This window comes from Coptis chinensis, chromosome 1 (assembly GCF_015680905.1).
Source record: "Coptis chinensis isolate HL-2020 chromosome 1, ASM1568090v1, whole genome shotgun sequence".
Taxonomy (NCBI): Eukaryota; Viridiplantae; Streptophyta; class Magnoliopsida; order Ranunculales; family Ranunculaceae; genus Coptis; species Coptis chinensis.
Genome location: NC_141456.1, coordinates 61,281,032 through 61,353,120, shown reverse-complemented (window position 1 = coordinate 61,353,120; position 72,089 = coordinate 61,281,032). Strand labels below are relative to the sequence as shown.

Below are 72,089 nucleotides of genomic sequence, written 5' to 3'. Positions count from 1 at the left end.
GTATACTTGCATATCGTTGGTGTGTGAGCCAGTATGCATGCATCACATTGTAGGTGTTTGATCCTATGTGATAGTGGACATAGTATAGGTCGTTGATGATATGAATTAGCCTATACGTTTTTTTTTTCGAACATGTGGTGTTCGTGAGACACTAAGAGAAATGTTGATAATTTTTTTGTAAACACTAAGGTGGTGGATAAAACATATGAGTTTTTAAACAAATAGTTTTGACAGGAAAGATCGTTAAAAAGGAAATTATAATATGTATATTTTTTAAACGTTTTGGATTAGTTGGGAAATACTAAGAATGGAACTAACTGCCTCGGCGTGAGAGGAACTACTTTGCCTTCTTAGTATGATTTAACTTGAAGAATATGGGTTTTGCTAAATTGTGAAATAATGAGTTTACTTAAGTGTTAGCAATTGAAGAAATTAATTACGTTTATTCTTTTGAGTTGTGTATGCTAGCGTATATACGTATTTCTTGGGTTCAATATGTATATAGACACACTTTCAAAGTATGTGATTTGAATATTAGTATGTCTATCTATATGATATCGTATATGTGTATTCCTTTTAAGGTGTGTATACTTGCGTATACACGTATGTCTCATTTTTATTGGTTGACGTACTGTTTGTTTGGTTAATCTACACTCTACCTTGAATCTCGGGACGAGATCCTTTTAAGGTGTGTATATTATAACACCCCGTGTTTTATTATTTATTTTCCTAATAATAATAATAGATAATAGATAAAATAATATAGGATAACTATCAGCTTACGGATAAAAGCCCGTAGGTAAATAGATAAGGGTTGTCCTTGTTTTTCGTGAGAGTTTTCTCCGCGTAGAGTTTTGGAGAAAAACACGTAAAAACTTTATACGAAAAAAAAAAAGAAAGGGTTTTATTAAAAGAAGAAAATGAAGGTTTTTCCGGTAGTCCGGCTAATAATCGGAGAGCTACCAGAGGTGAGTAGATTAGTTTTCTATTTCACGATAAATTTTATCAAAGATTTTTGCCCATGTTTTCGATTCATTATTCGGTTATTATTAATCGGCCCGTCATCGTTAAAATTGGTTAAACTATCTTTTGAAACTTCGGTTGGATCGCTTGAACTCGAGGCCGTAAATGGCGCCTCGAGCCAAGATAAAGAAAACATATTTTTTCTTTTGTTTGAATCTATTGAAGCTATGAACGGGGTTCATGGAGGCTTAGCCCATGAATTATCTTGCCCATAGATTATGTTGTTTTGTTTTGATGTGGGTTTAGAATCGCCAGGAAGCTCTTCGCTCACGCTTTGAACAGCGCTTAATGGCGCCGTCAAAACGAAAACGAGAAAAATGTCCCCATGGTTTGCTTGGAACTTGTTGTTGGGACGGTTAGGATGTTGTTGTTGTTTAGGCGAGGTTGTTAACACTTGAAGGTCTTTGCGGAGCTTGGAGAAATCGTTAATGGCATTAATGGCGTTACTGCCATTGCTGTGTTACTGAAGGTTTTGAGATTTGTATTTATTTTCGTGTTTGAACTGTTTTTGGTTGATGTTGTGGGTTGTTGATGTATGTTTGAAGGTTGGAATTTGGATGGGACCGGTTGAAAGGTGGCGGAAACCATTAATGGTGGCCGAAATTTGTAGATCTATTTTGGTGAAGTTTGGATTTTATCTTTTGAGGTTGTTGCCTTTGTTAATGTTGTTTGGTTTTGGAGTTGGGATAAAATCGGTTTGATGAAGTGAGGAGTGGGTGGCCGGCGCGATTTGGTGGCTGGTGGAGGAGAGAATTGGTGGAGAAGAAGGACTGTTGACCGGCTGGGCTTGGGCCGAGTTCAGTCTTTGGGACTTGGTTGTTTTGTTTGGGCCCGGATTCTATTTTAGATGGTTGGGCTTTAGTTCTAGTTGTTGGGCCAGACCAGTTTTGTTAAGCTTGGACCAGTTCTATTTTGTTTTGATTGGGCCGGTTTCAGTTAAATTTTCGGGCCGAACTCAGTTGTGTTTTGGGCCAGTTCAGTCTAAAGTTTTTGGGCTAGTTTCTGATATTGCTTGAGGCCAGTCCATAGGACTTAATATAGATCCCAATTGGGTATAATAAATAAGTTGGTTTGAGACTTTCGGGTTCTAAGGTTTGTGCTTGGCCACTTGGGTCCGAACCATTACCTTAGTCACGAGCCCATGAACCATGCACCTTTGACCTTAGCCATGAACAATGGCTATGACCCTGAACCTGTCGAACATTGAAACGACAAGTTGACTTTGACAATGATGTATTGACTTTGACCGTTGACTGTTGACTTTGACCTTTGACCGTTGACTATGAAATGTTGACTTTTCCAGTTTTTCACACATTTGATTATATGGACAAATATAGTAATAAAATATTGTCGAAATTGTATAACTTGGTTGGTCATTATCTAATAAATATTTGACGTTGATATGGCGTATTTTAGACACGTGACAAGATTTATATTTTAAGAGACATAGCCATAAAGACTTTTGACTTGCCTATGATTAAGTCTATTGGGATAGGTGCTTGACTTTAGGCTAAGACCTGTATATATATACGTGTGTACGTGTATTAACTATTATGTGATATTTCAATTTCTTATGATATACGGCGTTATGACACTTATACATCCATGAAATTAATAACGCGTAAACAAAAAAATACATGAATCAAGATACTCTTTCGTTATCTGAAATAATATATGAAATAAAGTTCAATAATGCGTAAACAATTTACCGCACTCTTTTAGAACTCTCCACGCCTCAAGTTTTGGAATTGAGTTTTATGACTGTTGATGTCATATGATAGGTGGGCATTTATTGAATGTGCCATAAATGGCCCGTTAGCGTTATCTATGGGGGTATTCATTGAATGTGCCATGAATGACCAGATTGTTTGGACTACCTTAGAGAGGAACTAAGATATTCGCCTTGCGGGTTAGTTGTATTCCTTGAGTGTACGACAATGTAAGGTTGGGTATTCCTTGAATGTGGCGGGAATGACTTAAGGTACATAGGCTGTGAAATATGTGTATAAGAAAAGTAATTGATTAATTAATAAGAGAAATTTCTTTGATTGTGCGAGTGTGCTTGGGTTTACTTTTGAATACCTATAGGATATCGACAAATGTTAGAAGTTCTAACTTTCTTTTGCAGGAGGGTAGGACTTAATAATATTTTGTGTAGGGACGCGGTCCTACCCTTATATAGCAGTGGATATCTATAAGTTTTAATTAAATGATTTAGATATTAAAACGAGTTATTTGAATGAGTTAATATAATGGAAGTCTTGCTTGGGAAGAAATTATGCCGGTTAAAATGACGGAACTACATGTCTTCCAAGCTGTGAATGATTAAGTTATGGGATAATATAAAGTGATTGTTTGAATCGCTTAGCAAACATCACTTAATTAAAACTATCTAGGTTTTGATGTGGGTTTAGAATCGCCTGTGGAAGCTCTGTTCACGATTTGAACAGGCGCTAATGGCGTCGCCAAAATGTCTATGTTCCTAGCTTTTATTTTGGTATTAGAGCCTAGGTTAGCCTAGATAGTGAAGGTTTAGGTGATCCTCGGATTGTGGTGAATGGATAGTAGGAGTGTTTCTTTGTGGTATTTGGTTTGGCTTGTTGTTTTGTGTGTACTTCTATAGTGGAATGTTGGGATATGATTAGGAAAATAAAATGCTGGTTGTTTTAACGGTTAACTCTTATGAAGTTTATAATTGAAATTGTGCGGCAGGTTATAATGTTATTTTCCCTAATGGAGTTTTCTATTTTTAAATAAGTATTGGCTAAAGAAGAAATTGTTATTTTAAAATTTCATATTTGAGTAATTTGGAATGTACCCAAGGAATAAGGAAAACCTTTTTGATAAAGGTTGGATTTGAAAGTTTTTTTTTTTATATTGTCCAAGTTATGTATATCGTTGGTGTGTGATCCAATATACATAAGATCTCTATGTATGCATCGTTGGAGTTTGATCCAGTGTATACATGTACATCGTTGGAGTGTGATCCAGTGTGCATAACACATTGTTGGTGTTTGATCCTATGTGATGGTAGAGAGTTAGTATGCATCGTTGGTGTGTGAACCAGTGTATATTTGCATATCGTTGGTGTGTGAGCCAGTGTGCATGCATCACATTGTAGGTATTTGATCCTATGTGATAGTGGACATAGTATAAGTCGTTGATGATATGAATCTGTTGAACTGTAAAAGAATGATTTTAATAAAGTGTTAGCAATTGAAGAAAACTAATTACGTTTATTCTTTTGCGTTGCGTATGCTAGCTTATATACGTATTTCTTGGGTTCAATACGTATATAGACACTTTTAAAGTATGTGATTTGAATATTAGTATGTCTATCTATATGATATCGTATATGTGTATTCCTTTTAAGGTGTGTATACTTGCGTATACACGTATGTCTCATTTTTATTGGTTGACGTACTGTTTGTTTGGTTAATCTACACTCTACCTTGAATCTCGGGACGAGATCCTTTTAAGGTGTGTATATTATAACACCCCGTGTTTTATTTATTTTATTTTCCTAATAATAATAATAATAAAGATAATAATGAAAATAGATAATAGATAAAACAGATATAGGATATCTAGCATTTACGGATGGATAAAAGCCCGTAGATAAATGGATAAGTGTTGTCCTTGTTTTTCGGGGAGTTTTCTCACGTAGAGTTTTTGGGAAAAAAACACAGTGAGGGTTTTAGAAAAAAAAAATGGGAGTTTTACTGAAAGAAGAAAAGGAAAGGTTTTTCTGGTAGCTGGCTGATAATTGGAGAGCGCTACAGGTGAGTAAAGTTAACTCTCACCACTACTAGAACTATGATTTTCGATGCATTTAGAATTTTCGAATTCTTGTCCCATATAAACTGTTATTGTGAGTAGTTTAGTTTCATTTTCAGTTGATACCCCGGAATAACTTTAACTTTATCAGATCAAAGTGTTGCCATCCGTTTCTCGCTCATTCCACTCGTGGGTTATTCTAATGATTGTATGTCGTATGGTAAAGAAAACTTGAGTATTGTTAAAACCGGGTCGGTTATAGGGTGTTTGTTCATAATTACTAAAATCTATTGAATCATTGAGCTCTAAAGAAACCGTTAATGGCGCCCAAATAAAATCGCCACCACGTTTTTGGAATTTGTATTAGTTGGATTTTGATGTTGTATTATTGTTGTTTGATTGAGGTTGGGATATCGATTTGGGTCATTGGTTTATCGGGCTGATAGAAGCTTGGAATAACCGTGTTAATGGCGCATCTTGTGATAATCGGGATTGGTTTTATCGCTTTTAAAAAGTTTAAACCGCTTTTGTTTGATTTGGTGGGTTGTTGATGTATGTTTAAATGTTGGAATGTGGATGGGGTCGCTGAAAGCTTGTAGCGACCATTAATGGCGGTCCAAAATTGTAGATCTAGTTTTGAGGATGGGTTATCGAGTAGGTGGATGGAGTTTTTGCCTTTGTTAATGTTGTTTGGTTTTTGATGGGGATCACAACCGATTTGATGAAGTGAGGAGTGGTGGTGGCGTTTTTGGTGGTGGTGGAGAGGCACGGAGGAAGGAGATGACCGAATTGGGCTTGGGCCTGGGCCAAAGCCTTTTGGCTTCTTTGGGCCGGTCTAATTTGTTTTGTGTTGGGCCCGATTTTGTTTTAGTGGCTGGGCCGAAATTTCAATGTTTGGTTGGGCCCGGATTGTGTTTAGTTTGGGCCAGTTTAAGTTAAGTTTTGGGACAGTTCTCTTTGTTTTGTTTTTGGGCCGAACTCAGTTGTGTTTTGGGCCAGTTCAGTCTAAAGTTTTTGGGCCAGTTTCTAATATTTCTTGGGGCCAGTCCATAGGACTTACTAGAGATCCAAATGGGTCTTTCAACGTTTAAACTTTCGGGTTCTAAGGCTTGGGGTTTGGGCTCGGCCAGTTGGGTCCGAACCATTTCCTTAGTCATGAGCTCATGAGCCATGCACCTTTGCCCTTAGCCATGAACCATGGCTATGACCCTGAACCTGTCGAACATGGAAACGAAAGTTTGACTTTGACTATGATATGTTGATTTTGACTTTGACCAGAGTTGACTTTGACCAGTTGACCCAATTTGACTTTTTAACTCGGATTATGATTTGGGCTATTAGCATGCTTGGCTTTAGGCTAAGACCTTTCTATATATACGTGTGTATGTGTATTAACTGCTATGTGATATTTTAGTTTTTGTGATATGCAACGTTATGACACTTATACATCCATGAAATTAATAACGCGTAAACTAAAATATACATGAAACAAGATACTCCTACGTTCTCTGAAATGATATATACAATAAGGTTCAATAATGCGTAAACAAATTTACCACCTCTTTTAGAACTTTCTACGCCACAAGTTTTAGAATTGAGTTTTATGACTGCTGATGTCATATATTAGGTGGGCATTTATTGAATGTGCCATAAATGGCCCGTTAGCGTTATATAGGGGTATTCATTGAATGTGCCATGAATGACCAGATTGTTTGGACTGCCCTAGAGAGGAACTAAGGTATTAAGCCTTCTACGGGTTAGTGGTATTAATTTGATTATGTGAGTGTTTGGGTTTTCTTTTGAATGCCTAATATAATATCTACAAAGGTTATATAGAAGTTCTAACTTTCTTTTGCAGGAGGGTAGGACTTAATAACATTTTGTGCAGGGACACGGTCCTACCCTTATATAGCAGTGGATATCGGTAAGTTTTAATTAAATGATTTAGATATTAAAACGAGTTATTTGAATGAGTTAATGATAAAACATAAAATTAATAGTTTACCTACGAAATGAACGATAAAACTCAAAACGTAAGTAAACTAAAACTATCTTTTACTCATATATGTTATCAAAGATTTCTACTCTCAATCCTATGAGATATAGTGGAGTAGAGTGATTCGTTCCACTCTCAGTCCTTCCGCATGTTGTGCTCTCACGTGTAAGTACTCTAACTCTAAGGTCTAATGAGAGATTTACGAAAAGGCAACTAGACTACGATGCAGCTACCCACGAGATGCAATAGTCAACTATTAGGACAACTAAGGGAATGCTACGTTGATTCTATGATAAGGAATTAGAGGGGGATTGATTCCACCTTAACTTCGACTTAATCCTATTAACGGCATTTAATCGTAATCCAATCCAATTGAATCGCTTCAACAATTGGTTCTTCCTAATCCCTAATTACACATGGCATTCCTACCAATTTCATAATTAGCATGTGAACGATTAAACCCATTCTCATGGTGAACTAATCGTTTCTAGAGTGGAAAGGAAATTACGGCGATTCTACGATATTCGAATCAAGCTTTCATCAAGACTTCTCAACCCCTCTAATGGAGGTTTAGCCGAGAATCATTACTAATCATTTCGATTACATTTAAACTAAACATGATATAAAGAATTGAAATTTACTTAATTAAACAATAATGAAATCTAATTTAATGACTAAAATGAAATAAGGACAGGAATTGAAATTAGATCTAGAAATGGAAATGACAAAAATCGAAATTGATAAAAATACTACTTTATTGATCTAATCAAAATGAAGAACAAGATTCAAAGGTTTAATCTAATACAATAATTGAAATGGAACTAAACTTAATTAATCTACATGAAAAACTAGATCTAGAATTCATTAATGGAGGCTACTAATCTAATCTATTTCTAGGTCTAACTATCTACCAAGAAATCTACCATTAACAAAGAGCTAGGCTTTTGTTTTTATACTTTCAGATCCAAAAATTGTGCATGGGCTTGGAGCCATGTTTTGGGCCAGAGAATCAGGCCCAAAACCCAATTCTTTCAGTCCAAAAAGGCCTCTTCAGCTGTAGTTGGCTTCAACAGACTTTCCATCCACTTCTGCTCCTCTGATTGGGTCAAGGCTTAGACAATTGGAAAGCTCTTTCCGAGCCGGTCGTTTTGACATAAGGTAGGCCCCATTCCGAGGTCTGAGTCCAAAGATATGGCCTTCTAAGTTCTGGCTTTTTGTGTCTTTTTTTACGCGTCAAGTTTTCAGCTTTTGACCGGGCTTTAGAAAGGCTTTGTCTTCTTGAATCTTGGCCTTTAATCACGGAACTCCTTAGTAACCAACCTTTGCTTCTTTATCTTGCTAAAGTGGCACATTTATGCACATAATGGACTTTGAAACCCTGAAATGCATAAAAACACGTAATTAGTGTTAACTCTTAATTATTACTCACATAATTGGTCTAAAAGTATGTCTCATTCTGGGGTTAAAACTACAGTTTTGGGCTCTTATCAAACCACCCCAAATAGCATTTTGCTTGTCCTCAAGCAAAGATGAGAAATTAGAATAAGTGACCAAAAAAAATAGAGTTCTAACTACTCTCGTTTACTGAGTCGCATTGCATTGACCATATGCAACAAGGCCTTAAACCACTAGGAATTCCCTAGTGGACGAGTTATAGCCTCGTGAGAGTTTTCCAATGAAGGTACTCACAAACTTCATCTATACTACAACGACTAAGAAATAAAACTATTGTTTCCTTATCCATGCTCTAAATTAACTATACCTCTCACTAGCAATGCATATAGAGTAATCAAGTCGACACCTAAGCTAATATATGCATAATACTCAATCATCTACAATAAACATATATACAATGAGTAATACTATGAAATGCCTAGCAGGTTCGTTTCTAAAACTCGGGATAGCGTCCTTAAGTAGGTTCTCACAATAATAGTCAAGATACAACACTCTGATTTTTCCACTCAAGTTCCATTTACTCCAAATTAATGCGATGGGCACACTTTACCTTACACATCTCAATAACAACAAGGAAGGCAGAATCGATCAAACACATCTGCCACTTACTATCACACTAACCTATTCCTAATTGAGCTAGAGGTCTTTATTAGGTATTTCGGGGATTAGGAGATGGTTTAAGAAGGAAAGAAATGGATATTCAAAAAGGACAAGTCCGAGATAATAGAGTCTTCATATTATGTAACTTAGAAAAACCTTGTTATTTTCTTTTTGCTTCTATACTTTGTTTCCATCCTTAGCCATATTTTTTTTTTTTTTCTTTGGCTTTTGACTCCCTTTTATTCTATTTTTTGGATTTTTATTTTTATTTATATTTATATTTTTTTTTTTCTTTGGATGGAAACTTCTTCTTTATTTTTACGAAGCAAGTAACTAACTTTTTGTATACATAGGTTTTTCTCTTCTTCTTTCTTCCTCATTCTATTCTCGGACTTATCTAATTTGGGTAGGTTGAATTTCTTTTATTTTGTTTTGTTTTGTAACGGGTAAAGGGTTTGTGGTTTATGAAAGGCTAAAGAAAGGCTCTCGAGGGGCTTACTAGCGGGGAAATAATTCATAGGTTTGAATTTTTGGCTATATCGATCCAAAAAGGGCCTAAATTCTCGCTTAGGATATGGCATAGTGATCAAGCAAGTGGACGTGTGATTTCTCTATCCGATTTTACTTATCCCTTGTGTCATTTCTCAAATGTTTCACTTCATATAAGGCTTTAGGCTATATTCTCACAGGATTTGTAGAATAAGTACTCTAGCCTAGATTTCGAAACTTATCATGCTAACAATCATAGATACTCATGTAATATATTTATAGATAGATGCAAAGATTATTACCTACATATTAACCTAAGTTTCTAACAAACTATTCTAATGCAAAAGCTACGTGAGACTTCTAGATTGTTAAGAGCATAGAGAAAAAACAATACCAATATTCCTAAGTGTATAGCATGAACTTTTTATTTATATTTTTGAATTTTTTTTAAAATTTTAACTAGAAAAAAAGTGCATATTATACATATCTATATCCTAACAGATGCCTTAATTACACGTGTTTCTATATACCCCAAACAAGAAGCATGCTTTGTCCTCAAAGCATTGTAAATAAAGAGGGTAAGAAAAATACCATTGAAACGCGTGTGAAATTCAGGGAATATCTGCAAAACAAAGTTAGAACGCGTACTAATAAAGGAAATAAAACCCACGAACTCTATACGAAGTTCTACCCATTATGGGGTTAATAAGAATGAAATTGCTTGGGACATAGCGCATACACTAACTAGAATGAAACTTACCTTATCTCCCCGTTTACTCATCCTCTTCTTCCATAAAGAAGTGAGGTTCCTTTAGTCTGCCATGCCATGATAATTTGCCGGGCTTCCCGCCATTTATCATCTATTATTGCTAACCTATTAAGAGCCACTTGAACCGACGGGTGTAGGGTGCAACCTGATGAGGTTGTATCCTCCACCCTTGCCAAAATCATTGCACGGAAAGATCGAATAATACTATTGGTGGGTCGTCTGCGATTATCGGCCGTAATCCAATCCGTGAAACGAAAGTAAAAAAGCGAGGAAAGAAACATAACATAATACGAAAACTAGAACAGGCATAAGAAGGAACTTATGCCTCATGCTATGGGATCGAGCTAAACTAGACATCAAGGTTCGGGGAAGGTCTTGACACATACGTCCGTGGCTAAAAGCAAGGAAAACGATGCAAGTGGCATCATTCACGTAAGAAAACGCCATTCCCTAAAATTTTTAGCATGATCCAAAACATAACAGTTTCCTATGTTCATGGACAAAGCTACCAAAAGCGACGTTATAGTCCCCTTGGTCCTCGATCACGAAAATGCCCGCCCATACGACTCATGCAAAACTCATAAGTGTAGACATACATATTATCTACCCAATAGCACCATGGGTCTTGTATTTCAGCGGGCATAGCAAGTCCAAGAACAAATGCTAGCAAGAACCCGTAATTTCCATTGGTTCATTATCAATGTTGATGGAGAACACTTGTTCTCCATCCGGTCTTTCAAAGAAAATGCAATTATCGTGAAAAATAAGATGCTAGTGTTGGAGAATAAAGTGCATTGGGTCTTACCATAAGCTCCGGCCAACGTATGTGATCGCTTAGCGAAACCAAGCACCATAAGTAGTGCTTTGGAACAAATCTTCGAAAGACTGTTCCGGTATCAATGTTGGAGATGTCATCTCAAAATTATGCTTTGGAATAGCTGCGAATGATCCGGAAAGTACCCACGAAAAACGGAAATTTTCTGGTCCATGGAAGTCGGTAGTAGCGCGCTCTCAAGAAATTGAAATTTCCAGTGTTTGAGCTGGTCGCGCTCAAACTTCACGAAGCCTCGACAAAAAAATCGAGAAAAAATATCACAGCGAAAAGTGCGCTTCCGAGTTCTTGAAACTTCGGAAAAAATGAGCCAAAACGTGGGAATCGTGGGAGTGAAAGGTGAGTGATGGAGTTTAGGTGTAGTGTGAGTTGTGAGTGTAGATTGTATGAAGTTTATATAGGTTTTAAGTTGCTAAAATGGATCGAAGTTGCCAAAACTAATTACGGCAGTTTCGAAATCCTAAAATTTCCAAACCCAAAAACGGAAACAACTCATTTCCTTGATTCTAATTCAAACCCAAAGATCTTTTAGGTTGATTTTATGATAGAATGTACCTATTTAATCTAGATTTCATCCTACCATGATACTTATTCATATATATATGCCTAAACAGCCATATTTTCACCTTGACTCCTAATAAATTCTAACACGGGGTTATATAAAACTCATCTTTGGAATAGATAAAACCACCCCCAAACAAGTTGGGAAGGTGGGGTCAATATTAAACAACCACGATAATGAAAATAACCCATTATATTAAAAATAATTCATTCGGAGTACATTTCACTACAAAATTCAAATTACGGAAATAAACTTACATAAAAATAAATGACAGTAATGAAACTACAAATAAAACATCAAACATTAAACTATACTATCCCTAACTACTCCGGAACTGGTAGCGGAGGGCACATGGTCCGAAGATCGCTCCCGGGCTCTGATGGGCCAAAGCCCATTATTAGATCCTTCGGCTAATTTACGCTCGTGCCTCGATGGTGTGTCCTCGGAGGAGAGTCCCAGAGGTGGGACTCGTGTAAGCATCTCTTCCTGAATCGGCGCCGAGCTTCTAGCTCGCCCTCATCTGTTCCCACCTCTCGCCCTCTCTCGGTAATGGACCTCAAAGTTATGATGCATCGTTGCTGCCGAAGTTCGGAGGTCTTCGCAGATAGTGTTGAGCGAACGATGCCACGATGAATCACAGCCATGCGTTACGCATCGACCAAAGACCTCTCCAAGGCATCCGCGTCAAAACACGCCAAATCCTCCTCATCCTCCTCCGGGCATTCTAATTTCCCCGGCCTCCTCGGCATTCTCCTCTCCACCGACCTCTTCTTCTTCTTCTTTATCCTCACCAACCTCCAAACCTGTTGGATACACTCCCTATAGATGCGCTGGTTACGGTGTAGGGTGATGTACGCCCTATCACGCCTCGAGCTGCTTCTCAACTTCAACATGATCTTGGTTATCAACACGGGAGAGGGGCAACATGAGACTTTCCTACTCCCCTAATCATGCTAGCGAAAACTCCAAGATACGTAACTTCGTATTTCGCTCCCGGAGTATCCATAAGATATGGAGGTAGTTCAGGCCGATGTCGCCGACCTTCTCCTTCCCGGGGCGCCCGACCAATCCATCGAGCTGCGGCCACCGGGTTGGTCCTAAGGAAGCTTCGTCGAACACAATCGCGATCTCGCATTGTAGTCAGCCTCCAATAACTCGTCTCGTGCATCAATGGCTCTACCCCATTATGTTGGGACTCTGCGGGGTGACATCAGATGGATTCTAGGCGGATGCCTAGAATCTCGACCAACAACCCATCGTCACTTCCTTCCGCCTCTTACGCCAACAACAACAAAATCCTAGTCCCTTCCAACTCCCTCAGATCGTAGAACCGTCAGACTAAGTCCTCGTGGTAATAGGCTTCAGTCGAGTACCACAAGCTATTCCAGTCTCGACTGATCATCTCGTCACCGTAAAACGGCGCGAAGTGGTTGCCGGTAAAATCTTGCTCCGGTAAAATTCAGCGTTGTTGAGCCATTGGAAGTTTGGAATGTAGTGGGGGTTTAAATGGGATGTGGTGGTGGGATTTAAATCGACCGACTGAAGCAATAGTGGTGGTGGTGGAGTGGTGGCGCGGCAGCACCAAAATTTGGAGTTTTCGGTGGTTTTTGGTGATGTAAATCGGTGGGGGTTGTGGTGGGAAGCTTTTAGAGTCGATTTGGGTTGGGTATTGATTGTGGGCGTGGGTTAATTTAGGTTTTTATTTTTTTATTTTTTATTTTTATTTTTATTTATTTTTATTTTTATTTTTAGGTTTGTTTTAAGCTTGTTAATGGCGGTTGTAAAAAAACGATGAAGGGAAGGTGAAGGTAAGGGCGCGGTCGCGCTGTCGTTGGGCGCGGGTTGGGCCCAAGCCCAAAATCGAAATTTGTGATTTGATTTTTTTTTTTCGATTTTTCCGAAACTTCAAATCAAAATTGCCGCTTCGTTACCTGTCCGATTTTTGCGAATGAGATATGGAAATGATCAGGAGAGAATTTCCAATCCAATGATCCATAAAACACTCTATTCCGACCATGGATGACATATAAGATAGTGGAAAATGCCTCGAAGTGCGTGCATGACGTACGTTATGCGAACAATTGAACTCTAAATTCATGGATTATGTCAACCCGAATCGTCATACAATAAGATGGCCTAAGCAACTGTAATGGGACATAAACATTCTAGGACGGAAACACGAACACCCCACCCCCAAACAAATTTTTACAACGAAGCTTAGAAAATTTGTTTTTAGCAGTGGGTCTTTTAAAGTCGATTCGAGACTTCCTATATTACTATGTTTATTCTTTAATATATATATATATATATATATATATTTAATTTTTTTTTTAGAAAAACAATAGACAAGAAAGACATAATTCACCTCATAGAGAAACATGACTCAAAAATCCGAGAAAAACATGCAAGAGTGGAAAACGTGAATTATGTTTAAACGTGGACTCAGGATCCGGTACTTACAGCCGCACACTCCATAGGGAGGGCCCGGTTACCTTAATGGTGCACTCACCAATATATGAAAATGAAAGGAAATGCACCAAACACAAAAGTTGAGTCGCTTATAGTCAGATACTCGAGACTTTATCTAAACATATGTATGAACATGCAGTTTATCATATATCAACAACCGAAATAGTTGTGGATCATTCCATAAATAAATATCACAGAAAACATATCCAAACACAATCAAGCACCAAGATTTCCTATGACGCAACCTAGTGAAATGAAAGCGAAGTCGGATAACCCTATTACGTAACCTATCATGCACCTTATTTTTCATTTTTGAATGAGTGGGTGTTCTAGTAAATAAGTGTGGAAAAGTGAATGGTTGTGGAGAATATGGTGGATATGGATAAGTTGTAGAAAGACAGCCTGTATCCAATGAGGATGTGGTTTTAGCACAAAACTCATTCATCGTGTGTGTAGGGACTGTCTCAAGTTTGAAAATGAAGGTGTCAAATGGTTTGTCCTTCTGAAGTATTTGTTTACTAGGTGAATTTAAAAAATTATGAAGCACAGAAGAAACAACAGGATCGAGTGCAAACTCAAGATTCCTTTGAAAGGGTGGAAGGAGGGGAATCAAGGTGGATGTTGTGCAAAGTAGTTCTTGATAGGGTGAATCATCACCTGCTCTAAGAAACTCATCGAATTGCTCATCTAGATTAGTCATATCCACGTTACTATGATAGTCCTCTATATCTTTGAGAAAATCATCTATCTCCTCCTCATCCGTAATATGTGTATCGACTAGTGTAGGAATGGAAATGTTGGAGTCTGATCTTCCAAAGGAAAGAAATTTGGGCATATGATTATCAGGGAACGTGTTGTTGAAATAATCTCGAACAAAGCTCTCGATCATGCTAACCTCTCCATCCATAGGCGAATCGGGTAACCGCGGTGTCTTTGTTTTAAAACATTGACTTCAACAGACAAGATGGCCAAAAGACATGGACATTGAACCATCGCGGCAATTAATGAGCGCATTGGCAGTTGCCGAAAAAGGGCGCCCTAAGATTATCGGGACGAGTCGCTTAATCCACTTCTATATCGAGGATGGCAAAATCAATGGGATAGTAAAAATCCTGAATTTTTACGAGAACATTTTCGGCGACACCCTTAGGATACTTAATAGATCGATCGACTAATTGCAACGCCATTTTAGTGGGTTGCATCTCGTCCTAGACCAATTTGTCTATACAAATAAAACGGAAGTAAGTTAACACTAGCCCCAAGTCTAATAACGCTGTCGTCAGATAAGAATTTCCTAAGGTGCATTGTACAGTAGGGCGACCAGGGTCCTTGTACTTAACAATTCCATTATGTTCAGATAGAGTTGGGAATTGTTCTGTTTAAAAGGCGTCTTTTGGTATATTGGTCTTACGCCTAGTAGTACACAATTCCTTAAGAAACTTAGTATGGTGTAGTAGCTTTTTAATAGCTTCGAGGAAGAGAAGGTTTATAGTTAGATTCTTGAAAACGTCCCTAATTTCCTCATAATTTGTATCCCTAGTTAACATGGCTAATTTTTGTGGAAACGGTGGTTTCTATTTATATTTAGCAATGGTATCACCTGGATGTTTAACCGTGGCTTCCTGTTTCTTAGGTTGTGTTGTAACTGGTACCTCTACAGTGGTAGGCTCTTCCATTTTTATTTCGGTATCTAGTAAAATAGCGGTGTAGGGGGACTCTTGGTGGGGTAACTATAGGCATAGTTACTTTGTTATTAACCACTTTGCGAGCGGAGTGGTGATGGCCTTTAGCTCACCTACATTTTCATATTCATTACTAGTATTATCGGTTACCTCAAAGGCTGTATTTGTTGTTTTAGGATTAGGTATTGCGTGACACTGGAAACACACCTTTGGGTTGGGCTTTATCTTGAACCAACCGGTTGGGTTAAATTATTAACGGATTGTAGAAGAAGCTGTTGGTTAGATTGAGCCATGGTTTGGAAAAAGTTTTGGCTCACTTGTATGAAGGTGTCAAGGCGATCCGGTTGTGTGGGTGTAGTAGTCACGGGTGGTGTGACCGAACTATTTCCGTGAATTATTTATGGGTGGATTTTGATAGTTATTATTTACCGAACGATACCTCTATTAACATTATAATTATTATAACTACCTTGACTTTGTGCTTGACCTTGTCGAGGTTGCACTTGGTTGTTATAATTATTAAAATTCCATGACCACATCCCTTGTCGTAGTGGGGCTTGGTTAAAAGGCTGTAGTGAGGCCTAACATATTGATTATTGTACCCTTGAGGTGTGGCGTGTTGGTTATTTCTCCAACCGAAGTTGGGATTTTGTCTCCAAGGCGTTAGGTTCACTATTAATAGAACAAGCCCGTTCATAGGCTATAGGGACGATTAAGTCGGGATGCTCGGGGGCTCCAAATGAAACTACATGGATTTGAATTTACATTCATGACGGGGATAGGATTTTGTTGTACGAAATGGCCTCTACCTTTTTAGTGAGTTATTCGATTAGAGTTTTTAGCTCGGGATCGTGTTTAATTTCAAACATACCGGCGGCCTTAATCGTATTAGAAGAACTAGCGGGCGGTGGATATCGTCACTACCCCCTTGTTATTTAAGCTTTAGTTTGGTCCTCTAAAATTTATAAGCCTCCGAGGCTCCTTTGCTTAAGAAACTACCCCATTCATTATGTCAAGGACTTCTTTATGGTGGTGTAGAAGTCCTTTGAAAAAGGCACGAACAAACGGTGTCTTTATTAAGTTATGATGTGGACACTCTATAAGGAGATCGGTGAAAGCGATTCGATTCATGAGAATTTTGTCGAAAGAAATGAATCTTGGAAAGCATCCTCCGTCTTTAGAAAAATGATTCATAAGAATTTTGTCCCAAAGAAATGAATCTTGGAAAGCATCTCATCCGTCTTTTATCGGGGTGGGTAAAAATGTTCCATAAACATGGTGGAACAAGTTTGTTCAATCCCACGAGTCCATAAGGTTTTCATGGTCTAATCCATGAAAAGCGGGTAACAAATTAAAATATTTGGGGATTCGAAATCCCCCACCAAGGATGCAAGATTTTATCGGCTAAGGCTTTGAAAGGGAATACCCTTCGGCCGAATTTAATTTGTTCGGTGTACCAACCGATAGGATGGTTTGGAATGTTGTTAATTACGGACTTTTGTTCAATCCTCATACAAGGCTAAAACCAAACTTAGCTAAACACATAAGGTTTTCATGGTAAAACTAATCCATGAAAAATACTTGGGTAACAAATTAAAAATATTTGGGGTAACAAATTAAAAATATTTTCAAATTCAATCAAAACCGCCAAACCGAAAAAAACAAAGGGCGCTGGTAGAGCGGATGGTCAGCGCTCTTGCTCCACGGGTATTGCTCCATATAGCCGGGTCGCTTCGATGTAATTTTTCCCGAATTTTCCAACGTTGAATTGGATAACCACAGTATGAATCAAACGGGTGGGTGGGTGAAATGGGACTTTAAGAAAAAGTACTAACACTACGAAAACAATGCGAAAAGTGAAACTAAGATGGCGGCCGCCATTTGATAAAACATAAAATTAATAGTTTACCTACGAAATGAACGATAAAACTCAAAACGTAAGTAAACTAAAACTATCTTTTACTCATATATGTTATCAAAGATTTCTACTCTCAATCCTATGAGATATAGTGGAGTAGAGTGATTCGTTCCACTCTCAGTCCTTCCGCATGCTGTGCTCTCACGTGTAAGTACTCTAACTCTAAGGTCTAATGAGAGATTTACGAAAAGGCAACTAGACTACGATGCAACTACCCACGAGATGCACTAGTCAACTATTAGGACAACTAAGGGAATGCTATGTTGATTCTATGATAAGGAATTAGAGGGGATTGATTCCACCTTAACTTCGACTTAATCCTATTAACGGCATTTAATCGTCAGTAATCCGAATTGAATCCCAAGCGAACAATTGGTTCTTCCTAATCCCTAATTACATATGACATTCCTACCAATTCATAACTAGCATGTGAACGATTAAACCCATTCTCATGGTGAACTAATCGTTTCTAGAGTGGAAAGGAAATTATGACGATTCTACGATATTCGGAATCAAGCTTTCATCAAGGCTTCTCAACCCCCTCTAATGGAGGTTTAGCCGAGAATCATTACGCAATCATTTCCGATTACATTTAAACTAAACATGATATAAAGAATTGAAATTTACTTAATTAAACAATAATGAAATCTAATTTAATGACTAAAATGAAATAAGGACAGGAATTGAAATTAGATCTAGAAATGGAAATGACAAAAATCGAAATTGATAAAAATACTACTTTATTGATCTAATCAAAATGAAGAACAAGATTTAAAGGTTTAATCTAATACAATAATTGAAATGGAACTAAACTTAATTAATCTACATGAAAAACTAGATCTAGAATTCATTAATGGAGGCTACTAATCTAATCTATTTCTAGGTCTAACTATCTACCAAGAAATCTACCATTAACAAAGAGCTAAGATTTTGTTTTTATACTTTCAGATCCTAAAATCGTGCATGGGCTTGGAGCCATGTTTTAACCCAATTCTTTCAGTCCAAAAAGGCCTCTTCAACTGCAGTTGGCTTCAACAGACTTTCCGTCCACTTTTGCTACTCTGATTGGGTCAAGGCTTAGACCATTGGAAAGCTCTTTCCGAGCCGGTCGTTTTGACATAAGGTAGGCCCCATTCCGAGGTCTGAGTCCAAAGATATGGCCTTCGGAAGTTCTGCTGGCTTTGTGTGCTGTTTCTGCCCGCGTCGACTTTTCAGCTTTTGACCGGGCTTTAGAAAGGCTTTGTCTTCTTGAATCTTGGCCTTTAATCACGGAACTCCTTAGTAACCGACCTTTGCTTCTTTATCTTGCTAAAGTGGCACATTTCGCACATAATGGACTTTGAAACCCGAAATGCATAAAACACGTGTCGGTGTTAACTCTTAATTATTACTCACATAATTGGTCTAAAAGTATGTCATTCTGGGGTTAAAACTACAGTTTTGGGCTCTTATCAGTTAATATAATGGAAGTCTTGCTTGGGAAGAAATTATGCCGGTTAAAATGACGGAACTACACCTTCCAAGCCGTGAATGATTAAGTTATGGGATAATATAAAGTGACCGTTTGAATAATTAAAGTATGATAATGGTTTTATGTGGTTAGTCTACTCATACCAAAGAATTCCATTTTGTTTTAATCCATGTTTGCTTTGTTTTGGCAACGTGGGTGTGTTCTTGGGAACATAGGTGGAAGGCAAGCAGAACCGCCGGGCGTTTGATTTGGGATTCTTGCCCGAGCAAATTCAATTAGTTTTCTTTTAGGTCTGATCTTTTGAAAGTATGTAATAACGTAGTTTTCTTTTCATATGACATGAAAATACGATGTTGAAGACCTGTTATTCTCAGAGTGGTTTGATGTTTTATTGGGACGGAAGATAGACTTTTTATAAAGTAATAAAGAGAATTTTTGGAGATTATTTTTGTTGTTAAGATTATTTATGATGTGGGTTTTAGGTTTTGACAGGTATTGTATCTTTTGAGGTTGTTGCCTTTGTTAATGTTGTTTGGTTTTGGAGTTGGGATAAAATCGGTTTGATGAAGTGAGGAGTGGTGGCCGACGCGATTTGGTGGCTGGTGGAGGAGAGAATTGGTGGAGAAGAAGGATTGTTGACCGGTTGGGCTTGGGCCGAGTTCAGTCTTTGGGCCTTGGTTGTTTTGTTTGGGCCCGGATTCTATTTTATATGGTTGGGTTTTAGTTCTAGTTGTTGGGCGCACCGGTTTTTGTTAAGCTTGGACCAGTTCTATTTTGTTTTGATTGGGCCGGTTTCAGTTAAATTTTCGGGCCGAACTCAGTTGTGTTTTGGGCCAGTTTCTGATATTGCTTGGGGCCAGTCCATAGGACTTAATATAGATCCCAATTGGGTATAATAAATAAGTTGGTTTGAGACTTTCGGGTTCTAAGGTTTGTGCTTGGCCAGTTGGGTCCGAACCATTACCTTAGTCACGAGCCCATGAACCATGCACCTTTGCCCTTAGCCATGAACCATGGCTATGATCCTGAACCTGTCGAACATGGAAATGACAGTTTGACTTTGACTATGATATGTTGATTTTGACTTTGACCAGTTGACCCAATTTGACTTTTTAACTCGGATTATGATTTGGGCTATTAGGATAGGTCTAGTGCTATTAGCATGCTTGGCTTTAGGCTAAGACCTTTATATATACGTGTGTATGTACATTAAATACTATGTGATATTTCAGTTTTATATACGACGTTATGACACTTAGACATCAATCTAATTAATAACGCGTAACCAAAAATACATTTATCAAGATACTCATTCGTTCTCTGAAATGATATATACAATAAAGTTCAATAATGCGTAAACAATTTACCGCAACCTTTTAGAACTCTCCACGCCTCAAGTTTTGGAATTTAGTTTTATGACTGTTGATGTCATATGTTAGGTGGGCATTTATTGAATGTGCTATAAATGGCCTGTTAGCGTTATATAGGGGTATTCATTGAATGTGCCATGAATGACCCGGGTATTCATTGAATGTGCTATAAATGACCAGATTCTTTGGACTGCCCTAGAGAGGAACTAAGGTATTATTACCTTGCTTGAGGTTAGTTGTATTCTTTGATTATGCGAGTGTTTGGGTTTACTTTTGAATGCCTAATATAATATCTACAAAGGTTATATACAAGTTCTAACTTTCTTTTGCAGGAGGGTAGGACTTAATAATATTTTGTGCAGGGACGCGGTCCTACCCTAATACAGCAATGGATATTGGTAAGTATTAATTCAAGTATTTAGATATTAAAACGAGTTATTAAAATGAGTTAATATAATGGAAGTTTTACTTGGGAAGAAACTATGCCGGTTGAGATGGCGGAACTACCTTTCTTCCCAGCTGAGAATGATTAGGTTATGATAGAGTTAAAGTGTTAGTTGGATAAGAAAAGATTTGAATGTTTATATGAGTAGATTAGTTTTCTATTTCACGTATAAATTTTACTGTTAAAGATTTCTGTCCATGGTTTCGATTCATTATTCGGTTATTATTAATCGGCCTGTCATCGTTAAAATTAGTTAAACTATCTTTTGAAACTCGGTTGGACTGCTCGAACTCCGGGGGCCGTAAATGGCGTCTCGAGCCAAGATAAAGAAAACATATTTTTTTTTGTTTTGTTTGAACTGTTGAAGCTATGAACAGGGGTTCATGGAGGCGCTAGCCCATGAATTGTACTGCCCATAGATTATGTTGTTTTGTTTTGATGTGGGTTTAGAATCGCCTGTGGAAGCTCTGTTCACGAAAAGTCTGTTGAAGCCAACTGCAGCTGAAGAGGCATTTTTGGACTAAAGAATTGGGTTTTGGGCCTGATTCTCTGGCCCAAAACATGGCTCCAAGCCCATGCACGATTTTTGGATTTGAAAACATATAAAAACAAAAGCTTAACTCTTTGTTAATGGTAGCTAGTTATACCTAAAAATATATATAATTCTAGATCTAGTTTTCAATAAATTAATTAAGTTTAAGTTTAAGTTCCATTTCCAATTCTTGTTTTAGATTAAGTCTTTGAATCATTGTTCTTGATTGATTAGATAAATAAAATTGTTATTTTGTCAATTTCGATTTTTGTTATTTCAATTTATAGATCTAGTTTTAATTCTTGTTGATTATCATTTCGTAGTTTAAGTAGATTGAACATTGTTAGTTAAATTAGTTAAGTTAGAATTGTAATATGATGTGTAGTTATAATTCAATGGAAAATGATGGCTTGATGACTCAAGGCTAAAACCTCCATTAGAGGGGTTGATGAAGCTTTGATGAAAACTTAGTGGTATAGTGTAGAAGCATTGTAGAATTTATTCCACTCTAGAAGGTCATGATTCGCCATGAGAATGGGTGGACGACCTCACATGCTAGTTAGTATTTGGTAGAAATGCCATGAACACTAGGGATTAGAACTCGAAATTCTTGCCGTAAGAACGTAAGAATCGAGATACAAGAATCTATGCTAGGTTATTAAGTTGGATTCGAGGTGGATTCAATTCCCCTCTAATCCTTTATCTAGATTAAAAAACAATCATATTTCCATAGCATTCGTAGTTTAAATTCAACATAATTAATTTCATATTGTATCGTAGTATAACACCCTTCGTAAAACTCTCATTAGACTTAAGACCGATTCATTAGACTATAAAACATTCCATGCTAGAGAACTAGGAGTGGAACGAACTTGTTACTCCACTCTATTTCGATAGAATTGAGAGTAGAAACTTTGATAAAATTTAGACTCTTAAGATAGTTTTAGTTTACTTACGTTTTGAGTTCATCGTTCATTTCATAGATAAATTAATCAATTTTATGTTTTATCAGATGTGTTGCATGGTGTTATGGAAGATTGATCGAATGCAAAACAAAGGGGAGAAGCATTTGCCTTATTAGATTCTATGCAATCTTTTAACTTCATCTTAAATTAAACTTACATTTAATGAAAAGTATATTTGGAATCACCAGCAACTTGTCGAAAGCATTGCAAAGAAAAGATCAAGATATAGTTAATGCTATGACTCTTGTCAAAGTAACCAAAAGTCGACTGCAAACTATGAGGGCAAGTGGATGGGATGTTTTTTTTTTAAAGTTTTTGGCTTTTGTTCTAAACATAGTGTCATAGTTCCTCAAATGGATGATAATTTTGTAGCACGTGGCCAATCTCAACGCCAGGTTGAAGAAATGACAAATTTGCATCATTATCGTGTTGAGTTGTTTACTAAAATAATGGATTGTCAAATCCAAGAATTGGATGACCGTTTTGATGAGGTTAACACTGAATTGCTTCTTTGCCTTTCATGCTTAAATCCTAGTAATTCATTATCCGCTTTTGAAAAGTCCAAATTAATCTGTCTTGGTGAGTTCTATCCAATTAACTTTAATTTTGTGCAGTGACTTTAGTTGATATTGGTGGGTAAGCTAGGGTGTTTTTGTTCATCTTGAATCTATGCAAAGAAAGATGGTTTTGATGATAGAAACTCTCACTTTCTAAGCTTTTCTAATCAAACTATGGGTTGTGTTGGTTTTATAAAAGTAAAAACTATTGTTGTTTGAAAGGAAGTTGAAAAACTAGACTTTTAAAGTTGTTTAATGGTGGAAAACATGTATGGAAAAAAGGGTTGTTTAATATTTATTTGTCATCAAGTAACACTCATTTGAACTTGTCAAATGAGTGAACTTGTGTTTGGGGTTGTGAATGCAAGATTAGAAAGATGTAATGAGATAAGAGTAATGGGAAACAAGATTGAAAACTTTGTATTGAATAAAATTAATAACTTAATTCATTAACTAAAGCTTGAAGAACATAAAAATGGAAAACAATGTAAATAACAATTAAACTATTAATTAAAACATATTAAACTACTCCTAATGACCAAAGATTAATTCTAGACAAAGTTCTCTCTCCTCTCACTTTGGGTTATATGCTACACCTTTTACACTTTACAACTTTGCCCTCATCCTTTAGAAATAAGACACCTCATTAGGGTTGTTTTATGCTTTAGGTATCTTCTTGAACAAGCTTGCTAAGGATGCCCACTTTTGAGTTGAGGACATAATCTTCAGTCTTTTGGGTTAAGGACATGATCTTTTGTCTTTTGGTTTTGAGTCCCTAACTGTTGATCGTTAACTTTGATTTTTTGGCATTTTTTCTCCAAAGCTAGAATCTTCCCAAGCAGCGTCGATAGAACTCCTTTTTGAGCTAAAATGCATGTATTAGGAGTATAAGTCCTAAATGGCATGTATCCTGCGAAAGGTAGCAAAAGCTATGAGTTGTCTGCTCATTAAGCATAAAGAAAGGCATATTTGAAGCATTGTAAAGGTAATTAAATGCACATTTGGGGTCTGATCATGCAGCAAGTCTTATGATCTCCTTAATTTTATAGAATGGCGAGCACATTTGGGGTCTGATCATGCAGCATTGCAAAGAATGGCGAGCGCTTCGTGGGCGATTAGGACTCACTTCCCCTTAAGTGATATCCGACTTATCACGTGATTCTCACCCCTTTTAGGTAAGTTTTCTTAGTCTGCTGTTTTTCTCCCCGACCTTATCTATTCTTCTTTACCAGTTCTAGTAAGTTCCTTCATCCATATGCTTGCTCTTCCCTTCATCTTCTCTCCCATTTCTTGTTCAACACGACGTCCTTCGTCCATAACAATGTAGAGCAAGCCTCTACTAGTGCGAACCCTTCTTTTTCCTGGAGCTATTTATTTAAAGATAAAAAATGATACCTTTCCTAATGATCTCCTTGATTTTATAGAAACAGATGTTGTTGATGATGTCATTAACGTTCCTAGTTATGTTCTAGATGAAGGATTAGAACTTTGGAGTGAATACCTTGTTGGGTATTTCGTGGACAAAAGAATGCCTTTCCCTTTAGTTAAGAGGGCTCTTGAAAGGGCTTGGAAAACTAAGGCCGATTATGTGATCTTAACCAACAAAAACCTCTTCTATTTCAGATTCTTAGACGGTGATGATAGACAGATTGCCCTAGACAGTGGTCCTATTTTTGTTGCAAGAAGGATCTTCATTGTAAGACCTTGGGAAGAAGTTCAAGAATTTCAGAAAGAACACATTCAAACGGTACCAATATGGGTAAATTTTTATGACATCCCAAAAATATTATGGACAAAGAGTGGTATGAGCACGATTGCAAGTAGATTGGGTAAGCCCCTACGCTGGGATGCAGCCTCCCAAAGAAGAACTAGATTGGACTATGCTAGAGCTTGCATTGAAGTTCCTGTTACTTCTAAATATCCTTTTATCCTTAAATTCAAGTTGGAAGAAGGAAGAACTGTCACAGTGGGGGTTGACTACTCGTGGAAATCTACATCTTGCTCTCAGTGTCTTTCCTTTGGTCATTCCTTAGCCAAATGCCCGCTTGCGAGACCTCGCACTCAAGTTCCTTCTGCTAATGTTCTAGCCCCTGCCTCTACTGCTCCAACCCAAGGGATAACACTGGTTCTTCTGATGCCACTTACTCTCGATCACCTGTCTATGTTACCTCTTCTTCTTGGCAACCAGTAGGCACCTTGAGCACTCACACCAACAACGCTCAATCTCATGGTCTTAATGTTATTGGCATTGAAAACTCTAATGCTTTTGCTCTCCTAGAAGATGATGCTTCTGACCCTATGGATTCCTTTCACAATCTTAATAATGACACTGAAATAGCAACGACGGAAATGGAACCCCTAACATCTTTGGTTCCTTATGTTGACACTCCTCTAGCTTTTGTGCCCAGTCAAGAAGATATGGGCCTACCCTCTACAACTGTATCTGACTCTCGTGTTACTCATCACAATGCCCTAATTGTTTATGAAGCTGCTACCACTCATGAGCTTCATGTGCCCAATCCTCATGCTTTGAACTTAAACCTTTCAGATAGAGTATTACCTCAATCTGAAGAGCTAGGCTTAGCTAGTGCAGTTGGCGACAAAGAACTATATGAAGCAAATCAGGGTGTCTTTCTTGCAGTGGATGAACTCTCTTTATCAATAGCTATTGAAAAAGTTCCCTCTCATATAGAACTTTTTGATGACCATCTGCCCAAAGGTTCTCATAATGACAGTGGGGCTTCTCATACTGAGAATAGTGAACTCTCTGTAGGAACTGGAATTTCTCCAAGGGTGAATACAGAACCTGTTAATACTGCTAGAGCTTCTAGTAGTAGTAAGGTGATCACAAGGCAAGGTTCTAAACAAGTTTCTCATTCCTCTTCAGCCACCTCAACCTCTATCTCTGAAGGTCGTTCATGGAACAACAATAAAGCACAATCCAAAAACAACTCAGATCAACCTCAGAGCTCAGTAAAGACTAGGAATCGGCCTAAAGGGGCTTCATCGAAGAGATGACTTCCGTTATCTTTCCTCATGTCGAGGCTTAGTATTTGGAATGTCAGAGGTATCAATAGGCCTTCTAAGGCTTCAGAAATAAATAAGGTCAGATTAGAAAATAATTTATATCTTTTTGGCTTATTAGAAACTAAAGTTAGACCAGAAAACCTTAATTTTATTCAAGAGATTTGTTGTCTTTTTTGGTCATATGCTGATAACTACAATTCTGATCCTAGTGGTAGAATATGGATATGTTGGGATCCTAACTTTGTACAGGTTAAGGTGCTCAAACAATCATCTCAGATGGTGCATAGTGAAGTTGTTATTTTACCCACATCTCAGTCCTTCTTTCTCACGGTGGTTTATGCTAGCAACTACAGAAGAGACAGAATTGAACTATGGCGCGACCTTGAGGCTATTTCTCTGAACATGACTAATGCCTGGTGTGTTGGCGGTGACTTCAACATTATGTTTCTGTCTAACGAAAGGATAGTGTGTGAGCCACCCAATCTTAGGGACATGGCAGACTTTCAAGATTATGTTAACTTGGCTAGCTTGGTAGAGCTTCAGTACTCAGGGAGTAATTACACTTGGTCCAACAATGCAGTGGGAAATGCTAGAAAAGCTTCTAAACTTGATAGATGCCTTGTTAATCTCTTATGGAGCTCAGTTTTCCCGGCTTCAGCTGTTGAGTTTAAACCACAAGGAGTCTCTGATCACACTCCTCTGGTTCTTTCTTGGTATACCAACTCTTCTAATGCTTACCCCTTTAGATTTGCAAACGCCTGGACTCTTCACCCTTCTTATGCAGATATAATCAAGCAAGCTTGGTCTCCCAATTTGCTTGGTAACCCGGTCTCTATCTTATGTCAGAAGTTAAAGGCCCTTAAATCCTCTTTGAAGACATGGTCTAAATCTCTTTTCTCTGACCTTGCTCAGAGAGTTGAATTTGCAAGAGTCTCTTTATTTTCTCTGCAACTTCTTATTCAAAATGTGCCCTCCAATGCATATATTGAAGCTGAAAAATCTGCACGAAGGTTATACTGTGATTTGTTATTGTTTGAATATGAAGACATCAAGCAAAGAGCTGGCACAAAATTCATGTTACAGGGAGACAGATGTACAACTTACTTTCACAATATAGTGAAGGAACGAAGAAGTAGAAACAAGATTTGGTCTATAACTGATGAGGATGGCAACATTTTGAACAATCACTCGAGCGTAGTAGAAGTACTAGTCAACCACTACAAATCTATTTTGGGTGCTGATCAGCCAATTGAAGACAGTAGTGAATTCTTTGAAACTTTACAAGTGGATTCAAAACTTAGCAACGAGGAATCTATTCTTCTCTCAGTAGCTTTCTCTGAAGATGAGGTCAAGGAAGCTCTCTTAGAGATTGATAGTTACTCAGCCCCAGGGCCAGATGGATTTATTGCTCATTTCTTTAAGAACAGTTTGTCAGTTATTGGGGAGGACTTCTCTAAAGCCATTTTATATATCATGCTCTCTCAGAAAGTCCCTAAAGGTATTAATTCCACTTTCATGTGTTTAATTCCTAAAATTCCCAATCCTTCTAAGGCTTCTAACTACAGACCTATTGCCTGTTGCAATATCATTTATAAATGCATTACTAAAATGCTTACAAGGAGAATGTAGCCTCTTATGCCCTCTTTAGTGAACTTGAATCAAGCGGCCTTTATCCCTGAAAGATCCATTCAAGACAATTTGCTGCTTTCACATGAGCTCATGAGAAAATATAACAGAAAGGGTATCTCTCCTAGATGTTCCTTGAAGGTTGATATCAGTAAAGCTTTTGACATAGTCAGTTGAACTGCCATTGAAAGACTTCTTCACTGTCTCAATTTCCCCCAAGCTATGGTTCTCTGGATCAAGATGTGTTACTCTTCACCTTATTACTCCATTCTTGTTAATGGTTCACCCGAAGGCTTTTTCAAAGGAAGGAGAGGTCTAAGACAAGGTGACCCCATGTCACCTTACCTTTTTGTTCTCATTATGGAAATTCTCACTGTCTTGCTGAATGAGGGACTCAACTCAAATATGTTTTATGCCCACCCTAATGCAAGAGTACTAATACTATCAATGTATGCTTTGCCGATGATCTACTCCTTTTCTTTAAGGGAGACATGCAATCTATGCTGACTATCAAGGTGATCCTTCACACCTTTTCTGAAATGACTAGTCTTAAGAGCAACAACTCCAAAACTTCCCTTATCACTGGAGGGCTGAGTCTTGAAGAAAGTCATTTCTTAGCTAATATCATGGAAGTGAAACTTGTCCAACCTCCAGTCGCCTACCTGGGACTGCCTTTAGTTTCTGCCAGGTTTGGTATCAGGGAATGCCAACCTCTGATTGAAAAGGTAACAAACAGTATTCAAAATTGGAAATCAAGATGTCTTTCTCATGCTGGCAGACTTGAATTGATCCATTATGTCCTCTCTTCTTTCCATGTTTACTGGGCTAGGACTTTCATTCTCCCCATCTCTGTCCTAGATGAGATTACAATAATCTGTAATAAATTCCTCTGACGTGGGCTTTCAATGGAAAGATGTATGCATCACGCAAGTAAGGGTAGAACTGCTCTAAGGAAAAAAGAAGGAGGACTCGGCATTATGGATTTGAGATTATGGAACAAGGCATCTTACCTTGGTCTTGTTTTTAGACTTGTCTCAAAAGATAACTCTCTATGGACAACTAGGACATGGCAAAATCACATTAAGAATAATTATTTCTAGCACCTCAAGATCCCAAAAGATTGCTCATGGGTTTGGCGCCATATCCTGAAGTATAGGGATGATGCTAAGAAGTTCATCAAATACAACATCTCCAATGGTGAACTCACTCATGTTTGGTATGATCCATGGTGCTCTGCGACTCTTCTTATTGATTTGCCTGAAGCCAGGACTCACTTGCAAGTTCCTTTGGATGCAAAAGTTAGTTCTCTTCTAACAGCAGGATCTTAGAATGATATTGTATTAAACCTTCCACAAGCACCTCTAAAGAACATGATCTTAGGAACCACTATCAACATATTCTTACAAGTTGATAAGATTATTTGGACTCCTAGTTCTAATGACATTTTCTCATCCAAGTCAGCTTATTAAGCCTTGCGAATTCCAAGAGAGAAAGTGATATGGTATAACCTTGTTTGGGGCAAACATGTCATGCCCAAACATTCCTTCACTGTTTGGCAACTATTTGCAAATAGTTTGCCCACACAAGATAGGTTGGTTAAAAAGAAGGTTCTTCAGACATCAAATTGTTGTTTGTGCAATAGAGGCAGAGAGAACTCAAATCATCTTTTCTTTGATTGCCATTACTCCTCCTCCATCTGGAGTCGAGTCAAATCCTATATAAGTCTTAGTGCTTTCACTACGACCTCAAATAGTGAATGACATGAAATTATGAGAATCTGCAGATCTAACACATCAACAGCTGAGATTCTCAAAGCATTTGCCTGTGCTGCAGTTAGTTTCATTTGGAATGAGCATAACCAGCGAAGATTTGAACATAAGTCACAACCATGGAAAGTGGTTTGTTCTTCTCTCACGAACTCTATGAAGGTTTATCTCCAGGGGCTTTTTGCAAACTTGATTCTAAATCAGGATGCTAAACTCTTTATGGATAGACTTGGTATCATAGCTACCTATAGACAAAGTACTCCTACTAGTTGTATCTGGACCAAGCCTGATGGAGACACAGTCAAGCTCAATTCTGATGCTTCTATGACAGATGATCATGCTGGAACTGGAGGCACCATTCGAGATTGCAATGGAGATGTTCTTTTTGCTTACTCAGGTTCAGGAGGTACCAGGTCAGTTTTATATCAAGAACTGAAAACCATCTATGATGGGTTACTTGGTTGTGAGATATTGCAAAAAAGGCAGATCTTAGTTGCTTCAAACTCTTTGAATGTGATTCATATTTTATTGGGCAAGGAAATGGCTCCTTGGTGTTGTTGGGATCTTCATGCTGCCATTAAAGATGTAGTTTCTAGGATGCTTTGTGTATAATTCACACATGTATTTCGAGAATGTAATAGGGCTACTGATTACTTGGCAGCTCTAGAATATTTTAATGTTTGTAACTACTTTGTACCTCCCCTTGAAGCTAGACTTCAAGCCATTGTGGGTGAGGACAAAGCAGGTCATGTGTATTTCAAATTTTAAACTAATGAACAGGGGGATCTGTAACCTCAAGCTTTATTAAAAAAAAAAAGTCTTATGATGCTTGACAATGAGTTAGAAAATTATATCTTTGATGTCCGCTCTAACAAAGATTTTTTGGAGTTGGAGGGAATTAGCTATCTTGCAAAGAATATGGTAGATACTAAAATGAACATTGTTTATGTTAGTATATTCCCTCCTTACTTTTAGCTCTTATCTTACCAGTTGCAATTGTCACCGTTGAAAGAGCTTTTTCAGCTATGCATATTATTAAAGCCCGTCTACGTATTATTAATGCATCCTTCAATTTCAATGTGTATTAATATTTTCAGACTATTGATTTTCTTTTGCTAATTAGGACAATTGAGAAACTGAGTAACTGTGATGAATGCAAGGGTTGAAGATTGACATCTCTTGTCGAGTACCGATCACAATACAATATGTGGAATGGTAGAAAGAGACAATAGAATAGTCATCAAGAGATAAACCTATTGAACTAAGGTCTACCGAATAGAGTATTTCCCAAAATACTTTGTCTAAAGACAAATAGATTGATAATCTCGTACAACAAGTTTTTGTGGTGAATCCCAAGTCCCCCGAGAGAAGTGTTTGCCTACGTGGCAAACGTCCATTGGTAGGAGTCTACTTTATTCGTTTAATCAACAGGGCCAAGGCCCAATTTGCAATATCATAGATTAATATACATGCCTATTAACTTGTGTGTCTAGGGCTGAACCCCTAGCCACATGGTTTGCCACTTACGTACATTAATTTATGTCTAGATTCATTTCATATCAAAGAGATAATCATCAATTAAGAGTCAGGTTCAATTACAATTACTTGAGCTACAAGAAATCTACTCTACAGATATAAATACCAAACTATTTTTCATACAGAACTACATTCTTGATACTTGATCCCATCGATAATTTGGGTACGTAGGCAACCGAAAGGTACAGTCTCATCATTCTCTTGATCACCATCGCTTTTTCACTATTTTTCTACATTCTTCATCTCTTTCATCACCACTTAGTGTTTTGATCATATTTGGTCGAAACATAATTGGTGTAGTCTGCGGTTCTTTTTCAATACCCTCGATCACGTTCTGCAAAAATAATGACTTATACTAGAAGAGCTCAAGTTCCCGATACAATTATTGTCGATCATCGCGTACATGATAGTCAAGGTCAAGTTGGCGATAACGGACTAATCCTTCCTACTCCTTGTCAACGAAAGGTTGCACATGACCCTACTGTTGTGCCACCGATATACCAAATTATTTAGCGCAAAGTTATTGCCTTTGGCGATTCTCCATCGTTTGATGCGGATAATGTAAGTCCAATGTCTAGTGAAACATTTTTTCGATAATTCAAGTGTGTACGGAAACAAAACAATTACTACAAGCATCGTCTGAAACGAACCATTTCTCTCGAAGATGATGTGAAATCTATCGCACCACAACATAACACACGCCAATGACATCGTAGCATGTGGGATCATTTATGTGGTAAGGATGAGATTCCTGTTGTTCACAACGTATGGTTATCCATGAGTTCTCGAAAATGGTGTTGTATCTGTGACACCACAATGTAACACACGCCAACAACATAGTTGCATGTGGGATCGTTTACGTGGTGGTGATTAGATTCTCGTTGTTTGCAATGGTTACCCACGAGTTCAAAATGATACATACGGACCTCGCAATGGTTATTTTTCACGAATCTCAGCGAAACATATTAAATTCATATTTGTCTATTGTCGTTTCATAGTGCCGATAGTCGTCTCATATTCTTTGTTAGCAAGACTCTTATATCAGCTGAATCGAGGCATTCTTGGATTAAGAAAATTGCATTGGTCTTGTTTAATGTTGCCAGACGTCTTAAGGTTATTTCCAGGAAGGAATAGTCGAAGTTTATACTTAATATCCGTTGCGCAATTTTTTTCGAAATGTCTATGAATCGAGTCGCAGAATAGAACAGTTATCTTAGTGCTTACAATATTGTTTCTAACACTCATACAGTTAAAAAAATAGACAAACTTTGGTTTTGCTAATGGTTGATTTTCTTATTGATGATATTTCTATGTCGAACGCATTACTCGATGAGGAAAATGTTGATACCTAATTTTCATTACCTCCCGGGGTAATGACTGGCATTAATACTTATTGGCTATATCAACTGATTGTTGGATTTGCACCGAAGGTTCGCATAATAAGTCTGACTCCAGTATTAGTTTTGTCATCTTGAAGCTGAATGAAGACATAATTGAGAGGTCTCTACGTTTGGATTTTGATGCTTCAAATAATGTGGCCGAATACGAAACTGTCATTTGTGGTATACGCATAACTCTTCAACTGGGGGCGACTAAGTTACGATTGATTATTCTAAATTATTTGCTAGCCACTTTGAATGATCTTATGCGGCTTGCGATGATAGAATGGACGTTAATTTGGATTTAATTTAATGAATTACATGAAATTTTACATCTATCAGTATTGTGCAGTATCCGCATTATGAAGTAAGGCATCTTGATTCTATCACATACTTATCTGTGGAAATCAGACCATCGCTGCCAAGACAACACTTGATCAACAACTTATGCTATCAGATGATCCCAACGAGCTTGGCACTGATAATGTCTCGGTATCTACCGTGCCTACCGACGACGATCATGCAGCTAACAATACTTCAAAATTCCTGATGACCAAAAACTCTATCGCAAAGGCACAAGTCTCAATCCAATCCTTCGTTGTTTGGGCAGAATGAACGATTAACTATGTGAGCACCACTCCCGGGGGCGAGATCTCGCTCATAGCGCAATGACCCAATGGTATTGGTGGTCATACATGCCAAAGAATGTTAAATATTTGTCTGAGAAGTGTGTGCCTTGTCAAAAACATGATATATGAGATGGGTCAAATTTTCCACGATGCAGTGTCATCAATTCCATAAACCTTGATCGTTTGAGAAATGGGACTTTGACATTGTTGGTTTATTTTCGACAGCCATTGGCAGTATTCGTTTCTTGCTCGTCGCAACAAATTATTTTACTAAGTGAGCGGAAGACCCGATCCATACTTTAGACGTTAAAAATTTCTTATGGCGTGACATTATTTGCCGTTTAGTATTCCACCATCGTTGACTTCTTACAATGGAAAATAATACGTCGTCGAATAAATTTGACAATTTTGTTTTGACTTTACGATTAGTCACAATTTCTCGTCACCATACCATCCTTTATTCAATAGACAAGCTGAAAGAAAAAATGGACAACACTTCGTTAGTTCCAATGGTATAATTATGTTTTCATCGCAACCTTACTATCGCTATGACAAAATTTGACAAAGCTATCGCATTTAGCTTCGTCAGTCTAAGTTTTGAACGCTTTTACGTTCGCTTAGTTCATTACTATAGCTACAACAAAATCTGACAAAGTTACCACGTTTAGCTTCGTCAGTCTAAATTTGAACGCTTTTACGCTCGCTTAGTAAGTTACTATCGTTATGACAAAATCTGACGAAGTTACCACGTTCATCTTCGTCAGTCTAATTAAGTTTGAACGTTTTTATGCTCGCTTAGTACGTTACTATCGCTACGACAAAATCGGATGAAGTTACCATGTTCAGCTTTGTCAATCTAAGTTTGAACGCTTTTACGTTCGCTTAGTTCGTTACTATCGCTACGACAAAATCTGACGAAGTTACCACGTTTAGCTTCGTCAGTCTAAGTTTGAACGTTTTTTCGCTCGCTTAGTACGTTAATATCGCTACAACAAATTCCACCGAAGTTATCACGTTTAACTTCGTCAGTCTAAGTTTAAATGTTTTTATGCTCGCTTAGTCTAATTTTGCCAAGTTAAGTTAGCATTGGGGGCGTTTTTCTCTACATGGGGGCATCTCATTCTATTTCATTTCAACTACATAAATCAACAACATTGTTAGTTTTCCGCATGTATGTTATCTGACACAACAATATTCAATAGCAAATCTATACTTTATTTTTATTTTTTATCAAAATAATTTTTAGCTCTATGGTATTACATTTATACAATTATCTAATTAATTGTCTCTGTCAATTGTCTTACGGTCACTCGATTAAATATTCATTTTCCTATTCGCAATCTGCATTCGCTTCGCTTAGCGTTTTCAGTTAAATATTTTCCACCAGTTTCATTATTTTTTCTAAGGTATTGTGTCGATCTTTCTACGATAAATTTTTTCCGAGCGAATATTTTTAACAGCTTCGTTATTTTTTCTAAGGCATTGTGTCGATCTTTTTACGAGAAGTTTTCTAAGCGAAATTTTTTGACAACTTCATTATTTTTTCTAAGGCATTATGCCGATTTTCTAAGCGAAATTTTCCAAGCGAAAATTTTCGACAACTTCATTATTTTTTCTAGAGTATTGTCCCGATCTTTCTGAGCGAAACTTTCCGAGCATAACTTTCCGTCAGCTTCATTCTTTTTTCTAGGGCATTGAGATCTTTCCGCTTGAAACTTTTCTTCGAAGACTTTTCATCGATATCTTTTGCTCGTAATTATGCCGTTCCTCGACATACGACAAAAGTCCCAAACTTTTCATCAACATCTTTTGCTCGTAATTTTGTCGTAATTCTATAATTTCTCCGTGATCAAGCAACTGCTTTTCTTTATTGCTTTCTATTTCTGTGTTTCGGTCAGTGTATTTGGTATTTCGTTTGGTCGTTGGCGCTAAGTTCTCTTCGTCTTCCGGCATTGAGCATCTCAATTTCACCTACAAACTTAGTTCGATTAATGCATGTTGGATACAAAACACCCAAGGAAAATTCGCACTTTACAAATAGAAAGAAATACAAATAAATTATCGTCATCTTACTTTTAACATGCCTTGCGGTTTTCCTTCGTGACTGGTATTACACCTGCCAGCCTTGCCAGTACTTATCAATGGTTGTTGGATACCTTTCTACAGCAATTAGACCTTTATAGTAGCTTGTCCTATTTGGGCTTTTTATGTTTTTGTGTTGGGCTGGTTCTATGAACGTTTAAGTTCCTTTTTCTTTTGATCGGCTTTTATAACAAAGCCTAATACACAGGCCCAACTAAGCTGTCCAGTCCCGTCTAATCGGCTCATCAATTTTCACATATAACTATTCGTTTAAATTCACACCTTATTTATTCCAATTATTCTTTTCTCATTACTTTTCCTTGTTGATTTTCTTTTCTCTTATTTACCATATGAACTTCGTTCACATGCCAAAGAGGGGGCGGTGTTTCAACCCCCACCTATGTGGCAAACGTCCATTGGTAGGAGTCTCTACTTTATTCATTTAATCAACAGGGCTAAGGCCCAATTTGCAATATCATAGATTAATGTACAGGCTCATTAACTCATGTGTCTAGGGTTAAACCCCTAGCCACATGACTTGCCACTTACGTACATTAATTTATGTCTATATTCGTTTTATATCAAAGAGATAATCATCAATTAAGAGCCAGGTTCAATTACAATTACTTGAGCTACAAGAAATCTCTACTCTACATATATAAATACCAAACTATTTTTCATACAGAACTGCATTCTTGAGACTTGATCCCATCGATAATTTGGATACATAGGCAACCGAAAGGTACAGTCTCATCATTTTCTCGATCACCATTGCTTTTTCACTATTTTTCTACGCTCTTCATCTCTTTCATAACCACTTAGTGTTTTGATCATATTTGGTCGAAATAAGAAGCATTTTCATTTCCAACCTCCGGTAGTCGAATATGAGAGACAAATCTATTTGAAATATCAAACTCCAACAGAATATCAGATGAAGTTACCTTATAGAGGAATATAGGTAAAGACCAATATCTTGTTACCCACAAAGACTCGGCACTGCTCGATTCAATCTCTACCTCAAAAATTTGCCAAGAAGTTGTATGGAGACTAAAATTCACAAAATGAATAAAAGCATAAAAGTCGCATAGGAACTTAAAATGAAACAAACTATTTTGCTCAATATACTTATTGCCATAATGAATCAAGGTAATGGTGTTTTAGTATCAAAATAATTCTAATGAAATCATTCTCAATTACTTTCTCCTTGTTTTTTGTTGTAATCCCACCCTGTAAAGTATACAATTCAATATTCAACTATAAAAATTATCAATTACAATAAACAAGTTGTGAGAGAGCTATGTTGTTGGAATTGAAATAGTCTTAACAATAACAATTATAACAATCCATTACCCAATCATAGAAATCCAATCAGAAGGGGAAAACTAACAATAACAACATAGCTATTACCCAACCATAGAAATCCAATCAGAATGGGAAAACTAACAATAACAACCCATTACCCAAATCCAATCATAAGGGAAAAATGAACAATAACAAACCAATTCAAGTGTTCCCTTCATTCTTCAATCACTTTTTGAGCTTCTTATTTTTACCCTTTTATTCTCCTCATTTTCTGCTTTCTTCACCTTCTGTTGCTGGATCTGAAAGCATTTCTTTTTATGGTCGGGTTTCCCGTTGATACCATTGAACTTGGTATCACACTTTTCACAGTAAAAAACTTAAGGACTTGTCATTTTCAGGTGATACAAAGTGAATTGGGGTTGCTTAAAAATGAATTCAGGTAATTAATAAAGACTTGTAATGTTGGAAATAGTTGCTTACAACAATTGGCTATATTGTCAGGGACTACTACTGCCCATGTTTCCCTGTACTTCAGCACTATTTTTAATGCTGCTACAAACGGTATCCAACTAAAAACCGTGGGATTTGAGTTTAATCTCCCTAGTTAAAAAATAGGTCCACTAAAACTCCCTCGAATTGTAACAACTCACAAAACCTCCATATTTATTTTGAAAATAAGAAACTGACAAAAATAAGCCCCCACTTAAGTCCAGGCCCAAGACAAAATTTGCCCTAAAACTACAATTCCAAAACCGCATATTCAATTCCTTCTCTCAAGATCTGAAATTTCTACTGCTGAGTTGAATGAAAATTACTTAACAAGATGGTGAAACAAAACAAGAAAGTCGTAGAATCATCAACACGAAAGAAGGAATCAATATGTAAAAATTAAATTTTCATAGAAAATCAAAATGTAAAAAAAAATTTACAAAAAAAAATTACTATATAAAAATAAATTTGCATATTGAAATTTTCACATAAAAACAATTTTACATAGTCATGAGATATGCATAGAAATCACTATGTAAACATAAATTTGCATACTGAAATTTCAATGTAAAAACAAATTTACATAGTCACAGATTCACACTTGCACATAAAAATCATTATGTAAAAATAAATTTGCATACTAAAACGATTATGTAAAAACAAATTTACATAGCCATGAGATACGCAGAGATCACTATGTAAACATAAATTTGCATACTGAAATTTTCATGTAAAAACAAATTTACATAATCACAGACTCACACCTGCACATAAAAATCATTATGTAAAAATAATTTTGCATACTAAAAAGATTATATAAAACCATATTTACATACTCAGTCACGGGATCTATTGAGAAAAATCAATATATAAAAATAAATTTGCATACTTAAATTTCTATGCGAAAACAAATTTACATAGTCACTGAAACCTAATTTATTCAAATTAGGAAGAAGAAAGAAAAATCAATAATACAAAAACAAAGATTCACAACAATCAATCGAAATGAGAAAGAGAGTGATTCTTCATGGTATAATCTTGTTTCTTCATTGTTAAACTTGATTTCTTCATTGTTAAAAAATGTTTCTTTTTCATCAAACCTAATTTATTTGTCGCTGAAACTTGTTATTATAATTTCAATATTGAATTGTGTGTTATCGAAGTTGAATTAGTGTTCTTATTCGTTTAAATGATGATGGATTTGACACCTTATATCAAAAGGGTAAAAAATGAAGCAAAATAATTGGGAAAATAAAAACCGACCGTGATTTTTTTTCTAATTGCAAAAACATGGAGGTTATTTGATGAGACGTATAAAACATGGAGGTTATGTGGTATGAGCCAATGGGAGGGTGTTTTCACATAACCAAAATATAAATAAGGGGTTGAGCCTAATTTATTGAAAAAAACTGACAAGAGTTTGGGCACCTTGTAGAGGGCGAAAACTGAAAGTTGAAAACAACAATTACAAGATGTCAAAACCATAACCAATTTTAGTCTTAAATGTACAAAAAAAGATTAACAAACAACTGCATGTAATATAAAAGAAAAATGGGCTAGCGGCGGAGCTATGTGCAGGCTAGGTAGGGTGTTGGCCCTCTTGAGCTTGGACTAAAAAAAAATAGTAGTACTACAGTTAGCCAACAGTCCACAAAAACAACTGTTAGTTATACCTAGGGCTGTCAATGGGTTTCGATAACCCAATAACCGATCCGAACTAAACCGATAAAAAATGGTTTGGGTTTTGATAATTTAGTTTGCCCTCTACCGACTTGAAACCAAACCGAACCGATAAGATATTGGTTTGGTTTTAGGTTTGCCCTCCACCGAACCGATATGAACCTGAACCGATAAAATAGCATTTTAGTAATATTTATGATTAATTTTGTATATGTTTATCAATTGTGTGGTTAAAATTAATTAATTTAATTTAAAATTTAATTGATTTTATAGTTTTCAGTTCGGGTTGGTTCGAGTCCGGTTTGTAATATATCTTATCGGTTCGGTTTGGTTTCGGATTAAACATAATATTATCGGTTCGATTTAGTTTTGGGTTCCCAATTTTCTTATCAGTTCGGGTTTGGATTTTCCAAAACCCGATCCAAACCGATCCATTGAAAGCCTTACTTGGACCCATCTGTTCTCATTTTCCCAAAAATTGGTAACTTTTAAAGTTTTAGAGTTTAACACTTGTCGAGACTGAGAATTGTTAACAGAACCCATATTCGAATGTGCCCCAAACTCCTGGCACACTTGTTCAAATTTCAGTAATGCTGAAACTCTCTTGTATGTTTTGATAGCCCAGTGTTGCGACCCTGATCACGACCTATAACTTTACTTGTACTCCGGCTTTCATTTTGGATCGGCTGCACCAATTAGGTTGCCTACGTACCCGTTTCGGGATCAAGCCGCCGTAGTTCACCTCCAGTCTTTCTTTTTACCTCTCTCTCTCTTTTCTCATGAGTTGCCTCTCCTCTTTCTTTCTTCCCCCATCTCTCTCCTCCCCTCTCTTTCTTTTTATATCCCTCTCTTAGGTTCATTTCATGGGGCATAATATGGTATTGGGCCTATTCTCTGGGCCCAATACATGTTATGGTCTATCTATAAAAATGGCTACTACATTTGCCCCCTCTCGGGTTCGACGGCGGACCCGAGAAGTCTCTGAACTTCCTTCTCTCCCTCTCCGAACTCTAAATACCCGCAGTATCCTAAGACTGTACGTAGTCTTCTTCTCCTCGGGACGTTTCATATCCATGTACTCTGCTACTGGATCGTATGTCTATGAAGTATTCAGTCCCTATATATTCTCTTTGTCCGCGTACTCTTGAACTTTGCATTCTCATCTTTATTGACCCTGTGACTTTGTTGGCCGCGAATTGTATTATAATCCTCCACTCATCTCGCTCTTCCTTTATCACTACCCGAGTTCTCCAACCTCAGCCGATAAACTATGTGTATCTCAGATCTCAGTAAGTTTCTATTATATGTAGGTGCATTACATCTCTTCTGGCCCCTTTCCTTGATTACACTTTCTCTATCTTTCTAACCTCTTTGCTATGCTTCTTTATGCAAATCTCCAATGGATCTGCAAGCATCAGCCATAAATAAACTCTACTCCGTGATCCCTCTTTCGATAGTCTGGGACTGAAGGAGTCTTACTTTTGCAGGGTTTTTTTTGCTAAACGTCCTTGAACGTGTGACCCGAAATCCTCATTCTCTTTCTGCTATTAGCTCTCCTTACAGAATTCACTACCAGTCCTCGAAAGGTCTCTTTTCCTTGGCACTCACTCTTCCACATCAATCGTCATGTCCGCGAAGTATCTCAATCTATCGGTTCTCGTTCATATAACTCATTAGCGTATCCACGAAGCGTCTCATCCCCTTCGCTCTCACTCTTCAAACTCAATCCTCATGCCAGCGAAGTGTCTCAACCCAACTATCTATTTTCCTCTACAAAATTCACTACCATGTCTGCGAAGTGTCTCACCTCAGCCATCTTCTCTCTTTCATAGATCTCGCTACCATGTCCGCCGATTATCTCGTCCCCTTCATTTCTCTTTCGTAGAACTCAGCATTGGATCCACGAAGGGTCTCATCCCCTCCGCTCTCATTCGGAAAGCACGAAGCATATCCAGGGACAGCTCAGCTTGCCCCTATGTCTACAGGGTGTCTAACCTTAGCCACCATCTCTTTTTCATAGAACTCGCTACCATGTCCGCAGTGTGTCTCTTCCCCTTCGTTTCTCTTTCTCAAAACTCACTACCCTGTCTACGGAGTGTTTCAGCCCAGCCATAAGCTCTCCTTCACAGAACTCGCTGATGTCCGCGGAATGTCTCAGCTTAGCCATAAGCTCTTCTTCATAGAAATCACTACCATGTCTGCAGAGTGTCTCACCCTTTCATTTCCCTAACGTAGAACTCAACCTTGTATCTGCCAAGGGTCTCATCCCCTTTGCACTTACTTATGGAACTCGATATCCCGTCTGCAAAGGGCCTCATCCCCTCTATTTCTCTTTTGTAGAACTCAATAATATTGTTTCTTCTGGATATATTGCTTGCTCTCAATTGCAATTTGGAACTCCGGCTCGCGGAGGGCTCATCCCCCCCCCCCCCCCCCCACCCACTGTCTCTACTCAGGAGTGGAGTCTGTTGAGGGGCAACTCAATTTGCCCCCAAGCTTGATTCGGATCTCATGTCCGCGGAGGGCTCATCCCTCCCGCTGTCTCCGCTCTGGAATGGAGTATGATGAGGGGCATCTCAGCTTGCCCCCATGTTTGATTCGGACACGAGGGATCGCGGAGGTCTCATTCCCCCCGCACTCATTCGGATAGCTCCACGCCATATTCGCGAAGGGTCTTCTTGAACCCATCCACTCTCCTTCATAATGCACATCCGGGAACAACTCAGCCTGCCCCATATTTGATTCAGACACGAGGGTCCACGGAGGGCTCGTCCCCCCCGCACTCATCCGCTTAATTGGGCTTCATTGTTCCTCATGAGATATAATATCTCCTCTGCATGTGGGTCTTTCTTAGCTTTCTGAGTTCCTCAAATCTAGCGAGCAACCACATATGTGTATTTCCTAAGAGCAGTTCCGTACTCATGGCCTCTGAATGCTACACTTGCCTCACTATTCATTCTGCTCATACTTCGTGAATAACGTGACACATCTAAGCCTGATGCCTGAGGCTCCATTTCAGTGCCTTGTCTCTTTGAATTAACAGAGCAAGGTCTTCGATCTCTCCCCGATGTCCATCTCGAAGCGAGAATCAAGGAATGCCAAAGATCCCGAGAGCTCTATGGTAATACATCATGCCTCTTACAATCTGAGCTAATGTTTGGCCTCAATGACGATGCCCGAAGCGGAGATCTTTTAGCTTGTTATTCCCTATTTCATTTCCATACACCATGCCCTCTCTGCGCATCCTCTCTAAGAAATTTCTCCACTCATCATCGTAAATTTTCTGCAAATAGAACAAAGGGTGTAGAGGCGCCATCTTCATTCTCGGTTAAGCGGTTGTTTCTTTGTTGTACAAAACTTCTTCGTTATAGCAAGGAGTAAGGACACTGAAAGCAATCATTTTTTCAACTTGGGGAGCATCGGGTATATTCATAAACAAAGAGTTGCTGAAGAAGGCAATACGGCGTCTTGCCTCAAGATTAATTGGGACGTTGACCATAGAGTCCCTGGATGTTAGAATTATACGCAAACGACGAGCTTGGCGGTAGAAGGTAGCATTTTCAATGTCAGGCAACTCGATGGAATTCTCAAAAAGCCAACCTGAGTTAGTAGCTGGACTCAGAGGTGCTAAACCATCTTCTTTTAGTTGTTCTGACATCCTCTTCACCTTTGGGAAATCCCGAATCAAAACCTCGTACAAGGCCTGCAGCGCGTTCACTAACTTGTTGAGATCTTTCTTAGGCTTATTTAGGAAATCTACAAGGGATACTAACTTCGCATGAATCTGTTGTACTGCAGTCATTTTGTAAATTTTTGTGAACTTCTGAATCCGAATTGAGTCATCTATCTCCACAAAAAGGTTGAAGATGATGCTTTTATCTTCTGTATTGTCTTTGAGAATGACACTCAACAAATGCTTGATGCTATCATATGCTTCAGTAATAGCACACCCTCTGTACTCATGCTTGGATATTTTCCTCCAAAGCCTCTTGTTTGATGCGTCTAACAACTCTCTCTCGCTTCAGAGAGAGCGGCATTCATTGACAGAGAAAAACAAGGCCATCTAATAACTCTAATGTTCCACGCATTCGCTAGCAATTCCAAGAGTTCCACCTCATGGTCACTTAAGATGTCTTCTTCCCTGAAAATTGAGATAATCTCGTTCCATAGGAGGGTGAATTTGTTCGCCCCAAGCTGTTTTGATTCAAGCTTATTGTAAGGCCGGCCTAGTCCATACCACAACTTCAGTCGGTGTATAACATCATTGAATTTATTCATCATTGTACTTCTTGTTCTAAACTGTTGCTCCTGGGGTATGAGATTAAACTGCAGTGCACTTGCAAAAAAACTGAAACCTTAGCCTCAATCATTGGATGTTCCGAATCTCACCCAAATGGTCAAATAACCCACCAACGATCCAACCAAAGAAGAGAATATTGAGTACCATCTCTGTATATCCATAAGGCAAATCAAAAGCACTAGAAGCCATAACAGCCCGACCGCCAATCTGTTAGTGATACCAAATAACTCAAGCCAGTCATAGTCTATTCTTTTAAGCTTCCATACAACCTTCGTCGGTTCAACCATGGGCATAATCTGGAAGTAGAAACTGAAACTAAACTTCGCGGCAAGAATGAGAATCCAGAAAACTGAGCACTCCATGTTGTCAATAATCCCTTCACTGAGGCCACAACCAACAAAAATTCGCATCTGGAACCACCAAGTTAAGGCATTAAAGATTCTCCAGTTAGTTTCCTCGAGAAAGTTCCGCACCCAAGGTAGAACCAATAGAACCACTGCTAGTACGTACCTCTGGGAAGAGATATACAGACGCTGCTATAAGGAAAACCTTCTGCATTACTTCTGCTTTGCTAGACCATCTCCAAACCAAAGGCATATATAAAACAAATGCACGGTTTGTCCCATACCGCAACAACAACACTCTTTAGCACCATCCTCAGGCCAAGCCACCTTGTCTCGCTCGAAACCAATCCATACTGAGTGAAAAAATCTAGTAAGGATTGAAACAATCTAAGTCCTGCCCAAGTGATAAACACACTTAGTACCCAAAATTGGGCTTCACGATTTCTCAAAACTTGCCACGGATAAGCCCACTTTGACTCTTCCTCCCACGCAACTATAATTGCAGCTTGAAGAAACAATAAATGCATAATCCATAGTCGATCAAAGCTCCTAAACACATTCAAAAATGACCTCTGCTCAACAAAACCTGTCTTACCGACACCCTTTCGCTTCCCTTTAGTCACATAAAAACTAGCATATATATAGTCACCCGAAAGGCCCAAGCCCAAGACCAGGCCCAATTTGCCAAGATCTTAAATGGGTCCAAACTGACCCATTTCCTCATTTTCTCCACCCGCCGCCAGATCTGATTGGAGCACCACCACCCAACATCAATCACCAACCAAAACTCTTAGAAACACGTATCAAATCCAACTCCACCACCTCATATCTAGCAAACTCATTGTGTGATTTACATGATTGAGTAAACTATGTTAGCTACGAACTGAATCCCAAAATTTTGTTGTACTGCAACTTGCATCGGCAATACCATCCCTCTTATTTTCCTTCAACTTAATCATTAATGGCAGAAGAAGAGAACACCAACACCCCCACCGACAAAGAAACAGAGATTCTTCGACCAACTGGGCTGATCGATTAAAGAAGATATAAACTAGACCAAGACATCATAGAATATAACATCAGAAACCCTTTTACTAATATCTCTATCCATTGATATCTTCCTTCAGTTTCTCATTGAGAAATCATCAGAAGTCGCTGTCGAGAAGAAACGAAAGATTATCAAACTCGATCATTTAAGAACTGCTGTTAAAGGACACCAACCCACCAATGATTTTCTCATTGACTCACTCCCGGTTTCGAATGAGTCGGTGACTAAGTCCTCAGTGGTAAGAAAACGAGCTGAGCCTGTTGAGAAACCGATCCCCACAGACGACGGCGCCAATTGTTGCGACCCTGATCGCAAACTATAATTTTACATGTACTCCGGCTCTCATTTTGGATCGGCTGCACCAATTAGGTTGTCTACGTACCCGTTTCGGGATCAAGCCACTGTAGTTCACCTCCAGTCTTTCTCTTTCTCTCTCTCTTTCTTTTCTCATGAATTGCCTCTCCTCTTTCTTTCTTCCCCCATCTCTCTCCTCCCCTCTCTTTCTTTTTATATCTCTCTCTTAGGTTCACTTTATAAGACATAGTATGGTATTGGTCCTATTCTCTGGGCCCAATACATACTATGGTCCATCTATAAAAATGGCTACTACAGCCAGGAAACATCAAACATATATATGAAGGGAGGTGCAATTCCAGTTAAACGTGTGCGTTGCCTAAGCACACTTAGCAAATTGTTAACGACGCAACCCAAGCCCACGCTAAATTTTGGTTCTCACCTTATGCAATTTTAAAGAATTAAAGAAGAGGTGATCCAGACATACAGGGCCTGGGTACATTACGAGCCACATAGGTCTATAAATACAAGAAAATCTCTAGTAAAGAAGGAATAGGTCTCGACCACAAACGAAAACAAAACAATACAATATGGCTTCCGGAACTGCATTACGTTCCATTTTCTTAACGGACCCTTTTCGTTTCATCAACAAAAAAACAAGAAGCTGCAGCCTCTTTGATTGCGGACGAGTCAGGGTTAAGGTTCAACCCGAACCACGACGGCTATGCATTCGCAATTGTTCTTCTTCTTCTACTTGTGATAATAATAATTCTTTTTCGGATGAACAAGGTGGTGGCCCACCTCAAGAAGCTGTTCTTAAAGCCATTTCAGGTGACGCCCCTTTTTTCTAATTATAAGAACGTGTCTGCTTATTTTTATAATTAGAGATAGTGTTTGATTTGTATGAATAAAACATACTGTCTAGACAATTTTGATATTTATAATTCCAAAGGAACCATTCTTTACTACACTGATTCATTGTTAATATGGGATCCAGAAGTGTCAAAGACAGAAGGAAGGATTGGACAAACAACAAATGTTGTTATTGGAGGTACAGTCACAGAATGGCTTGCTCTGGACCAGAAAGTAAGCTGTTAGCCATATTTCTACTTAAAAATATTGTTTCATTTTTATTATTTTTGTTATTATTGGTATTGCTATTTTCTGCGTTTTACTAGGTACTGTTGGTTTCTGTAGATATTATATTTTATGAGTATTTGGAGAGGAAGATTCAATTTTATTAAGTAGGGTTTTAATGGAAATTAGACTAACAGGCATTTAAGGAGTGGAGTGAAAGATTGGTTTCACCTTTAGCAACTGAACACACGACCAATCCAACAAGTCTGCATCTGCTTTCATGATTAGATTATCTAGTCTTGGTTAAGAACATACACCCCTTTAATTTTTCTGATAGCATGTAGCTTAACAGAAGGAAAAGGAACTCCAAAGGGTCTCTTTATAGAGAGAAAAGGCTGAGACCCGCCATATTAATCGTTTTTAGGTTGAAATAAAAGAACAAGTTTTGTGACACCATGTGCTAGAAGAAAGGACAACGAAAAGGGGGTGGTGAAACAAGTTAAGAACCACTAAGGGAACAAAGATTCATGAATAGGGATTTGTCAGCGAATGAGATATTCTTTTTAAGTATTAAATCAAAGGAAGAAATTTCAGTGGGAATATTGGGTTCTCTTGCGCAAGGATTGCTTCAAAAAATGAAATAAAAAAAATACAATGATGTAAAACTTCAAACTATTTCCACACTCACAGAAATTATTTTCTTTATTGAGCAATTGTGGGTAATAGGTAAAAAACAAAGGGTGAACTAGTATTACCCCCCCACTAGATGAGCCAATTAGGATCCCCCCACTAGATGGGAAATTAGGGTCTCCCCAAATACACACAAAAAAAACACGGTCAACCCAATTTGATTTTTTTTATTGTGTGTATTTAGGGGGGAGACCCTAATTTCGAGGGGGGGGTTTGGTAATATTAGTTAACCCAAAAACAAAATGCATTATGCCAAGAAAGTGCATTAGATTTAGACTTGAACTTAAGTTTGCAGCTCCAAATGTCTCCTTTATTTGGAATTTGTGTTAATTGTAGTTGTTTTCCACTATGTAACATGGAGACTTCATATTCTCAAAAACGTCCTCAGTGTCAGATTCCTATCCGTGTTGGACACTTATGTCAGACAATTTCAAACTAGGGCTTACTTTAAATTCTAAAAGACTAAGAACACAATCTATTAATGTAGAAATTCCTTTCTAAAGATGGAAGAATCATGCTCATTTTGAGTACATTGTTGAATCTATTATTATTTGTCCTTACTATTCCGATAAGTGTTGCAAAGAGATTAGAGAGATTAATGTGTGATTTTCTTTGGGGATCGACCACTGAGAATAAAAGATGCCATCTCATTTCTTGGGATGAGGTATGCATGCATAAGGAAGTTGGTGGTATTGGAAGCAGACGATTTAAAGGAAACCAATATTGATTTATCTTTTAAGTGGCTTGATAAGTTTGGGAAGGAAGCATGATGTCTGTGCAAGGAAGTCAAAAGTATGGAAGGGAAGAAAGGGGGTGGTTTCTAAATCGGTGATTTGGTTGTGTGGTTGTGGTCTTGTGGATTGTGAAGAGGGATTAGGAACAATAAAAATGAATTTGCAAAACTTTGCAAATTCAATGTAGGAAAGGGCACTAGAGTACGGTTTTGGGAGAGGATAATTGGATAGGGAAACAACCGTTGAAGATTGGGTATGTAGCTATTTTGTTTCTTACAAGAGAATGTTTCGGTAATAGAAATGGTGTAAGGCGAGAGCAACAATTTCTCTTGGGACCTTGGTCTTCGACATTGGTTAAACAATTGGGAAGTTGAGTTTTTGGATAGTTTATCATTGATACTTGATGATGTTGTGCTTTCAGAGGTGTAGGACAACATGGAATGGGTGAGAGATAAGAGGGGGTTCTCTTCCAAGGCTTGTTTTGAAATAGTTAATGCGAAAGCGTGGCTGAATTAGGCATTGGCATAACTGCCTGCCTGCCTGCCCGGTCATGGAAGCAAGTGTGGATGAAAAGAGTTCTGTCCAAAATATTTAAAAAAAAAAAACAATTGGACCTTAGCAATGGAGATAACTCTAACAACATATAACCTTAAAAAGAGAGGAAAAGTGATGGTTTACAGATGTGTGTGCTGTGAATGGGAAGAGGAGAGCATATTGCACCTATCTGTGATTTGTTGGTTGCTAACAAAATAAGGAAATACATGCTGGATAGTTTTGGGTGTTCACATAGATTCGAAGGAACAATAGTAGACTGGCTGGAAGTGTGATTAGTTGTCGAGGATTGGTAGACTGTTTTGGTATAGACTGTTGCGTGTTACGTTTTGGTGCATTTGGTGAAAGAGGAATTCCAGAATATTTGATGACTACTATGCCAATGCGGATCGAGTTATTTTCAATATTGGGTATTGTTGTGGGAATGTGTTCACTTAGATAGTTGGATATAAGTAAGTGAGGGGTGTGTTTTGGCTTTTGATTAGCTAACTTTTGGTTGGGAAAGCTTAATTAGGATCTGATGTTAAGTAGTGGTTGGGACAACTGACTTAAATCCTCCTTAAGTCAGGTTTTTACTTTTTAATTATCGCTATCATGAATAAATTTGTCTTACCTTTTCAAAAAAAGAAAAGAAAATAGATTAAAAGAAAAAAAGGAATAAAAAAGACGTAGTCTTAACTCCATGATATACCACTTGCAAAGTAATATATTTCTAAGATGGCATTTCGTAGGTCTTGAGCCAAGAAATAGTTGCGTAACTAAAGAATAATAATAGGTTATTTTTCTAATTTTCTTACTTAGTTGTGTCCCTGTGTCCTACTTGATGTAGGTCGCCGTGTTGGATCTGACACACTTAGCCTGTCAATGTTTCTTGGGATGTTTTTACTAGACCATCCAGGTAGTTTATAACTTCATTTGGATCACTTTTCTGGGTTTATTTTGTGATTCTGTCTTTTCTTGCACAGTAGTCCAAAAGTGAAAGCATTAATTGCTATACATGGGTTGGCATTCTCAGGGTGATAATTTTGTGGGGAAAGTTTGTAGTGATAACTTGATAAAGTTCCTTCACAAAGGGATTAGCGGCCTCGAGGATTGACTCCTGACACATACACTGTTCAGAGTCTAATCCATTTGATGATTTACCAACATGCAATATGACACAAATGGCAATGCATACTGTTTTGCTCCTCTTTTTACATTGTCATCATAGTACCATCACTTGTTAGTGAATTTCAGTAATTTTTATCTGCGACTTGTTTAACATGAAATACGGGGTAAGGAGTATGACAATGCGTTATGTTTGTACTGGTATATTACTAGGTAAATTCATATCCCACGGTTCGAGGGTTCACTGCAATTGGAACAGGAGGTGATGATTTCGTTCAAGCTATGGTAGTTGCTGTAGAATCAGTACTTCAAGAGCCTGTACCAGAGGTATTTATGTTTGTTTTTTGTTCGTCCACATTCATGTCACCATTTTATTGATCATTTTACTTCAAATTGTGCTAAAATGGGCTAAATTTATGTTAAACATGTAGCACCTAACTGAATAGTGCAGGAACAGTTTTAAATTCTTAAATAGTGAACAGACTGTAATAGCAACCACTTCTACAGCAAGAACAATAATGATGATGGTACTCTAGGAAGCACGGATACGGATACGCGACACGGATACGACACGACACGGATACGCGGACACGACATTTTTCAAAAATATAGGATACGGATACGTCATGGATACGTTTGAATAATATATATATATATATATATATATTTCACCAAATTCAAATTAAAATGGGAATTCTACTTCATAAAATGACCAATTCAAACACATTAAGCAGCAACTTTGTATAAGTGTATAACACTGCAAGCAAATGCCAACAAAAAAGTTCAAAACAATACAATGGATTTGTCAATCAAGTTGTCCAACTTCAACTAAGTCATTTTCTACATCTTAATTCACTTCATCTTTATTCTCTTGCATCTCTTCTTATCTTGGATTTTATTTCACTTTTTTTTTTTTTTTTGTTGAAGTTCCAAAAAAAATTTGTGAGATTACTATTCCCGCGTATCCGCCACGTATCCCCCGCGTATCCCCACGTATCCCCCGACGTATCGGAAAATAAAAAATTAATTAAAAAATCAGATACTCCAAATTGCGTATCCGACACGTATCCGAGGCATATCCGGGCGTATCCGTGTCGGGTACGTATCGGACACGGATACTTCACCCATATAGAAGTATCCGTGCTTCATAGATGGTACTGATAGCTAATGATTAAGGTGGTCCTCACTTTAGGTGGTGAGATTGTAAGGCTGAGTCCACGAGTTTCACCTCCATCTCCCACAACTAATCGGATTGCCAATCAGAAAAAAAAAATGTAATAAGGACAGTGCTAATGGTAAGGGTAAGAATAGAAGAAGCAGCAAGAATCACAAACCCTTAAGATACTAGTGATCTTGTCTATGTTGATGAAGCTAGCATGGGGAATTCTCCGGGGGTGTATAGTTTTTTTTTCTAGGTTTGGTTCCTAGATACGCTTTGGTTTCTGTTCTTTCTAAGGAAAAAGAAAAGTCTTGACTAGTTGTTTGGACTGTGTCCAAAACAATACAAAAGACCAACAATAAGGGTTGTATACTGTATCTTGTTTTTGAGTAAGTGCAATAAGTATATGTAGTTCTATGCAATGTTCTATGGAAGAAAACAATTCTAAACTGAATGAGCTCCAGAAGTACATCACTTTCTTAGCATTAAGGGCCTCTTGTTGGCTCGTCCATCAATATAGACGCATGTGCACTCTTTCTAAATATGTGCCCTGTGCCCCTGTGACGTACCTCAACAAAATTGATTTGTCACCTGACAAGCCGTTGCATGTACAAGGACATCCCTAAATAGGAGTTGAAAAGAACATCCAGCTAAGATTCCCCGGTGTCATTAGTGGTCTTGTCGATCACTATGGCAATATTGCAATATTGATGATAGCAACGTGGAAGAGAAATTACATATGTTGGACTATGTACATGACACTAATATGACCATGAAAGTAGGGGGATTGGGCTCCCGCCTTATCCCTAAACCAACATATATTATTCTCTATGTCTACAAAAGTAAACACTCAGCCCACCTAAACTAATACGATTAAATTTATTCTCTGTCCAATGATGGGCATGTGTTACCTCATTGTTTACGGGTGTAAGTTTGTTGGTTTCATGTGCTATTCGGATGGGATAGTGAGATATGTGGGGACTCTTGCAAAGGGTATTGGGGGAGTGTGAAATTGGTTGAGTAGCTCCTTACTCGACCATTATACCGATTAAAAAAAACAAATCTACAAACACACACAACCCCCACCCACACACACACACACACAAAAGAAATGAAAATTTGACACTCTCTACCAAATTTAGTTATTGCAGCACAGTACTGCATGTTAGCATTTCTATAAAAATGACGAATATGACAACAAATCTATCAATGGACTTTCTAGAAGCTCAATATAGGTATATCCAGGGTAGAACCTTTATCCTGCCCAAATAGCTTTGAATCCACCTAAATTTGTACCTTCGAAATTTTTTATCCTCAAGCACAAAGGAGCTCTCTCCAAAGGATTAATGCTTCAGCTAGAGTATTAGACACCACACCAAAGTGTTTATAGAAAGCACCTAGTAACAACCATGGCCATCTCGAATAATTTCCTGACCACCTCCAAAACCGAGTGATGAGCCATTTTTATTATTATTATTTTATAATTAAAGAGCAAAGATCTTAATGTAAGTCAAAGAGACCTTGTATGATTAGTCGAAGAGTGGTGCTCTTTCAGGGGGTTGAGATTTCAGGACTGTGTTGTTAATTGGGTATTGGGATAATGCAATTTGTAAGTTTGTAATTCTCTTTTTGTCGGGTTTTATGAGGACCAATTCTTAGCATCTTGCCACTTGTTAGGTGCTTCCGTGTAATTGCAACAATGAATTTGGGAATGAATTATAATCATACACAACAATGAATTTGGGAATGAAATATAATTTTACAGATGATAAAAAAAAGTAAAAACTCAGAGCAGATGTTGTTCGATACGAAAATAAACTTTTAACCGTTTTTTGTTGTTTCTTTTGATCATTAAGGCTATACTGTACTTTTTATACCATACCCTCCGAAGTCATGAAGTGGAAGCGGATCCACTGATGATAGAGATACTTTTGAAGAATGACGGTTTTACATTATATTTTTGTGTATTGCCATATTCTTTTTGGAGTTTGAAAGTTGTTTTTACCTCTGGCATACATGATGATATACATCATTGGTGGATTTAGTGATGATGAAGAACTGTAGATTGATGGATACTTGATACTGATATGTACTTCCAGATAATGTATTTTCTATACTCGTTAGCTTTTATGTTTTACACTCTTTTGATGTGATACAGAATGAAAACACCGTTTTTGCTGTTTCTGTGAACTCGCGTCTTACTTTTAAGGTTATTTATGGGTTATGCTTATTTTAGTACTTGGTGTGTACATATGATCTCTATATGGTACACATACAAATATATAAACAAAATGTGTTGTCGGAACCTATATATAATTATATATATATGAACACAAGTTTTGCATATTTTGATACAAGATAGGATAAGATAAAGATACACTAAATTAGGCTCTGGTACAGTACTTGATAAGAGATTCCGATAACTATGCAGTTCAGTTACTTTTTTAATTTAATTTTTTAATCCGTATGAAATTCAGTTACTTGGATTCTTTTCATCAGCATAGATCTTATTTGGATCATGGTATGTCTTGATAAATTCTTGCTTGACCAGCTATCAAATTAGTTTTAATTAGATTTCCTCTTTAAAATCCTCTTTTGTTGGAGTTATACTGTTAATTAGCCTTTCTTGGTTACTTGGAACTGTTAACTGATAGTAGCTCTCATACTTTGACCCAGGATCGTGTGACGCAAAAGGTATCTTCAGGGGGAAAGTATGTATCTGTGAACATTGGCCCTGTAGAAGTGGTTTCAAGTGAGCAGGTCTTTTTCTTTCTCTTGCTTTTAAGAGTCTAGCCTCTATGTATGCAAGTGTGGGTGAATGTGTGGTTTTTAATTAAACACATGCAAATCACATACGAAATTTTTCTTAACTTATCTTAATGGATCCCCATCCACCCTAACAAAAAATAAAGAAAAAAAGGAGGGAGAAGAAAGAAAGAAGAAAATAATTAAACATAATATTATAGTCCATAATCCCATCCTGTTTGTATAAGAAAATAATTAAACATAATATTAGGCCCCTATCCTGTTTGTATAAGATAGTCTGAATACAGGGTATCTTCTTCCCTCTTTGGGTCTCTCTGATTGTTGTCCATTCTTTCCTAGGAGACCTACACTCACTATTCGTTCCTCTTTTGAATTCGGGATCACACTGTGAGAGAGATCCTCATTGTCTCGACCGGAGTCCTCAATCAAGGAAAATAACCTTTTCTCTGTATTCTCCATGGTTGCATTGTTGGATTGAGAGCTTGAGCTTCTGCCTCTAGTATTGGCATTAGGGGTAGCCCCAGTTGGAGAGTTACCACAAGTTTGAGTTTGTTCACCTTGTTTGCCCTTACTGCATTCTTGAGATGAAGCGTGAGGCTTGTACTCTGTTAATCTGTTTGCATCTCTCAAGCTTCCCTGAGTCTTTGGCGAGTCAGGGACAGTTCCTGTTTCTTGATTCTTTTCTTTTTTCCACTCAGTCTTCCTGAGTGTTGGAAACTGAAGCATCTCCTGTAGTCTTTGGACCACTGATAAATTGTTGTTATCAATCTGGAATACTAATTTCTTTTTTTTCAAAAAAAAAAGCAATTCTACAAAAAATCGAAAGCAACACACGTGCAATAAATAAGAGACCCAATAAAGAGTTGTGTGTTTCTATAGAAAAACTCAAAATCCTATGACATCTACTAAAATGCGATAAAGAGAGTGACAAAATATTTTTTGTAATAAAGTATGTCATGCATGGAAGGTTTAAGCTGTAAAATGCGATGAAGAGAGTGACGAAATATTTTTTGTAAGGAATTCCTATTTATGTATATTTTGTTGAAAACTGAGAAAGCTTTTAATATCCGACGGAATTTCTTCATTTCTTGTAAGACAGTAGGAATATCTAACATTTTGATCTCTGCATTTGCAGGTTCAAGCTGTATACAATGCGATGAAGAGAGATGATAGGATGAAATATTTTTTGTAAGGAATTCACGTGTATTTAGCTATTGTGTATAAAAGAAATGATCTAGTGGTGAAGTCTGATTTGCGCCCCTCTCTCCCACACACACAAACACATCCTTTTTTTATTGCAAATCCGCACATACAAATTCATGTGGCAGCGACTGTGTTAACTGTTTTGTATTGGTTCAGTGGAAGGATTGGGCTGGGCCAAATCATGAAAGTGATTTGTTGATAATAGTTTCATGTGAGGTTTGACATGAAACTGTACGGGTAAAAGCTCGAGTCGTCGACATTAGCAGCAACAACACAAACTGATCTGAAGACTCTTGAAAACACGAATAGTGCCGCCAGTATCTGGTGGTTTCCATTTCAATCGATATTAGTGCAAAATAATCTTTTTGTCCAATAAAAAAGAATTTGAAGATCAGAAATGCAGATGAACTTATACTCTCTTAATTCCATGAGAGAAGAAGAATGTACAACTTGAACTGAAGTTTGTCTCTCGCGTTTCTTTGGCTTGTATGATCGGTTGTTGCTTGAAGTTGGTCTCTGGTCTTTGTCTGGTACAAAGCAAGTCACAACTAAATTTTGTTAGGGAAAAAGAGGTGGCTGTGTGGGGTACCCCAGTGGCGGTATTGTGCATAGTGCATACGCGGTTTATGGTCTGAGGTATAGTGCATACGCGGTTTATGGTCTGAGGTTCTGAGCTCCATGTTTCTAGCCTAGTACAAACACCAGACAGTGTTTGATATCTTCTGGTTTTCTAAAATTGGCATCTATGAACTATGATATGTTCCGTTGGCATTAACAAAGCTGTCAATATTTCATAGCAATCAATTTTGTCATTCAGAATTTTGTTATCGGCCATCGCAGCCGGAGAGGTATATAACAAATTCCGAGTTGGCGAGTTGCATAAACGTGCATACTGGGTAACACTTTACCCGTCATCGTAAATTTCTATTCAATTAATATCGAGCAAATTGCTTATGTAATTAAAGTCATTTTCTTCATAATATAGAAACACGTATTGACATCATCTATTGACATCATCTTCAGTTGGGTAATCTCTAGGTCAATATTTTCGTTGAACTCGTTAGATAATCCAAATATGTGTTCCTAAAACATTGTATCATGCATTTAGTAATCTAGAACCCTTCTTCTTCAGTTAAAAAATTTCAGTGTCCATGTTACCATGTAAGCAAAGCAACACGTGGTGTCATGCACCAACTCAACTAATCGTCCAAAGACAAACACATTGCTACCAACAACTTGTCTTCAACGAGTGAGAGCATTTACACTCCTTTTCAGCTAAACGTAAATATATGAACACCTTCAAGTTAGATACCCGAGATTGAAATTACACTTCGGTTATCACCTTTTGCCCTTTCTTCATCGCGTGAAGCCGGACTAGAACAATAATAAATCATGATTGAACTCTCTTAACATAACGGTTCCACATTGACAATTCATACACTATCATAGTCGGCGCGCTCTGGCAAAAAGAAGTCAGATTATGTCCATTAGCTCTAGCCGAACTTAAGATATAGTCTTGCAACTTCTTAGACAACTTGTCCTACGTACAAGCTACATGAATACACGATAGTTGTTTATTTGGAAATTTGTCCCCCGAACTATTTGATGGTGGTTTCTTTGGCACCCCCATCTCATGCCACCCTTCTGAGCGGAATTAAGGATAGAATCCATATAAACTTGGCAAATAACAGTTTGAGATATAAGTTCCTTAACTTTGTAGCTATTTCAGTCGAATCAATACAAACTTACAAAGAGCACGAACCACCTGGAAAATTAACAAATAAGGTATGAGCCAAGGCTCAGCAAGGTAAAACCAACATGATTACTCATAATCCCAGGCATATTTGTGGGAAATAACTATGGGTGTGCTACTCGATTTCAACAGGTTGCCATTTCCTACGGATCTAGCCCAACTCACATAGAGTGTAGGATTTGCTTTTCTTGCTTTTCATATAAAAACCATAATTTCATTACCCAAAATCAATAGAGTTGCACTTTGCACCACCACTACGCCGTACATACTACATAGAAAAAAAGGATAAAGGCCCATTACCCATGGGGGCCATCTAGCAAAATCACGGGTCTTCGCTTTACAGCATCAAATGAACAAGTAAGAAATTAGCCGAGTGATCATAATCCTCATAGTAGCCATTCAGAGTTTGACTCATTCCCTGCAGTTAAAAATGATAGTAAACATTAACCTAAGTGCTACAGTTGAACGCCAGAATATTTAAGTTATCTGGTTCAGGCACTTGCATAGTTGCATATGTAGTTGTTGATGTAACTCTTTAGATTTTGAGAAAAACCATTGAGCTGATTTTGATATTTGATTGGAATTATGGACCTAAAAAATCTTACCCTGCTACACACTCACACAACTCTTTTTGACGGGTTGCTTCCTGTCCCTATTTTTATTTCCCCACTGAACACTTTCACAGCGTCTATTTATATACCATACCTTGCACAGAACTAATATAAAAGCTTCAGTGGCCAACCACACCATTGGCCGCTGCACTTTGGACAACTCAATTTAAAGTAACTGCGAAATGAAGGTGGGAAATTTTGTTGACATTGGTAATAGACGTTATTGTAGTTGACGAAGCAATGACAGTTTGTGGTCCAGTGAGGGTTGATATGGAATGATAATTAGACTACAGTTAGCTAAGACAATGTTACCATCTAAACTCACCAGATATCAAGGAATGAGATTGCTACCAAGATCAAGAAATTCGAGTACCTGCTGCTAAGATATGGTCTAAAAAAGGGGCTTTCCAGTACACTGATTGGATTGAAGGCAGTTGGGGGAGCTTTGAATTGAGATGCCATAGAGGCGAGAGTTTCTATCAAAGGAGCTTTGCTGGATACCCTGTAATGGCATTCGGACAGGTTGCAGTCCGTAAGAGTAATTCTCTCAGATTTGCATCCGTTGAGCGCTCTTACCAATAACTTATCCACAAACAATAATTAATAAAAGCGAGTATACAAGTCTATGTATTTCTGTTAAAACCAGTGTTCAAACAGTACTAGATACAAACTTCTTGAAGGAAGTTGATATGAATGCTGTCCACTTGTCCCCTGACACTCCATTAAGAGTAACCACGATCTTCCTAGGAGTTGCATAATCCCGGTGCTCGCACAACCATATGCCCTGAACCAACAAAGAGAATGTGAGCTACAAAAATAACACAAAAGAAACCAGCAAACAGTCTTTCTCATCTAAAAATAAAAATTCAGAATCCTGCATCCAAAATTATATGGGTGTTTGCGAAGAAAAACTTTACAGTTAAGGAATATAATAGGAAGCAACCTGTACTATTCAGAGAAAGCAATGATACAAAAACGGAGCCCTATACAGAGAGAGGAGTTGGGACATACTAAACTAAGCAATGTGATAGTAGACAACAAAAGCCAATTATAGATCGTAACTACAAAACCTATTTCTATTCTTAACAGTCCTCCTCAAGTTGAACATAGACACTACTTGAAAGTACAATAAAGAGCCAGCACTCACGACATTCTTCAAACATAAACCAGCAACAACCATAGCCTTTGAGCTTCATCCACAAAATTCAACCATGACACTGGCACCCGAAGATCACCAACCACCAAAACAAGAATAGTCATCAGGGACACACTTGCCTTGGACAAAAGACTACGATTATAGGGCAAAACACACAAACTAAAAGTAGTACCATGAACTTGGCGCACGGCAGTGTCACCAAGCTAGCTAGGAAGTACTATGGCAGTGGCACACAACAATGTTACCAAACTCGAGGAACCACACACGGGGAACAAACCTTCACGAAGCTTCGTACTGAAGATCATTTGATGTATACTCGAAGGCGGAAGCAATCTTCGATGATAAACACCAATGAAAGTTTATGGAAATACCCAAAAACTAGGGTTTGAATAGAAAAACGAATTCTCTTAATTCAATAATAATAAAAAAGTCTGAAAATCTTAAGGTGTACATCTGCTTATAAAGTAAACTAGTTGCTAAAAAGAACAAATCCTAATCATAATAGAACCTGGGAAACTAAAATAGAAGCTAGTCTAATTCTAATTAACTAAAGATTCAAAATAGAAATAGAATAAAAGATAAACTCTAGCTGTAGCATTATGCATGTGATGTGCACATGATAATCTATTGCGTCCTCGCATCAATCCCCCCAGCTTGAGAAGAGCTCGTCCTCGAGATTAAGTCTTTGTATTTCTGGTAGAAAGTAGGATCCATGAGTTGAAATGCAGCATCAGAAATCCATGAATTATCTGAAAATGGACGGTCACACCACTTCACCAAATAATGATCATAAGTACCCTGGCGAGTTGTAGTTTAAAGACATCAATGACAGTTTCAATCCGATCTGTAGCAGTAGTAGGAACTACACTATGATCTACATGTTGGGGAATAGGTGGAATACTATTACCAACAAAAGGAGTGAGATCCGCTACATTATGAGTGCGAGATATACACATCTCGGGAAGGAGGTCTAATTCATAAGTATTTTCTCCATGACGGGCGACAATGGGAAATGGGCCAAATTGTCGCATCATTAACTTGTGAGATGAAAATTGACGTTATTTTCGCAAATAAACCATCACCAAATCACCAACTTCGAAAGTCACCAAGTGCTTGTGTTTGTCTACATGAGTCTTGTACACGGCATAAGATTTCTCCAAACGCTTCTTGACATCCTCATGAATAAGTTGAATCCGGGAAGCAAATTCCTCTGCGGAAGCACAAACGGGAACAATCGATGGAATAAGAGCAAGATCAAGAACAGTAAGAGGAGTCATTCTAGTTACAATTATAAATGGAGAAAGGCCTGTAGAACGGTTGACAGAGTTATTATAAGCAAACTCTGCTTGTGCTAGAACAAACTCCCAACATTTGGGATTATCTTCAATCAAACCCCTCAATAGGTCTCCCAAACTACGATTTACAACCTCAGTCTGCCCATCAGTCTGTGGGTGGAAAGTTGTAGAAAATTGGAGATTACTCTTAAAAAGCTTCCATAATGTTTTCCAAAAATAGCTAGTAAACTTGACATCTCTGTCAGAAGTGATAGTGCGAGGTAAACCATGCAAACGAACTATCTCACGGAAGTATAAATAAGCAACCTATGCAACATTTGTGGTATGAGTACAGGGAATGAAATGAGCCATCTTAGAGAAATGATCCACAACTACAAAAGTAAATCCTTTCCATGTGTAGAATGTGGTAAACCCAACACAAAATCCATAGAGATATCAACCCAAGGTTTGTCGGGAATTGGAAGTGGAGTATACAAACCAGCATTAATGTGCTTACCTTTCACTGTTTGGCACACATAACATTGCTCAATAAACCGGTTAATATCTCTATGCATAGTAGGCCAAAAATACTTCTCCTTGATAGAGGCAATGGTCTTTATGATCCCACAATGACCACTCAACCCCCTAGCATGCATTTCAATCGTAATCTGATCACGGAGGGAAGAAACAGGAATACAAAGCTGTGAACCCCGAAATATGAAACCATCATGGAGAAAAAATTCACCAGATACACCATGATGTACTAAACAGTCGGCATGAATAGGACCAAAATAAGCATCTTGAGCATATAAGTCGCGTAACTCATCAAAACCAAACAAAGAGGTACAGAGAGGATCCACATCCTCAGTGAGCACACAAAGCTAGAAATAAAGCATATATTCTTAAAAAAGACGGAAGAATGAAAATCACAACACAATGACTCAAACTCAATATCCAACAATATTGTGTTAGACAAAATACACAAGGAATACCATCTACACAAACAAATCAATATCAAACTACACGCCAGGAATATGATCTCTAACCTGTATGTTTGTGTTTCCAATATTGTATTAAAACATATCATCATCTGAACGCAACTCCAGTACAGCTCTCTCAGAAGTGTCATCAACATATTTCACAAATGCTTTAGTATACTGTAAGGTGTAACGTATGACCAATTAAAGCAACAACTTGTAACGAAGAAAATGAGAAAATTGAACGAATTTTCTTGCAAAGGAGACAATGCCCTGTTTCCATCTTGTTTAGGCGACTTTTTTTTTTAATATAAAAAATCGGTTACAAAATCTCAAGCTGGGAAAGAAGCTTATTTCTAGTAAGTCTAATACCTTTCGTAGTTTAAAATTTTAAATAAAGAAATATTAGTTAAATATTACTTCATTCCCATCTGCTATAGGAATTCAGTTTCTAATGCACTCACCTTTCGTAGTTTTAATTAGTCGTCACAGTAATCACGTAGAATCTTTTGTATTTTTGTACTCATGGAGTCGTGGATTACCTTTGGTGACGATATTAAGAGGTTATATGTTGTATAACACAAAAGCACTGAAATTTTAATCTTTTACATTCCTCTTACTCTGCTTCTGTATATTTCATGTTGTATGCAGATAAAAGAAATGCTGAAACGAAATAAGAAATCAATAGCTGGGCCAAATAACTAACGGATTAGGATTTCCGCCCCAAGAAAGATTTAAGCCCCTTCAATGGTGCGAGAAAGGCAAATGGCGTCTTCCTCACGATTTGATGGTTAACGGCAGTCTAACTTTGCACTAGAATAGACTACCCTCTAGAACGGAGAATATAACTCTCTCTCGGTGACGGAAGAAGAGAAGAAAGAAGATTGAAGCGGAAAAGACTTATCCGCTTCGTAGGTAAGAAGAAGGGGTGTAGGGCGACTTCAACTTTTATTTGGTTCTATAGGCGGCGATATATATGCGACTTACGCCTCGGTCGATGTAGAGGTAGCAAAGGACACCACGTTCTATCTCTCTGCGTCCTCTCTCTCTACGTTACGTGATAAAATCCCCTCTAATGAACATAGGCGTGTTTATATAGAGGCATGACTGAATCATAGATGGAGAAGGACACCTCTTTAATTCGGTTTCACAAAACCTAATCAAAGTAGAACTTTAGCTTAGCGAAACTTGTTGCAAAAGCAAAAACAAGTTTAGGCAATTGATAATCCACTACCCACTAGTCAAACAGCCCAAGCCCAAGCCCACGTCACGACACGACTCGACCCGGTTCGGTCTTGGGCGGCTCGGGCGGCCGCGCGCGTGTGTGGCTTTGGGTGAGTCCTCCCTCCTAACACAAAAGCCTTTGTACCCTAAGGGCACACCCTTATGTTAGAGGTTCACCTCAAATACCTCACTTGCTAGTGGTGGCTCATCAATGTGGGACTAAACAACACACAAGTATTTGAAATACACATGAAGATTCCAACAATCCCCCACTATTTCAAAATACTTATAGTCCCCCACTATTTTGGAATAGGATATTACAAAAGAAATGGGTTAACGAAATGCCAGAGAGAATCGAAAAACAATGCATAAGATCTTGGTGCTTTTCGGGCTTGAACCGTCATAGGGTAACATGTCTTATAATATGCGGAAAGTGGTGGATTAAAAAATCTTTGAACCAACATTCCCTTGTAGTAAAATAGAGGACATGCACCCACATTGCTCTTTCATTATATGCCCGTTACCGCGGTGTTTTAAGCTTTTTATTATTCTTATTTACACACGTTAAGTGAATGCTCTGAGTATTTGCACGAATACCCATAAGAACCGACCAGTTCTACATTCACGTAGGTGGATATCCATCAAGTGTACATAGCGGTTAAAATACACTATCTCATAAAAATAATGGACTATGGATTCCATTAAGAGTAAAATAACTCATCCTTTTTCTCATTGCTATTCAAGTTATACAAAGTATACAAAAATGCTATCTAGTCATAGGGTGGGGCGTCTCAAATAAAGACAATAGCATACCGGAGCGACTAGGTGACTTGTTTTTCCCTTTGAACCTACTTCATGGGATCTCCAATCACATAGGTGGGGTTCTTGGTCGATGTAAGCCCCTCTATCTAAGGCAAAAGTCCCATCCCCTCGACGTATCAACCACTTGTCTCTCCTGTTAAGTGGCTTTGTCGGGATCGACCAAATTTAACTCGACCTCACATAATCTAGAGCCACAACTCCAGTTCCAAAGAAATGCTTTATAGACTGTAGTCTCGCATCGAATATGCCTTTTTCCCATTATACAATTTGCTCTTTGCCTTTGCTATCATGGGCGACAAATCCACAATGCATATAGTACGGAGGCGGTTTTGTACCAATAGGAAGATCTGCCAAGAGGTTTCTAAGCCACTCGACCCTCGACACTTGCTTTATCTAAAGCAATAAGCTTCCGGACTCCATGGTTGAACGAGCTATCAAGGTCTGCTTAGAAGATTTCCAAGCGACCCCTCCACCTAGGGTGAAAATATAACCACTAGTGGACTTGATATCATGAGAATCGGATATCCGGTTTGCATCACAATAACCCTCTATCACGCGGTGGAGTTTGTCTAAACCTTATGCCGTAATTCATTGTTCCTCTCAAGTACTTGGCTAATCTCTCTAACGCACTCCAATGTTCCTCACTGGGACAATGAGTGTATCTGCTTAGCCTGCTAACTGCATAAGCAATGTCGCCTAGTGCAATTCATCAAGTACATGAGACTACCAATAATTTGGGCATATCTAGATTGAAGTACACCATGTTGAGCATTTTTCCGAAGTTCACTATTTGCCTCATAAGGTGTCGACCGCGGGCTTACTATCATAAAAGTTAAACTTCTTCAAAACTTCTCAACATAATGCTCTTGTGAAAGCGTATAGCCATCATCATTTTTTCGATGATTTTGATTCCAAGAATCACATCAGCTTCTCCCAAATCCTTCATTTCAAATTGGGAGGATAAAAACATCTTGGTGTTTCTCACAACATCAAGGCTAGGACTCATGATTAACATGTCATCCACATATAGACAGATAATCACATATGAATTCACATCAAAAGATTTGAAGTAAATACATTTATCAGCATCATTTATGTGATATCCATTAGACATCATGACACTGTCAAACTTTTCATGCCATTGTTTTGGCGCTTGTTTCAACCCATATAAAGACTTAACTAACTTGCATACCTTATGCTCATTCCCCGGTACTATCGTACCCTCAGGCTGCATCATATATATTTCTTCATCAAGATCACCATTCAAAAATGCAGTTTTTACATCCATTTGATGAATAAATAAATTATGAATAGCAACTAGAGCCATTAGAACTCTTATAGAAGAAATCCTAGTTACAGGAGCATAAGTATCAAAATAGTCAATGCCTTTTTTCTGGGAGAATCCCTTGACTACAAGTCTAGCCTTGTATTTCTCAATTTCTTTTTGAAGATCCACTTGTAACGTATAGGTTTCGCCCCAGGAGGTAGATCAACTATCTCCCATGTGTGATTAGCTATAATCGAATCTAGCTCTGAGTGTATAGCATCCTTCCAGAAAGGTGCATCTCGAGAACTGATTGCCTCATTATACGTCACAGGATCATCATCAAGAAGAAATGTGTAAAAGTCATCACCAAAATTGGTGGATTTCCTGTCTCTTTTACTCTTCCGAATTTCTTGTTCAGAAAATTCAGGATCTGTTGATTGTTGTTCACTAGGAGCTACCAACCTCTCAATGCCAATTTTCAAAGGAAACAAATTCTCAAAGAAATCAGCATTTTTACTCTCTATAATAGTGTTAGCATCGACAAGCTTATTATCGATTTTACTACTAAAAATCTATATGCGAAGACTATTATGAGCATAACCAATGAACATACAATCAACGGTTCTAGGTCCCAATTTTCTTTTTTAGGTTCGTTCACAAGAACCTTAGCAAGACACCCCCATTTTTTTAAGTATGTCGAGGTAGGTACATGACCTTTCCATAACTCATATGGTGTCTTATTCCCTGTTTTCTTGTTGGGTATCCTATTCGTATATGGCAAGCGGATAGGATTGCTTCCCCCACAAGTTCGGGAAGCTCGAACTTACAAGCATAGCATTCATCATCTCTTTTAGTGTTCTATTTTTTCCGTTCGGGCTTACTCCATTAGACTTCGGGGAGAGTATGGTGGAGTAGTCTCATGAATAATGCCATTCTTGTCACAAAAGTCCCGGAAGGGGTTAGACTCATATTCTCCACCCCTATCGGGCCCGAAGTCTCTTAATCTTCTGATTAAAAGCTGGTTTTCAACTTCAGCTTTGTACTTGAAAAACATCTCACCTGCCTCATGCTTGTGTCTAAAGTAAATATACCATGGTGTACCTAGAGAAGTCATCTATGAATGTAATATAATAAAACTTCCCCCCTAGACATGGTACTACGAGATTCACCCAAATCCATTTGAATAAGAGTTAGTAATCCGGTTTTATCTCTAGACACACGCTTCTACGAGGGGTTTCTTCGTGGCTTTAGTCTCAAAGACATATCTCACATTTATCATTAGAAAAATCAGAAATATTAGACAATAAACCACATGCTTTCATCCTTTTCATATAATCGAACATTCACATGTCCTAGTCTACCATGCCCATATATTAAAAGATTCAAGCAAATAAGCGATGCATTCATTCTTATTAATAATAATGTTGTCAAGTACATTCAACATGAAAAGACCACTGTTATTACAATAAACCTTTACCAACAAAACCCTCATTCTTTGTCGAACAAACTTGTCACTCTCAAAAGTCACCTTGGCCCCGACTTTTCCCAATAGGGACCGAAATGAGATTTACGAATCTCGGGAACATGAAGAACATTACTAAGTGAAAGGGTTTTCCCTCGAAGTTAACCGGAAGAACCTTGCCTGTTCCCTCAACAGGAACAGACCTAGAGTCACCCATATAGACCTTTTCATCTTTCACTAGTATGTAATCTGAGAAGGCTTCAACATCACCACAGACGTGGCGGGTGGCACCAGAATCTAGTACCCAGTTCCTCTTCCCAGTGGCTATGAACACTTGTGACACGACAGCAGCAACAATATCATCTCCCTCAACTAGATTAGCATTGGGAGGATCATCAGTGTCTTTCTTGTGTCTGCACTGAAAAGCCCTATGTCCAGGTTTACCACAAACATAACAATTTCCATTGCCAGTACCACTCCGTTTAAAAGAAGTGCCTTTGACCTTGAAATTCTTATTTTTGTTGGACTTCTGCTTCTTAGAGGTTTTGTTAGATTTGCTGGGATTACCTTCAACGATATTGGCTTTAGAATGAAATTCCTTAGACAACACCTCATCCCGAGTCTTGTTCTTTTCCTCTATGTGAATGTGAATGATCACATCCTCAAGTCAGTCATTCACGCTTTTATGCTTCATACTATTTTTATAGTGTTTCCAAGACTTCGGGGAGTTTCTCAATCAAGCATCCAAAGAACAAAGGATTCGGGTAAATTAATACCCTCGGTTTTCAAATCATTAATCAACACATGAAAATCATGGATTTGAGACGTTACATCTCTATCCTCTCTCATATGGAACTTTAGAAAATTCCCAATAGCATATTTCTGAGTACCAGCATCCTCTATTATGTATTTCTTGTTCAAACTCTCCCATATATCATGTGCATTCTTATTTGAACAATAAATATCAAAAATCTCATTGGACAAGGTACTCAAAATAGCATGACGACATACCTTATTCCCATTGAGCCAAGCAGCTTGATTTCTTTCGAAATCATTAGAACCCTCCATGGGTGCTGTATCAGTGAGATACTTTGCATAGTTGAGTACATCTAGGGCTGTGAACACCCTTTCTCTCCATCTCTTGAAGTGTGAACCGTTGAAGGATTCAATCTTGGACACATTGGGTAAATTGCGAGCATTCAGAATAGGTGCAGCATCTCTCATAGACGAAGTTACTTCCATGACTCCAGAATTAGTTTCTTTGATCGGCGTGGTGTCAACAGGTGTAGACATCTTGATCTTTCCTTAAGATTGTTGTATGCAGATAAAAGAAAACAATAGAAGACAAGGACGAGAATAACGTAATAACCAAGGCGCTGGATTAAGGCCGTCCTTAAGGAAAGATTTCGCCCCTTCCAATGGTGCGAAAAGCTGCGATTGGCGTCTTCCTCACAGATTCAATGGTTAACAGCCGATCCTAACTTTGCACTAGAATAGACTACCCTCTAGAACAGCAATATAACTCTCTCTCGGCCGGCGGAAGAAGAGAAGAAGAGAAGAAGATTGAAGCAGTAAAAGACTTATCTGTTTCGTAGGTAAGAGAAGGGTGTAGGACGACTTCAACTTCTGTTTCGCTGGTTCTATAGTGGCAGCAGTATATGCACGACTTCTGCCTCAGTCGATGTAGAGGTAGCAGCAGCACACGAGTTCTATCTCTCTGCGTCCTCTCTCTCTCTGTTCTGTGATAAAATCCCTCTAATGAACATAGCTGTGTTTATATAGAGGCATGACTGAATCATAGATGGAGAAGGACACCTCTTTAATTCGGTTTCACAAAACCTAATCAAAGTAGAACTTTAGCTTAGCCGAAACTTGCTGCAAAAGCAAAAACAAGTTTAGGCAATTGATAATCCACTACCCACTAGTCAAACAGCCCAAGCCCAAGCCCACGTCACGACACGACTCGGCTCGGTTCGGTGCGGGGCGGGCGGGCGCGCGCGTGTGTGGCTTTGGGTGAGTCCTCCCTCCTAACACAAAAGCCTTTGTACCCTAAGGGCACGCCCTTATGTTAGAGGTTCACCTCAAATACCTCACTTGCTAGTGGTGGCTCATCAATGTGGGACTAAACAACACACAAGTATTTGAAATACACATGAAGATTCCAACATTTCATACTTGCAATAAGCCTTAACGACGATGCTGAAACGAAATAAGAAATCAGCTCTCTGGGCCAGAATATTGTTTACTGGCAAATGGGAGTGACAAACCATATTTTCCCACTAGATGCACCATTTGACAGTGTTTGGCTGCATTTAAGGACAATGGCAAACACTATTTATATTTTGCCGGCAAATGAAATTTTCCCACCTCCCACCCTAAACTCTTTTGCCAGCGGAAATTTGCCACCGATCTATCTCTCGAGTTCTTCTCTCGTCTCTCTCATTTCAGAAGACGCCTCTCTCTCCGCACTCCCTCAATTTCATGTTTTTTTTTCTCTCTCGCCTGATTTAAACAGGTTTTAAAATGGTGACCTAGGCTATGACGAGGCATTGGGTCTATTCAATCGTATGATTCAGAAAATTCAAGTCAATTGTACATCTATAGTTTAAAAGTAAAAAAAATTCAACTTTGTTCCTTCTAGATTGATTGGTTATGAAGGCTTAGATGTTATAAACCCCGACGGAGGAACAGAAGATGCAGAAGAAGAAGCTCATAAAGGAAGATAGAAGCAAAAGGTTTTTTTTTTGTTTTTTTCCCATCAAAAAGTTATTATTGCTTAGGCTATTGTTAAGAATCTTTCAAGAAAACATGAAATAATTAGAGTATTATGAAGTATGTTTCACCCAAAATTTATTTTTCCAGGATCGTGATAGTTATTGGAGGATGATGCAAGACTATGTTGGCGCAGATATCACCTCCATGCTCACACTTCCTGTTCTCATTTTTGAACCAATGTTGTTATCTTGGGGTTAAAATTTATGTCCCTAGTAGAAGATTAGTGAATTTGAATGTGTTGTTAATTACTGCCATAGTGTGATAGTAGCTCTTCTTCTCATGATTGCTTATTTTTACACTGGAACTCTCTTTGGCACCAATGCCCCACTCTTAATTCCACAGGATAATTCATTGTCTTCTTCTGGTAAGTTTTCTGCTTTTTGTATTAAAAATTTACACTTTTTACTCTCACTTACCAATACATTGTAGTGGAAACTTGATTGTTTGTTTGAAATTTCGTATTTTGAGCTTGGGGAAATTGCTCTTTCAACTTTTTATTCAAAAATTAGTTTCCTTTGATGTTGCATTGTTGTGTTTTATGATTTTTTTATTGGTGCATTGCAGGGAACTCAAGCTTTAGAAACAAACTAGTCATTACTTATAGAAGAAAACCGATATCGATACCTGAGAACGGGATGAACGTATGCTCAAAATAAGTACGTACACCTTCAAATCTTCAACAATTAAAGTAGAAGTTTCTTTCTGTATCAAGGATAAAACTCCAACATCTCTTATATGATCTCGGAAACATGTTATGTTTCTTTCTATGGATACCGAGTGAATGACTGCACAATGTAGTACAGCACAAAATGTTTACCTCTTATAAAAAGGGAGCTCATAGTATCATTAGTGCTACTGTGGTAATGATTGAAAACAAGGGTTTTTTGTTTTCTGTTTGTATGGAGCCATGGAGGTGTAATTTTTCTCATAGTTAGTTGGAGATAATTTGGTATTTGTTCAACTAGACTAGATAGTCTTAAAACTAAAGTTATGAAGGCATAAGAATGGAGACTGAAGGTTCTCTAAGATTGGAACAACTAAAGTAAGGCACCAAATAAATACCACTTATTCTTCATTAGTAAGGTTATCCATAAGCATAGATGTGATCCTTTTAGGCTTTTCATGGGGATATTACTGGGGTTAAAACTTGGATTGGAGCCAGATGTTGTTACTTTCACCACTCTTCTTAAGGGACTCTCTTTGCGGCAAACTAGTCGTAAATTTGTCCGAAGTTACTTGAGAAGATTGTGGACAATGGGAGACGGAAGTTCATTCTATAATTAGAATGTTGCTTGTTAAGTTGTTTTAATAAACACGTAGTGGATCTTTAGCTCAAATGGTAGAGCACTTGGGAGTTGGAGTGTATCTTCATGTATCTCAAGGTGATGGTGGTTCAAACCCACCAAGATCCTTAATTATACTTATCCTTTGAGATATTTAACTATTTGTCGATGTGTTTTAGAAAAAGGGGTACAAGCTGCCTGTGGACTCTGTGAATGATGATATGGTGTGTGTGTGTGTGTGTGGTGTGGTGTGGTGTGTGTTGGCTGGTGGTAGGTGTGTGCTGTGTGCTGGAAGGTGGAAGGTGGTGGATGTGTGGTGTGTGCTGGCTGGTAGTGTGTGTGTGTGTGTATGTGAGTGTGTGTCTTTGCCGGGTGGTGGTAGTGTGGTAAGTGTGTGTGTGTGGTGGTGGTGGTGGTGCCGCAAAATTGGTGTTGGTGTGTGTGGTGTGGTAGTGTGGACCGGGTGTTGGTCGTCTTTGCTGGTTCTAGTTGTTGTTGTTGTTCTTCTTTGGTTCTAGTTGTTGTTGTTGCTTCTTCTTTGGTCCACGGCCGCCATCTTGGTTCTAGGTGTTTTGCTTCTTCTACCGGTTCTTTGTTGGCATGTGGTTATGTTTAGTAGAGGCTGAGGCAAAAGCTTGTAGCGAGAAGATTAGCACAAAGAGGCAACCAGAGGGTCCTAAGCCTGGTTTTATGGTGGAGGGTGCTTCTCTTGAGACTGTCACACATATCCCGTACGACGTTGTTACTGATCTTAAAGGCGGATATTAGATTGTCTGGGGTATTTTAGATTTTCTTCTAGTTTTGTTGGTGCTCTTTTTTGGTACATAAACACTGTCTAAGAACTTCATTATTATGCACTTCTTTTTTCATTTTCTTTTAGATAATTTGAAGTATATAGGTTGTGTGTGTATTGTCTTTACTTTTATTTATTTTGTATATATATATATATACAAAATAAATAAAAGTAAAGACAATACACACACAACCTATATACTTCATTGAGTTTGAAAACCAAAAATATATATTTTCAAAAAGTTGAAATATTATTTGCCACTGGAAAAAATCATGCAAACAAACACTGACAAACCTGGCAAATCTCATATTTTCCCACTATAAATTTTTACAAACAAACACTGGCAAACTGATATTTTCCCACTACAAATTAGCCTGGCAAAACTCTAGTGGGAAAATACTGGCAAATCTAATATTTTCCCACTATAAGTTTGCCACTAAACAAACAGACCCGTAGTTATTATCACTGTCTTTTGTCCTAGCTAGTGGCAATAATTTTGCGGGATCATCAATGTACACTTTTTTTTCAAGAAATTAGCCACAAGGCCCAATTTTGTTTCAAAACAACTCTAGAGGACATAGTTTTTTTATAATCACTCACAAACCCAATTCCTATGTTTAAATAGCCCACGAACCCAATTTTTAAATTTTAATAACTGTTTCGGCAGTAAACTGCTTCAACACAACGAGAGCAATGGTAAAGAATGCACTAAGAAACAGAGGAATTTGATGTTGGGGGAGATGAAACTGAACCAAATAATGGCTGCCCGCACTCCAAGATCTATTCTCTAGGGATCAAGTTTCAACGTAGTTCCTTATGAAAAATAATGTGGTATTTATATAGGTAGAGTAGAGAGTCCTTGTAGCTCAAGTAATCTTGTTGCTTGAGTAATTGTGATAGAATATAACTGTCAACTAATAATTATCTTTTTGATAAGAAATGAATCTGGACATAAATCAATGTATATTAGTGCAAGTCATGTGGCTAAGGTTCAGCCTTAGACACATGAGTTAATGGGCCTGTACATTAATCCATGATATTGCGAATTGGGCTTTAGCCCTGTTGATTAAATGAATAAAATAGAGACCCCTACTAATGGACGTTTGTCACGTAGGTGGGGGTCGAAACACCGCCCCCTCTTTGTCATGCGAACAAAGTTCACATGGCAAAGAAGAGAAGAAAAATTCAAGGAAAACGTGGAAGAAGAAAAAAGTAAGCGGAATGATAACAATGTTTCGTGTGAACGTTAACGATAGGAAAATGGACACTCGGAAAAAATTCGTGAATTATCGGAAACGAAATAATGGCATATTAATGTAGACGGGATGCAATGACGTAGTAAAATAAAAGATGGCCGAAAATGCAAAAAAAGAAAAAAAAAAAAAAAAAAAATATATATATATATATATATATATATATATATATATATATATATATATATATATATATATATATATATATATAAAATTGCAAAATAAACTGATTGCTGAAATCGTACCAACGCATCATCGAACAAAAAAGAAAGTTGATTACTGACGATCGCGCGCCGAAATAGCGATACGAGGAATAGACCGTTTGAAATTAAACGTAGGGGTAATATAGTAATATAGTAATAAAAGGAAGTTAAATACTAATTGGACTCAAATGTTTCGGATGAGATAAGAATTGAGAGTAGAGATGAAATTGGAGTTGGAGAAGAATTCCACCAGCACTGGAAAACCCGCTCGTAAACCTATATAAGTGCTGGGGCCGCACATCCCAATCCATAAAAAAAAAATTGACGTCGCACCAAGCTCGTCTTCTTCTGTATTACTGCTGCTGTGTGGCGCCTTCTATCGAACTAGCAGTGTTCAGCTCATCTTGGATTATCGGTAAGTTAAACTTATACTCCTTATACTTCGATATATAGCAACAGATACCACCAAAGGTTCAATTACTAGCCCAATAGGACAGGTTAAAATCTTCTTCTTTGCTCTTCTGTCAATGACGATAATGGAGAAACGAACTCGACGAAAAGCCGCAGAATTATTTTTGGGCACGAAACTAACCCCTTTTATCCAGAGACTTAAAGTAAGCAAAACGTCAAGGGGGAAGGCCTCTTAACTAAAGTGTGCATGTGAGGCAAGCCACCAAAGGGAGAAGGTATTTTGGAAATTGGAATTAAATTAGATCATTAGAATTTGAATTTGTGTGGGTGACACAATGACGTGAGGATGTATTGAAAGGTGAAAACCAACTTGAACTTGGAAAGGCTATTAGTGCAACCTGAACTTGGACTTGGGTTTATAATGGGACGTAAAATAAATTGATTTGGGAAGTAAAATAAGTGTTGGAAACTAACAGACTTGTATATAGATGAATTAAGACATGGCAAGTCAGGATGTCGCAAGGAACATTACTTCAAGTTTCGAATAAATTGCATGTTCCCTCTGAACAGTAGCCAGTTGAAACAAATTTTAAAGCATCTTTTGCTGGGATTTCTGTTGAATTTTATGTGAACGATGAAGATGAGATAGCTGGATATGGATGGCAAAGAAGATAAAATAAAAAAACCAAAACCATGGCTGCTGCATACCAAAAGTTGGAAAAAAGCATGGCTGGTGAATCAAGATTTGGAAGAAAAGATTACGGTGAATCAAGATTTAGATTGACGGACCGGACGGATATTTCGGCCAAAGGATAAGAGGAAATCTGGTGAGATAAATCGAAAATCATCATCCCAATATCATCCAACTTATCAAGGCCTAAATTTTAGTAGAGTGACCAAGGGCCAAGGCGTATGAATTAATACCTTGTGATGGTGATAGGGAAAAAGTTGTGGAAGCGAGAGATAGGGAAAGAGAACGGAGAGAGGGAAGGCATGGGAGTCGGACTGCGGTGAGAAGGACGAGAAAAGAGTGAGCGAGGGAATCTTGACTTGGAATTGAAGCTTTTGTCTAGTTGGGCCGAGATCTTGAAGAAATTGAACACATCCTCGCCGCCCGCGGCTG

At 37.9% G+C, this 72,089-nt stretch overlaps 2 protein-coding genes, 2 long non-coding RNA genes and 1 pseudogene across 7 annotated transcripts; 3 read left to right on the top strand and 2 right to left on the bottom strand.

The window, feature by feature from the left end:
* The first annotated feature begins 22,708 nt into the window (after positions 1 to 22,708).
* LOC147524829 (uncharacterized) lies at positions 22,709 to 25,103 on the top strand. The gene is made up of 2 exons (XM_086576669.1): positions 22,709 to 22,934; positions 24,337 to 25,103. Exons 1-2 carry the CDS (start codon positions 22,709 to 22,711, stop codon positions 25,101 to 25,103), a joined length of 993 nt encoding a protein of 330 aa, XP_086432795.1.
* Positions 25,104 to 41,211: 16,108 nt separating this feature from the next.
* LOC147524828 (callose synthase 12 pseudogene) lies at positions 41,212 to 44,662 on the bottom strand (annotated as a pseudogene).
* A 267-nt stretch (positions 44,663 to 44,929) lies between these two features.
* Positions 44,930 to 53,744, top strand: LOC147524827 (phosphoribosylformylglycinamidine synthase). 3 transcript variants are annotated; one of them, XM_086604420.1, is made up of 5 exons: positions 44,930 to 45,245; positions 45,412 to 45,500; positions 48,788 to 48,901; positions 52,410 to 52,493; positions 53,635 to 53,744. In XM_086604420.1, exons 1-5 carry the CDS (start codon positions 45,005 to 45,007, stop codon positions 53,689 to 53,691), a joined length of 585 nt encoding a protein of 194 aa, XP_086460546.1. In that variant the 5' UTR covers positions 44,930 to 45,004; the 3' UTR covers positions 53,692 to 53,744. The 3 variants fall into 3 exon arrangements, 2 of the variants coding, with proteins under 2 accessions (XP_086460546.1, XP_086460550.1); XM_086604424.1 differs by having other exon boundaries at positions 44,954 to 45,245; positions 45,415 to 45,500; XR_015220892.1 differs by lacking the exon at positions 53,635 to 53,744 and having other exon boundaries at positions 44,954 to 45,245; positions 48,788 to 49,101; positions 49,726 to 52,493.
* Positions 53,745 to 54,199: 455 nt separating this feature from the next.
* LOC147524826 (uncharacterized) lies at positions 54,200 to 54,502 on the top strand. The gene is made up of 2 exons (XR_015220897.1): positions 54,200 to 54,338; positions 54,369 to 54,502. It is a non-coding gene; the product is annotated as an uncharacterized LOC147524826 (long non-coding RNA).
* Positions 54,503 to 55,020: 518 nt separating this feature from the next.
* On the bottom strand, positions 55,021 to 60,107 carry LOC147524825 (uncharacterized). Of its 2 annotated transcripts, XR_015220887.1 has the most exons (4): positions 59,938 to 60,107; positions 59,543 to 59,653; positions 56,392 to 56,850; positions 55,021 to 55,873 (listed from the first exon to the last, which is right to left on the bottom strand). It is a non-coding gene; the product is annotated as an uncharacterized LOC147524825 (long non-coding RNA). The 2 variants fall into 2 exon arrangements; XR_015220886.1 differs by lacking the exon at positions 59,938 to 60,107 and having other exon boundaries at positions 59,543 to 59,927.
* Between the last annotated feature and the right edge of the window lie 11,982 nt (positions 60,108 to 72,089).

Coding starts and splice junctions, on each gene's coding strand:
- LOC147524827 (XM_086604420.1), top strand. CDS start 45,005: ATGGCTTCCGGAACTGCATTACGTTCCATTTTCTTAACGGACCCTTTT. Junction 45,246..45,411: donor TGTTCTTAAAGCCATTTCAG/GTGACGCCCCTT, acceptor TATGGGATCCAG/AAGTGTCAAAGACAGAAGGA. Junction 52,494..53,634: donor AAGTGGTTTCAAGTGAGCAG/GTCTTTTTCTTT, acceptor CTGCATTTGCAG/GTTCAAGCTGTATACAATGC.
- LOC147524829 (XM_086576669.1), top strand. CDS start 22,709: ATGGATGATAATTTTGTAGCACGTGGCCAATCTCAACGCCAGGTTGAA. Junction 22,935..24,336: donor GTCCAAATTAATCTGTCTTG/GTGAGTTCTATC, acceptor TTGATTTTATAG/AAACAGATGTTGTTGATGAT.